At 32.8% G+C, this 72,089-nt stretch overlaps 4 protein-coding genes, 1 long non-coding RNA gene and 3 pseudogenes across 5 annotated transcripts; 2 read left to right on the top strand and 6 right to left on the bottom strand.

Annotated features, from left to right (window-relative positions):
- Window positions 1–11,876: 11,876 nt before the first annotated feature.
- On the bottom strand, window positions 11,877–14,644 carry LOC146896372 (uncharacterized). The gene is made up of 3 exons (XR_015021959.1): window positions 14,140–14,644; window positions 12,403–12,538; window positions 11,877–12,288 (listed from the first exon to the last, which is right to left on the bottom strand). It is a non-coding gene; the product is annotated as an uncharacterized LOC146896372 (long non-coding RNA).
- A 4,147-nt stretch (window positions 14,645–18,791) lies between these two features.
- Window positions 18,792–21,296, top strand: LOC146896371 (uncharacterized). Its single transcript, XM_085733213.1, has 2 exons — window positions 18,792–20,114; window positions 20,820–21,296. The coding sequence occupies exons 1-2, from the start codon at window positions 18,792–18,794 to the stop codon at window positions 21,294–21,296; spliced, it is 1,800 nt and encodes a 599-aa protein (XP_085589339.1).
- Window positions 21,297–32,136: 10,840 nt separating this feature from the next.
- NDPK1 (nucleoside diphosphate kinase) lies at window positions 32,137–34,343 on the top strand. Its single transcript, XM_085732260.1, has 4 exons — window positions 32,137–32,258; window positions 32,641–32,689; window positions 33,249–33,480; window positions 34,056–34,343. Exons 1-4 carry the CDS (start codon window positions 32,205–32,207, stop codon window positions 34,168–34,170), a joined length of 450 nt encoding a protein of 149 aa, XP_085588386.1. The 5' UTR covers window positions 32,137–32,204; the 3' UTR covers window positions 34,171–34,343.
- A 3,244-nt stretch (window positions 34,344–37,587) lies between these two features.
- On the bottom strand, window positions 37,588–39,028 carry LOC146896369 (SKP1-like protein 21). Its single transcript, XM_085732259.1, has one exon. The coding sequence runs from the start codon at window positions 39,026–39,028 to the stop codon at window positions 37,841–37,843; it is 1,188 nt and encodes a 395-aa protein (XP_085588385.1). The 3' UTR covers window positions 37,588–37,840.
- A 3,651-nt stretch (window positions 39,029–42,679) lies between these two features.
- LOC146896368 (uncharacterized) lies at window positions 42,680–43,460 on the bottom strand (annotated as a pseudogene).
- A 1,155-nt stretch (window positions 43,461–44,615) lies between these two features.
- On the bottom strand, window positions 44,616–45,863 carry LOC146896367 (SKP1-like protein 21 pseudogene; annotated as a pseudogene).
- Window positions 45,864–48,915: 3,052 nt separating this feature from the next.
- On the bottom strand, window positions 48,916–49,581 carry LOC146896366 (uncharacterized). The gene is made up of 2 exons (XM_085733202.1): window positions 49,544–49,581; window positions 48,916–49,480 (listed from the first exon to the last, which is right to left on the bottom strand). The coding sequence occupies exons 1-2, from the start codon at window positions 49,579–49,581 to the stop codon at window positions 48,916–48,918; spliced, it is 603 nt and encodes a 200-aa protein (XP_085589328.1).
- A 6,515-nt stretch (window positions 49,582–56,096) lies between these two features.
- On the bottom strand, window positions 56,097–57,245 carry LOC146896365 (SKP1-like protein 21 pseudogene; annotated as a pseudogene).
- Between the last annotated feature and the right edge of the window lie 14,844 nt (window positions 57,246–72,089).

Here is a 72,089-nt window from a genome sequence, read left to right as displayed (position 1 = left end):
ACGGTGACATGATAAGGTGGAATTATTATTATCATCATGCTTTACCAAGGGTAAGTGCTGCTGTTTTTGAACATGAAATTTCAACATTAAAAATTGAAATTTTATGACTCTTATTGTTCAATATATCCTACTTATATCAAGTTTACACCTGCAGCTTATATTGTGTTTTGGATTTGGTTGACTTTTCATAGACCAAAAATTGTTGTAAACAATGAATCAATAATAATCCTAACATAACATATAGAAGCATTTATTTCAAAGGCTTTTATATGTTGATATGGTTACAACGTAAACTAGGCCACACAACATGCAGCTTGTATTTGATTTGAAGGAGGAGAAAATAAGAAAAGACACATATATACCCTACATCTTCATGATTTATAAATACAAAGTTCTAAAGTGTAATAAAAATAATCCGCAAAAGAGGGATACGATTTGTGGGTGTGAAAGAAAGTATATCAATGCACTGAATTCTATGAAACAATGATTGTCTCTCCTATCAAATTCCAAAGTCTTCCAAAATTACATGATGGTGGAGTGAAGCATCAAACATTTGATGGGTCCCTTTGTCTCTCTCAAACCCTTTTTCTTTTCTCATTAGTAACTTATATTCCTATTCCTATGTTTCACAAATGACGGTGGGTTTTGAAAACTTTCAAGGGAATATGTTCTTTGTTGTAGGTGTAACTTTGCCATCTTCACCAAACTATTTGTCTATAGGATAAACTAATATTGTTACTAGGGGTGATCAAATCCAAACCGATCTAAAAAAAAATCGCACTACAAGAAACATTGCATTTTGCCAGGGGCAGAATCCCTGAGAAAAGGACAGAATCCCTGGGAAATGGGACGTTTGTGAGGGATTTTGCCAGGGGCGGAAACCCTGGCAAAACCGCTCATCGCAAACAATTTGTGAGGGGTTATACCCCTGGCAAAAAAGTGAGGGGCTACACCCCTGGCAAATCTCATGGCTTTACCCCTGTCATTACCCCTGGCAAATTCCGTCACTTTTTTCTGTCACTATGCAGACTGCTCTGACTGACTGCTGATCTGATGGAATGTCAAATCATATCAGATTTATGTCAGGGACTTTGTGAGGGGTTTAACCCCTGTGAAATGGTAAATTATTTTTTTTAAAAAAAAGATTTTATTTTTTTAAAACCGATTTTTTAATAAATAATTAATTGTTTTTAAAATCATTTTAATTAATAAAATGTTTTTAAAAGGTAAAATATTAACAATTTAAAAAAAACAGATTTCTCTACATTAAAAAAAGCAGTTTTAAATTTTCCAAAATAAACAGTTGTCTCTTAAATTAAAAAAAAACAGTTGTATATATTTTTCTTTTTAAAAAGGCAGTTAAAAAAAAGACCGTATACGTTTTAAATCTTATTGTTGGACCACATTCATATATACAATTTATTTCTCTAATTTTAATTTTTTTGTCTAATAAATTGTTTTCTTTAAGAGGTTAATACAATTTTATCATATATTATTTTCTCAAAATAGTTTTCATTAACTTTCAAAAATCATTATGTTTGAAAAATCTGATGTTAACAGTATGTATTAACTCGAAAAACATCATATATACAAGTAATAATAGCATGTATAACAACATTATAAACTTGAAAAACATCATATTTAAAAAATCTAGTGTTAACATCATGTATAAATTTAATGTTACCTCAATAATCAACTCAAAAAACATAATTTATAACAACAAATTTCTTCAAAATAACATCATAAAAAACCAAACAAATATCTTAAAATTTATCATATCCACAACATGTATAACATGAATAGAAAATTACTAACTTGGTGAAGCTTCATGACCTGCAATGCAATTTTAGACCAAATCCACAATTAATGCAAGTTCAGCCGCATGAGGCAGTTTATTTTGACACTGATGGTGATAATTAGTAAATATATATAAGTAAATAAGTGGTAAAAAAAGGGGAACATAAAAACATAATAAGTTGTTTTTTGAGGGAACATAAATAAAATAAAAAATAAGTAAAGAGAGTTTAATTTTGCCAAATTAGTGAAGCTTGGATGAAGGAGGAAAGGAACTGATAGTATGATAAAATTGAAACACTAAAAAAAATTCTAAGTTATGCAACACTGGTGTTAATTTATAGGACTAAATAAGCCAGGAATAAAACCAGGGGGTTACCCCTCGCAAGTCAAAACCTAGCCTTCATAGATGTGTGAGTAGCTATGGGCTATGGCAGCTTTACTGAATATGTCATGGCCTTGTCTTTTCTCAATGTAATAAGCCGTGGCTTTTTGCTGCAAAAGCTGAATCATGTCAGCCAGTTTGAATTATATTTTCGCGAGCAAAATAAGCCAGGGGCATGTGTACATTTGTGAGGGGCACACCCCTGTTAAGTGGTAAGTGGTCTCGAAATTCCCAAAATCAATTTGCCAGGGATTTTCCTTGGCTTAGGCCCTGGGAAATTTGCCAGGGGTTTCATGCCCCTGTCAAAATCCTTGGCAAATGAGCATTTTTCTTGTAGTGTCGGAAATCGATCCTAAAAAATCGAAAACCGCAAAAAACCGAATATATTTGGATGCGTTTAGATGTTGTTTTGTAAAAACCGCTCAGATCGGATCGGATTTCAGATCACTTTTTCAAAACCGAACCAAACCGAACCGAACCGCAAAAATAAATATTAATACTTTTCTATTCTTTTATTAGTATTATATATTGCATTATTATGTTTCTTGTTAAATTTTAATCTTATATATTGCACTAATTTAATCTATTTTATTATTACTTCATATGTTTAAAAAATAATCCATAATTTTCATACTATAATTTTAATTTTTTAATATATTTTACATCAAACCTATTATTTTATCGTGTTTGTGTAATATTAATATTAATAAAAAAAATATTCTTCAAAGAAGAGTAAGTAAAAAAATATATTTTGCATTTTGAATATCCAAAAATCGATCCAAATTAAAATGCATATATTTGGATCGGTTCGGTTCGAATTTTTTTAGATTACTTATCCAAACCGAACCGAATCGCATGTGATTTTTATTTTGGATCGGTTGACATTTTACCTCAAAACCGATCCAAACCACACCGCGAACAACCCTTATTGTTACTATTGTTTAATGAGAAATGTTAATAAGTGTTCCAAGGGCACTTCTTAAAGATTTTAGATAGAAAATTTTTATGAAAACTTCTACATTCAATGCATCAAACCGGATGTGTCGTCCTCTCTCCGGTGGCTTTGGTTTAAACCGGATATGTTTTCATTTTCGGGGGGTTCTGTTTCGATTTGATGACACACAAACACAACGGCGGCGTATGGTGGTCGGTTCTGTGTTTGTTGTCGGCGGTGGGTTCTTTTCGACGGATTTTCTGATATCTGGTTGGTTCTCACGTTTTGGGCAATACCTCAGATCTGCACACTTTGCTTCTGAGTTTGTGGGTTATGTCGGATGGTGGCTCTATTTGACGGAGGATTCAAATTGATATGTCAGTGAGTGGTTGTGGATGGATTCGCTACCGTGTTGGCGGTCGGATTCACCGCCATTGGTAAAGGTTGGAGCTCCGACTTGTGCCTAGGTTGTGCTTGTATGATTGCGTGTTGTGATCCAGAAATGACTGATTAAATCATTGCAGTACCGTGTTGGCGGTGGATTCGCTCATTACCGTGTTGGCGGTCGAACTCACCCTCATTTTCAAGCATCTGATTGTGGTTATGTATCCCAGTCATCCTGTTGATTGGCATGGGACTGTATGGACTCGAAAGAGTCGTTAATGCTTGATGTCGTTGTTGCAGGGAGTAGATGGCACGTGAACCGAGTTCGTGTTGACGATCGATTCATTCGCCAAACTTTAAACCCGCTTGGTCTTAATAGTTTGGTTTAATTATTTAGCACTTTGTGGATACTTTTATTTTATGGTTTGCCCGTTAGGGTTGTTGACTGGTCAGGTTTTATGTCCCCCGGTTTTTATGTAATTTTTCCCTTTTTTTAATAATATATATGAGCAATTGACAACAAATTAGAGTAGTGTGCCAACTTAGTTGGATACTATTCTTTTTTATGTCAGTTTTCTCTTGGCTTATAAAAAAAATGCATCAAAAATTGAAATATTAAACTTTTCCAGTTGACAATTTCGTAGCAAGACCCTTGATTAATACTCCCTTCTATACTATAAATAACTAAAGATTTGAGATTAATTTATACGCATTGTAAAATATTTTATATTGTCAATCGATTAAAAACCACCATCTGTATAATTTTAAGGTAAATAAGACGAAACTTAATTATTATTTTCAATTTTTTGACGGTTTTGATTGGTAAAGACATTGTCAATTTATATGAATTATTCTTTTTCATTTCCTTTTTTTTTTTGTCTGTGGACAAAGTGGTAAGGACCACTAAAATGTACACTCACATCTGTGACGTTTCATATTCAAATTATAACGAAGTGTCCAACCTTACAATATTGATATTGCCAGTTGAATTAGATATTAGGGACGACAATGCATGTCAATTAAATTAGATTTATAACATAAACTAAAAAATGCATTTCATATCATAAGTTTTATGAAAAATATTGTATTTTTTTAGGTATGTATTCGAACAATCATTATTGGGACAAGAAAAAAAATATAAAGAAATGTTGGTATTGACACGAAAACAAACTCAATAGTGAGGTAGTAAAAACACAACGAGAATATGAGAGAGGGAGAGAGAGAGAGAGAGAGAGAGAGAGAGAGAGAGAGTGTGTTGTTTTTGGATTTCCAAACTGTTGTATTTGGATTTCCAAATTCTATTATCTACCGAAGTTGTTACTAGGTTGAGTCACGACCAGGTCGCTCTCTTTAAGACGTTTCGTGGCACTACCCAAAATTGTGCAAGGTAGACTATCAACCACGCCGCCTCCAGGATAAAACAAGTTCAGCTACAACTGTTCGATTAACTACTGCACTGTAGAAAATCGTTCGAGAATTACACCGTCAAATATGGTACTAAGACCACTCTTTAATACTGAAACCACTTTAATATGGTATTGTTACCACTCTATTATGGTGCAAAGACCACTCAAATATGGTGTTACCACCATTCTAACTTTAACTTCTCCAAAACATCAATATGGCACTACGACCACTCAAATATGGTGATACTACCATTTCTCATTAAATAGAAAATTATTGAAATAATTTATATACTGTTAAGATCATTCTTAATTCCGACGGGACATTAGTATTACGAGAAGGGACTATGATCTTAATAGTACTCTATATTCTGAAGGGACTATGAACTTAAGACCACTCTTAATTCCGAAGGGACACTAATCCGAAGAAGGGACTATGGTCTTAAGAACACTCTTAAAATATGGTTCAATCGATTGATCGAAGCCACTCGATACGGTACGTAACCGCTCTATTTGAAACCAAAAGGGACAGAAAGGAGTAGAAGCAGAAGAAACTTGTTAACACAAGTCGGAGGGAGAAGAGAAGAAAAGAATTCCCGACAACTCAATGAAATTCTTTTCGGTGTGTGGAATGTACTGTGTGAGCTCTCTATTTATAGAAAAAATTCACAACTAATAAGTGAGAAACTTTGGGAACAAGTAATACATTACTTTGTCATTAAGTAATTCACATATTAGATCTAGTACAAAAATATCTCAATTGAGTACCAAAATATATTATATTTAGTACAAAAATATTTTAGCAAAACTTGGGGACTAAGAAAGCACTTTCTAATAATGACTAAATTAATTATTTAATTTATCATTTCCAAATAATAAAATATATATCAATATATATTTTTTTTTCTCTAGTGCTTATGTACCCCCATTAATTAGAGGTACACCCCCACTATATAAACACTACTAATGTGTGTGTTCCATCCGATGTGGGACTTCCACTTTTTTCAATTCACACAACACCATTTCTACCCAACATGGGAATTTGTGTTTATAGTCTTTTTACTCAATTTCCACACATGTTCCAACAATCCCCCACTTGAATTTAAAAAATGGTTTCATAAATAACGTCAAAAACGTCTCCATAAGATTTGCTAGTAAACAAAGGTGTCGCCTACAACTTGAACCTTTGCATAGCGAGTAAAATTCTGATTAACAAGAGTTGCTTACAGCATTGAACTCTATCTCAGACATAGAACCCACACACAAACCTTTTCATAAGGTGTATTCTAAAAGCCCGTGCGTTTATGACCTTGCACGTGTATCCCGGTTTTAACGAACGCTCTAGGTATTCTGCCCCGAATCCCATAGGAACCGGCCCTTAGTTCCACATTCGTATAGGTGAGTCTATCAAGAGTACTCCTGTAGCTATGTACTCCACTCCAAATAGAGTATAGATCTCATTAAGAGTTTCTATTATCTCATCCTTCTATCGCTGCAGGAATCATGCTTTCTTACTTTTATCATAGCATGTTCTATCACTTGTGACTTGTTATTACCCACTGAACCTATTTATTGGGATCTCCAGTCATGTAGGTCGGGTTACCATCACTTGTGACCTTTGAGCATTAGTCCCATCCTATTGGATGTGTTTAGGACTTTCTTTCTAGTAATTCCTTTCGTCAAAGGATTGACTAATTCTTTATCAGTACGTACATGATCTAGTTTAACCGTTCCTTTTGAGAGTAGCTAGCTCTCTATTTCTCTATGTGTTCGTGCCTTAATAATCGCCTCTTACCATTGTGGTAACGATTCTCAATTTTGTAATAGCTGCAGACTATCACAATAAATTAACACTTCTGGAAACGGTTTTATCCACTAAGGGATTTCAACTAGCAAGTATCTTATCAACTTGCTTCTTCACTAGTTTTCTCTAGTGTTCTCATCTCAGATTCATTCCATAGTGGACTGAGTCAATATCATTTGTTTCAACAAATAACTCCTCTAGTGATGCTCAATATGCAAACACTAGTCGCTAAATATTCATCTGAAATATGTTCTATTTTATATCTTGTACCATTTAAGTACAATAGGTTACTCCTCATGAAGTAATTCTAGAGTCATAGTCTTCTTAAGGCACCTCATGACTCTTTCTATAGCATGGCAATGCTTCTCATCCGTCTACTAGTAAACTTGCACAAGAGTTTTACGACATCGACAATGTCGGGTCTAATACATTCAGTGGCATACCTAAGTATTGCCAATGATGCTCACATATTATATTTGTTTAACTTCATCTCAAGTGTTCTTACACTTGGATCATAATATATGCTTGCAAGTTTACACTCAAATAATAACATTTTCTTAAGATCTTCTCAACTTAGTGAGATTTATCAAAAAAGTTATCTTTTCTAATCTAGTAATCTTGAAACCAAGAATTACTTCAACTTTGTCTAGGTCTTTCATATCAATGTTGTTGATAAACAATGATTTCACATAATTCATAACATGAATCTTTAAATCAAATATGAGCAAGTCGTCTTCATAGAGACATATGATCGTGCAAATATTATTTGTCACTTTCATTCACTTTATACTCATTCGATAACATTAGAATGTCAAATTTTTCATGCCATTCCTCAGGAGTTTATTTTAGACCATACAAATAATTATCTAACTTACAGACCATGTTTTCTTGTCCATGAATCGCAAAACTTTCAGGCTGTTTCATATAGATTTCTTCTTCTAGTTCACCATAAAAAGAGGCAACTTTCACATCCATTTGGAGTACTATCGAGTTATGAACGGCGGCTAAAGGGACTAGTACTCTTATGGATATGATTTTCGTGACTGGTGAATGAATGTCGAAGAAGTCTATATTTTTCTCTTTGTCTAAAACCTTTGACTACAAGGAGAGCCTTGTATTCATCAACCGTCCCGTGAGGTTTTAGTTTCCTTTTCCAAATCCAAATACAACCGATTGGTTTTGCAACTATGAGACAAGTCAACCAAGTGTCATGTTTTGTTAGACTCTAGAAAATCCATTTAATCGTTTATTGCTTCTTGCCATAATTCAGCATCCATTAAGGATATAACTTTTTAAGGCTTAATGGATCTTCTTCCAATGTATAAACCAAGTTCATACTCTTTAGCATTTTTAGCTTTCTTACCTCCTTGAGGTTCTATAACATCTCGCATGATGTTTTCATAACTATTTCTAATTACATGAATGTGATTAGATACAGTGCCCCCACTAGTTCTTAATTTTTAGAAGGGAATTTATTTTGCCCCCACTAATGTCGTGCTCCCATTAGAGCCCCCACTAGTGCCCCCACTATTCTTTAGTTAAAGGGGTAAACATTTACATAAAAATATTTTCGTTATTTGTAACATACCCAGTGAATACATATTCATAGGCTCTACTAGTGAGTTCAACTCTCTTGGGGTTCAGAGTCAAAATATAGTCCAGACAATCCCAAGTTCAAAAATAAGACAAGTTGGGTTGTCTTTTCTTCAAAAAATTCTTAATTAGAATTTTTGTTCTTAGACTTGGATACTCTATCCAACATAAATTTCAATTTTCGTTATAAAAATTGAACATATCAAACATATCAATTTTATTTTCCAAAATTCGCAGTCATCAATAAATATGATAAAAATATCATTTTATCATTTCTAATTTATGTGTCATCAAATTCACACATATCATAATTTATTATGTTTAGAGATTCATATCCTCTAAATTCTGATTTATATGAACTTTTGGTTCATATATCTTGACTGCAATAAATAAAATTGTTCAATCATATAACTTTAGAATTAATTCCAAGTTACTCAAGTTTTTAAACACTTGTTCGTGATCAATTTTGATATGTCAAATATTAAAATCACACAACTAATAAAATAGAAGGAGAGTTTTAATTTTGAATATACCATCAAAGGTGCAATCTTTTTGCACAAGAATGTATGGTATACAAGTCTCTCTTTAAGTCTGAGTCAACTCAGTCTTATTCAATAAAATCTGAAATTCAGATTCTTTCTAATATTTGTTTCAAACATTTTGAACAAATTTCTCAGATAATTTCTATCATCAAAAATCCTTTTCAATTTGTTCAATCATTGATTTTACAATGTTCATATATCAGAGATCATTTAGATGGTAAAATTTTCCTTTGTCCATTGGTTGTACCGTTTTTTCAAATGATGTGGCATCAATTCATCCACTTTTTCAATTTTCACTAAGTGTGATCATAAAACAGTACAAACAATATGACCATATGTACAAACCATAATCATATGCTTTTTTCCATATGGTTTTGCTCAATTAACGTTCGCTTAACCCAGTAAGCAGCAACGCCACTACGCATCATGAAAAACTCGGGAATATACTACATGATGTTTCGAGGGGCGGTTTAATTATCCACAAACTCCACATTACGATTTAATAAAGGGATATGCGAATTTCATAGTGTGGTTGTTATAACAACAAACACTTCAAAGTTTCAGTCGAAAGATGTATTTCTATAGCTTGATTTATCCTTGATTTATTTAGAGACAACTTAACCTTAATAAGTAACTTCTTCGGTAAACATAGTAGATCGAAACGTCTTAAAATTGTTGTTTTTGGATTTCCAAACTGTTGTATTTATATTTCCAAATTCTATTATCTACCGAAGTTGTTACTAGGTTGAGTCACGACCAGGTCGCTCTCTTTAAAACGTTTCGTGGCACTGTCCAAAATTGTGCAAGGTAGACTATCAACCACGCCGCCTCCAGGATAAAACAAGCTCAGCTACAACTGTTCGATTAACTACTGCACTGTAGAAAATCGTTCGAGAATTACACCGTCAAATATGGTACTAAGACCACTCTTTAATACTGAAACCACTTTAATATGGTATTGTTACCACTCTATTATGGTGCAAAGACCACTCAAATATGGTGTTACCACCATTCTAACTTTAACTTCTCCAAAACATCAATATGGCACTACGACCACTCAAATATGGTGATACTACCATTTCTCATTAAATAGAAAATTATTGAAATAATTTATATACTGTTAAGATCATTCTTAATTCCGACGGGACATTAGTATTACGAAAAGGGACTATGATCTTAATAGTACTCTATATTCCGAAAGGACTATGAACTTAAGACCACTCTTAATTCCGAAGGGACATTAATCCGAAGAAGGGACTATGGTCTTAAGAACACTCTTAAAATATGGTTCAATCGATTGATCGAAGCCACTCGATACGGTACGTAACCGCTCTATTTGAAACCAAAAGGGACAGAAAGGAGTAGAAGCAGAAGAAACTTGTTAACACAAGTCGGAGGGAGAAGAGAAGAAAAGAATTCCCGACAACTCAATGAAATTCTTTTCGGTGTGTGGAATGTACTGTGTGAGCTCTCTATTTATAGAAAAAATTCACAACTAATAAGTGAGAAACTTTGGGAACAAGTAATACATTACTTTGTCATTAAGTAATTCACATATTAGATCTAGTACAAAAATATCTCAATTGAGTACCAAAATATATTATATTTAGTACAAAAATATTTTAGCAAAACTTGGGGACTAAGAAAGCACTTTCTAATAATGACTAAATTAATTATTTAATTTATCATTTCCAAATAATAAAATATATATCAATATATATTTTTTTTCTCTCTAGTGCTTATGTACCCCATTAATTAGAGGTACACCCCCACTATATAAACACTACTAATGTGTGTGTTCCATCCGATGTGGGACTTCCACTTTTTTCAATTCACACAACACCATTTCTACCCAACATGGGAATTTGTGTTTATAGTCTTTTTACTCAATTTCCACACATGTTCCAACAGAGAGAGAGAGAGAGAGAGAGAGAGAGAGAGAGAGAGAGAGAGAGAGAGACTTGTCACACAATAGTTGTACAAATAACTATTTTTTTTTAATTTATCATTTACTCTTTTAGAATTGGAAAGAAGATTTTAATCATAAAGTAGTATATAACATGAAAAGATAATTAACTATTGATGATACTGAAAAATGATATATAAATTGAGACATAATTTTTAGTTAAAATATCTTATAAAATAAGAATGAGAAATTACTTCTTCCCTCTCTAAATTGGTTCACTTTCTTTTTTATAAGGACAAATTTAAGGTGACGGGATGGTGTAACCTCACTCTAAAAGCATTAGTTTTGCTCAAACTCGAGGGTCTATTTTTTTACTACTAGACTAAACTTGGAGTTATGTCATATGGTCCACTAAACGATAGTTCAAAAAATTATATATCCTTTCAAAAAAATTATATTAATGCTAACTTTATTAAAAATACACTACAAGAAATATTGCATTTTTCCAGGGGCAGAATCCCTGTCAAAATGCAAAAAGCCTTGGCAAATGGACGTTTGCCAGGAGCAGAATCACCAGCAAATCTGCTCATCGCAAATTGTCCTGCCAGGGGTTTAGCTCCTGGCAAAATGCGCTCCTGGCATAGGCCCTGACACAACCCTTGGCAAATTGTGTCAGATAGAACACAGACTTTTCTGACGCATTCTGGCTTTGCAGACCGTGTCAGCGTCACGTCAGTCCTTTTCAGAAACATGTCAGGCACTTTGCCAGGGGTTAGCCCCTGGCAAATTGTGTACGACTTTTATAAAAAAAAAAGGTTTTTTATTTGTTATAAAAATCAAAATATTAAAATTTAATAATTAAATTAATTTTTAAAAAGAATTTAAATCTTTTTCGAAAATTAATTCAATTTAATTATTAAAATATTTAAAATAAACGTTTTTAAATTGCATTTTTTTAAAATTGTTTTAATAATAAAAATTATTGGCAATTAAAGTAATAGCACACATAATGAGCCCATAATGATAAAGAAGTTCATTTGAAAGATACTAAATAACACTCTAACAATAAAACATGATTATGTCATATATCTTATCAGCATATCCATTAAAATCAAAGAAAAAATTCAGCACTGGTAGCACATAAACAGACACTAATCTTAGCATAAATTAGTATTCAACTAATTGGTCACTATTCCCCTGCTCTCATATAATCATCTAAAGTTGATAAGAAACATATACATTCTCAACAACTAGTTTGTTTACCCGTGCGTAAAAACATAACTCAGAGATATAAAATACCCACAAATTACTTGCCAAACAATACAATTGGTTTAATGTGATTTTGTGATAAATGGAGTTCACTGTCAATAAGTCTCAAGCACTTGGTAATATTGAACATACACAGTCAATATTCAAGCATATCATAATGCACTTACAATGTCATGAAATAGACTTCCAATACATATATTGACGGCCATATATTGACTGATGTGTCTTGTAATGATAATGATATCAAAATCTGCTCACTTAGTTCCCAATTCACCTGCAAACATTCAAAAATATCAACAGTTTGAGACACATGTGTGTTTATATTAACAGATATAACTAAACATTATAATGTTTCAATTTGAAATCTGCCATGTCAACTTGAACGTACCAATAAATATTATGCCATTCAAACCAACAAACGGATTGAGCAGAGTGTATCGCTCATCAGTGGTTCTACTCAGGCACCTGGTTTCTTTTGTATGAAGCATATAAGGCTAATAACATCACATACAAATTGAATTCGCCTGTACAAATACGGGAACAACCAAAAGAATCATTCACAGTCTTACAATTGATATTGATATACTAATTAAAGTAAAAAATAATAATGGACATAGTCTTACAACAATGGACACATTCATACATCAGAGTCTTATCTTAGTTCAGAGTAATCAATATGTGTATTGCCATACCAATATGCTCACAAAGTAGAAACTAAAATAAAACAGGACATGTATCTATAGCATTATTATACATGCAGAGCAATACTTTATATTTAAAAACATGGATACATTCATATATGAGTCTTGGTTCAAATTCGTATCTAACATTCTTAAAACTAAAATATATATCAAGTTGAAAATCACTTTCAAAAGTGAGAGAAATGAGAATCTTAATTCAAGTCCTTAAGGTTGACAGATACGGCCATTCTTTTTCCACCAGAGTTTGGTTGCACACTCACAATTTCAATATGGATAGCACCAATTACATCTACAACGTAATGACACATAGCAGAATTGAACAAACCACAGTTTTTCGCGACTCATGATCCGCAATTGACAACACAGATGAACAGAGAATAAACTTTACATTTCAAACAACTATGTGGAAGCAAAGCATGACAACAACAAACTGTGACTGATAGAGTATATACTAACAAGATATAGAAACATCAAACACATATAGAAACATAAAAACATAACGATGTCGCTCAGCATATGAATCACTTCAATGGTTACCAACTCAGAATAAAAACGACGCTAGGATTCCACAACTTTTCAAATAAACCCAAGCTTACACAAATCAAAGCCTTAAATTCTAACTAAACTCCAACAAACACCAAAAACAACTTATATCCTTCATAGCATAATTTAATTAGAACCAACATAGACAAACCATAATAGATTTAATTGATCACATCATTACTACATTTCAATCTACTTCAATTTAGGATACTAGTACTCCTAATTAATCTTTAGCTTATGTTAATTTTTTATAAACTAAAACTAAAAATCAAATTTATTATATACATATAGTCGTCCATTAACAAGCTTACTTGCATTCAACAGCTAGGTATTCTTATCAAAGTAACTTCATGCTAACACTACTCGGTTATTAAATAATTGACCCTCTCTAATTCATAGATATGCTCCACTAAACAACTATAAAATAACTCAACTGTCATCATCAAAGTTTCATTACAAGTTACTAAGTTAGAATCCTAGTTCTCTTTCAAATTCCATATCTAACATAGTTTTCAACTAATCCAAAACTCCTCCTAATCATATAAAAATTCATCCTTATCAATAAAGCCATCAGCAGCACCATCAAAGGTATCAAAATTACCACGTAGTCACCACCTCAACACTAAAATTCTTGATTAAATAAATCATACACCATCTTATATTACAAATAACCTTTCATCACTTTAGAACCTTAAAATCACTACCAAAAGGAAAGCAAGCAATTTGTAATAGAATTCCAAAACAAGATATTAAACATGAAATAATCGCATCATGTCACAAAATAAATGCCATTTTCAGATTAAATAAGGATAAGTTTAGGTTTTAAATTCAAATGGAAAAAAAATCAATTTTTAAATGATAAGTAGAAGAAAGAAGCTCACCAAGGGAAGAACGTGAAAGTTACAAGCTCCGGCTAGATGGAGAAGATTTCCGATGCGGCTAAGGTGAACTCCGGTGCGGTGGTCGCCGGTGAAAGTTCTCCAATCATACAAAAACTTTAGGGGTTTTGCTGTGGATCTCATGGGAAAGAATCTGGTCGGTTTAGTTTTTCAAATGGTGTCTTGTGGTGGCCGGAATGCAAGAGAGAGGTGGTGGTTGTGACTTTTTCAAATCTCACCAATCTATGAATAAATGGGTGGTTTCTGACGACGAAGAAGAGAGGGTTGCAATGGTGGTGGTGGCACAGCCATATGAGGTCGGACGGTGGAGTTATGGCGGCTGGAAGTTTTAACGGTGGTGGTTGAGGAGGGAAAGAAGAAGACGCGTACAGACAGTGAAAGAAAGAGAGAGAGAAAAACAGGCAATGGCTTTGGTTGTGTTTCTTCACTCACTTATAATAATAATAACAAATGCCCACTTCCTGCCAATTCCATGTGCTCTTGTCTCCATTTAAATTTCAATTTTCCCACTTTACACTTTGCCAGGGGTTATTGTAATTTGTGAGGGTCAAACCCCTGGTTTATGAGAATCGGGTCCCACCTTTTCTAAAGTCATTTTCCCAGGAGGCATCCCTGGCATTGCTCCTGGTAAATTTGCCAGGAGTTCTTGCTCCTGGCATAGTTCCCTGGCTAATTGCATCTTTTCTTGTAGTGATAATAGTACTTTCTTAATTTTACCTTTTGGGAAAAAAATAATTTCTATTTTTATCGTAGTATTCATTTACAACTTATTTACATGAATATTTAAAATATTATAAGAATATCTTTCTAAAAAAGTAGATTCGTCTAACCTCATGAATTAAAATATGAATGTTTAAGTGTCAAAAACATATGAATTCATATTTAACTCATTCATTGTTAAAACAAATATTAAACTTTTGCAAGACAGAATTATATAATATACTAAACATGACTACGGAAAAAAAAAATCAAAAATTATGAATGGTACACATGAGTTGACTTAAAAATAATGATCAGAAGTGACGATGTAAAATTATTAAGGTACCAAAAGGTAGATAAAAATATTAAGAAGACTAAAACAAAAAATTGAAATATTTATAATAATCAAAAATATATTTAACCATACGTAATAAATCAAGGGTGAGTACAATTACAGGTGACCCTTATTTTATCCTTTTATTATTCAATTTACCCTCCTATCAAATGTACAATCTACTAGACTTTTGACCCGTGCGTCGCACGGGTTTTCTCGACTATAATAGAGATCAATAAATAATCTTTAACCCGTAAGATCATTGATATGGTAGAAAATATTTCTTCAAAAAAAAGGCAAGAGGATAGGAATGAAATTGGTGTGCAATGCATTTTTTTAGATGAAATTTGTTAGGTTAAATAATTGCAAACCTAATAAAGCAAATGAGCGGGAAAAAATTAGGTAAGTTGCTGCAGATGTAACAAAATTAATAAATAAGGATATCTACAAAAACTTTTTTATGGCATTTGCTACGACGGTGAAGCAATACCCTTGTAGACAAACACATTGAGTTTTGAAAAATCCTTTTCAAATTTTTTCAAGGTAGTCTCACACATAGTTTTAAAAACCGGACCAGTCATAGAATCGGTAAGGGTATCGAGTCATTGGGTCATTGGTCGAACCACTGAGTCACTGGTTGAACCGCCTGAAAGAATCGGATGACTCGGTCGTACCACCCGATCTCCATAAAGTTTTATAAAAATAGATAAATTAAGACGATTTCTGAATTTTGTTCTTTAAATTTAAGTTCATCTACTATCACATAATTATTTGATAAACACACACATATATATACTTATACTATGAGTATAGTAAATTAAAAACACTTTAATCAAAAAATAATAAAAACACTTTACTTTTAGAATATATTATAAAGATAAAAAAAATAAAAAATAAAAAGAGATAGCAAATACAAGCTTCTTTGTTTTTGAGGAAAGACAAAATACAAAATGTAAATTGAAGTTGCATTTGATCGTTTTCAATATTACTATATAATCAATAACATCAAGTAAGATATCACACAAAAATTGATGGTGCCGTGGTTGTGTTTAAAGCCTCAGATAATTGGCAGCCTGCATGCCAGTTCAATAAACACTGGGTGCAGTTTTCCATTTTTTTAATATATAAATTCATTCGTGCAGTTTTCCATTTTTTTAATATATAAATTCATTCAAAAAAGCAATAACCCGGTTGGCCCAGAAAACCGCCGGTTCGCCGGTTTTAAGCGAGTTTTTCCGGTTCACGCCGGTTCATACCGGTTTGATAGCAGGATCGACCCAAACTGTCTACCGAACCGGTCCAACCGGTCCGGTCCAGTTTTCAAAACCATGGTCTCACATAGAGGTTTAGCTTCTACAATTAAATTTTAATATATAAATTCATTCAAAAAAGCAATAACCCGGTTGGCCCAGAAAACCGCCGGTTCGCCGGTTTTAAGCGAGTTTTTCCGGTTCACGCCGGTTCATACCGGTTTGATAGCAGGATCGACCCAAACTGTCTACTGAACCGGTCCAACCGGTCCGGTCCAGTTTTCAAAACTATGGTCTCACATATAGGTTTAGCTTCTACAATTAAAGAGATTTAACCTATAAATTTGGTAATTCTTTTTTTAATTATCATTAATGTGCATCCATGGTTTTATCATTAATCTACTTTAGTTTAGTTGGTTTCTACTTATTCTGTATTAATGACTACTTTATAATTATCTATTAGCTGAAATCAGGTGGTATTCATATATCCAAGATGTACACAAGCATGAACTTCATTAATATTTGATGATATTTTGATCATTCATCATTCAATTCTAACCACAACTTGATCAAATTCATATTGATGATATAATGAAATTACAACTTGTGTGTGTGCTACCATGACATCACACGCATGCACTATGTGTCACGCAAAATGTCTCTTTTGGATGTTAAAAGAGTCGTGTTTCAACAGACAAATAAGTTGGAAATGAATATATACCGCATGATAGACCAAAAATATATTTACAATGCTAATTTTTTAACTACCGCGTTTTATTTTATTTCTTTTTTAACTACCGCGTTTTATTTTATTTCTTACTAATACGTAGTATTTGTTTTTTTACCGCATATTTGAAAGTATTGATTTTGGTTCATTTATGCGGATGCGGGTATTCATTTCAACTTATTTGTCTCTTGAAACACAACTATTTATGCTCCCAATAAAACAAAATGAATGTTCTAAATAACAAATTTGGTTGGAATTGTTAATATAAATCAAATTTGGAGAAGTAAAACATGCTGGCCAGTTTTTTATTCTATGGTAAAAAGCATTCGTGAATTTCCCGCGAAGAATGTATTCGCGAGATAAAGCATTTCCCTTTTAAATATTCATGTAAATAAGTTTGGCTTTTCGCTTCTGTTTCTACATTTTGCTTGGTTCTAATCTCAAAGATTAGAAGTCTTTTTGTGACCTTTTGGTTTAGCTTTTTTTAAAAATAGATTTTTATAGTGTAATATCTTTTTGCTACAATTATTTTAACAGAAAAATATTTAAGAAAAGTTATGAATAAAAAATTCGTTTGAATAGCTTATTCTAAAATGTAATTCGAAGTATTTCATCATTTTATTATAATTTTTTTTGGATCCAAATTTTGAAAAAAATTCTTAAAAAAGTTATTTCAAATAGCATTTCATAAAAAAAAATATATGTGATTTTTACTATGTAAAATCTCTAACAGTGAATATTTAAGTTAGTGAATGTCAAAATCCCATTTTTAACTGAGTTTTAGAAATACAAAGAAAAAATAATTTTTTTACTCTCTCCGTCTCACAATATTAGTCGTTTAAGGTTTGTTCACGATTATTAAGAAAATGATTAACTGTGTTGATTTCAATTATAAAATTAGTAGCATTTACTAAAATACATTATTAATTGTAGTTAGTAGAGTAGTTAAGTCAACTGAATTAACGGATTTACACTACGATTTGCGATCGCGTTTTACACTACGATTTGCGGTTAGTTTATATCTATTACGTGCGGTTTGGATTTGCCTTCCAGTCATTGAATTGCATACCGCATATATGATAATCGCCCAACAAGAATGAATTTCATGTTATAAAAATTGGTTTGATCTGCCATGAACCTTTGCTTCTATTGGTTCCCATAAGAAATCAAATTCCAATCAATTGAATTCTTTGTTCATCGTTTATCTTTTCTTTGTATGCTTGGTTGTTATTGTCACCAATCTGCCATGATTGCTTGCAACCGTGAGCAATTTTCTTTTGTTGCAACATGATTGAAATTGTGCTCGATACCTTTTCTATTTGGTAATCCATTCGAGTGTGCTTCATGCGGCTCCATCCTCAATTTGCTTCAATATAAACCTAGTTTCTGTATTCGTTTTTTTTATCTCTATGAAAAACAACTTTGATAACACTATTGCTTTATTAAATACGGTCTTTCTCTCCTTGTGAGAGCTTTGGTTTTTCTCTCCTTGTTGAGAGTTTTGGTTTTTCTCTCCTTGTTGTGAGAGCTTTGGTTTTTCTCTCCTTGTTGTGAGAGTTTTGGTTATTTATCTCCTTGTTGTGAGAGGATACTGGTGTGATCACAAGACATTATATGTTTTACCATGAGTTTTGAAGATCTTACTATTTTGAGTTGGAATATCAGAGGTGCTCTTAGTTTTGAGGGTCGCCGACATGCGAAGGAATTGGTAAAGAAACATCATCCTCTCTTCATTTTTATCATGGAAACCCATTGTCCTTTCTCAAAAGCATCACTATTTTGGAATCGTCTTGGTTATGAGATATGTGCTCTCTCTGAAGCGTCCGGTCATTCGGGAGGTATTTGGGTGCTGAAAAGTAAAGGTTGTGATTATGATATTACTGTGATAGATGTCTACTTTCAAGCGGTCACCATTTGCATTAAAAAGGCGAATTGTATGTGGTTTTGCTCTGCTATCTATGGTACCCCTCAACTAGTCAATCGTGAGAAATTATGGAGCTATCTTATTTCTATTCGTGACGATATTTTGAGTCCTTGGGTTATGATAGGAGATTTCAACGAAGTCCTTCATCCGTCCGAGATAAAGGGGGGCATCTTTACAGCTAGACAAGCTGAGAAATTTTCCAATATGATGGAGCAATGTAATCTTATTGACCTTGGAGCTACGGGTAGTACTTATACTTGGACTCGTAAGGAACGAGGGATTCTGAAGGTAGCTAAAAGGTTGGACAGGGCCCTTGGTGATTCTGCGTGGCGTACTACTTTTCCTGAAGCTTATGTAGAGAACTTGACACAGAATTATTCCGACCATCGCCCTATCCTCTTAAGGGGTGTCGGTTTTGTTCCAGCTAAACGTGTGCGACCCTTTCGCTTTCAAGCTGCTTGGCTAACACATAAAGATTTTCCAGAGGTAGTCTACAAAGCTTGGGATAAAGGTGAGCATATTGTACCCGCGAGTCTTGAGCATGTTCGGTTAGATGCGACTACATTCAACAAAGAGGTGTTTGGCGACATTCATAAAAGGAAAGGTATTCTTGCGGAGAAATTAAAGCAGGTGCAACACATGTTAGAAACGGTTGATTCAACCCACCTCATCATGACCGATGCATCACTCCAAAAAGAATATAATGATGTTTTGAAACAGGAAGAGATCCTTTGGTACCAAAAGTCAATGGAGAATTGGGTGAAATTGGGAGACCGTAACACAAGCTTTTTCCATACTCAGACACTAGTGAGGAGAAAGCGAAATAAGATCCAAGGTCTCTTTCTTGAAAATGGTCAATGGAGTACTGATGATGTTATCCTCCAAGCAGAAGCCATAAATTACTTTAAACAGTTATTTGAGGTAGACCACTCCACTACTCCTAATACTTTATTGGTTAATGACATGCCTCGTTTAAGTGAGCAATGCAGAGACTCTCTAACAACACCAGTTCGTAAGGAAGAGGTGAGGAGAGCCGTGTTTAGTATGAAGTCATATAAAATGCCTGGTCCTGATGGCTTCCAACCCATATTTTTTAAACATTTTTGGGAAAGAATTGGTGATGACATATGACATCTCGTGCATACGGCTTTCAATAAGGGTACTATTAACGCTACAATTGCAGAGACATTAATTGTCCTAATACCCAAGGAGAGTAATCCCCAAAGGTTAAGGAATTTTAGACCCATCAGTCTTTGTAATGTCATCTTTAAGGTCATCACAAAAGTTTTGGTTAGTCGCTTGCGACCATTTCTTGCTGACCTGATATGCCCTCTCCAAAGTAGCTTCATCCCCGATCGAGGTACTACGGATAGTGGCATCCTCGCCCAAGAGGTTGTTCATTTCATACATCATTCTCGTGCAAAAAAGGGCTCTATTGCATTCAAAATTGATCTTGAAAAGGCATATGATAGGCTTAATTGGGACTTCTTGGAACTCACTCTCCATGATTTTGGTTTCCCCCCGGCAACTATCTCTCTCATCATGAGTTGTATCTGATCTAGCAATTTGAGTGTTCTTTGGAATGGTGCAAAAACTGATCATTTTACTCCATCTAGAGGTCTACGCCAAGGCGATCCTTTATCCCCTTACTTGTTTGTTCTTTGTATGGAGAAACTATCTCTTAGTATTCAACAGAAAGTCTTAAGTGGAATATGGAAACTTATACAGGTATCTAAGGGTGGCCCACAATTATCTCATGTTCTTTTTGCTGATGATGTTATGTTGTTTTGTGAAGCTAGTACTGAACAGGTCAAAGTGGTTATGGATACCTTAGAGGAGTTTTGTTCAGCTTCGGGATTAAGGATTAATACCTTAAAATCCAAAGTTATGTGTTCTAGAATGGTTCAAGGGGAAAGAAAGCGTGAGATACAAGATATTTCAGCTATTAAATTTGTGGCGGATTTGGGACATTATCTTGGTTTTCCTCTTGTCAAGGGTCGAGTTTCTCGAGATGTATATAATGACGTTGTTGATAAAGTTTCAAAAAGGCTAGCTACTTGGAAAGGAAATATATTGAATAAAGCAGGACGAGCCTGCCTAGTTAAGTCTGTCACAACAGCAATTCTCGTGTATACCATGCAACTTTATTATCTTCCTACTTATGTTTGCAACAGGTTAGATAAGATGGCAAGGGGTTTCCTTTAGGGGGGTGATGGGAGCTCTCGAACTTGGAATCATGTTAATTGGAATATGGTTACAACCCCTAAACGATTTGGTGGCCTAGGTATTCGTGAAGCTAGACTTGCTAATTTAGCTCTGCTTGGTAAGTTAGTGTGGAACATGCTTCATAATAAAGATAAATTGTGGGTGAAAGTTCTTTCCCATAAATACAAAGGCAACACGTCTTTATGGATGAATAAGAAACATAATAAACCATCAATCACTTGGCGTTGTATTCAACATGCCATTACAAAGTTTGCTGCAGGGTATAGTTTTCGGGTAGGCTCCGGAGACTCATCGATTTGGAATATTGACTGGACACAACTCGGTCCCCTTTGTCAATTTTTCCCATTTGTTAACATCAGTGATTCAGTTATGTGTTTGAAGGATGTGTGGGAGAATGGTAGGTGGAACCTGCAAGGTCTTGCCACTATGATACCAACCGATATTATTCACTATATTCATCAACTTCCAGCTCCTAATAACTTGGATGTACGACTTCAAGATGCGTGGACTTGGAGGCATGAAAAGAAAGGTGAATATACTTGCTCGACTGGATACTATTGGCTTCTTCAACAAAATAGAGATTGGAATGTGAATTGTAACATGAATTGGCCTTGGCGCCTTAAAGTACCAGCAAATCTCCAACACTTTCTATGGCTTTGTTTTCATAATGCTCTCCCTATTAATGCCCGTCGGCATCATTGCAACATGGTAGCTTCTCCAAGCTGCACTCGTTGCTCTTCACCCATAGAGGATATTCTTCACTGTTTACGTGATTGCCCACACTCTAGAGAGCTTTGGCTCCGCTTGAATATGGGGCGTTATAATAAGTTTTTCTCTGAATTTGATGTCAAGGTTTGGCTTCATGAGATGACAAAGGGTACTTCCTCTATTTTGTTTGTTACAGGAGTATGGTATGCGTGGTGTTGGAGAAACAATACTATTTTTGAGGATCAACATTGGCGTATTCAAGATGTGGTGTGAAAGACCTTTTTGTTACATGATGAATGTATTTCTTACTATCCCAATCTTGGTTTAGACCGACACTCAGCGCGCTTCTTAGCTCATTGGATCCCCCCTACGGAAGGTACACTCAAACTCAATATTGATGGTAGCTTTCTAGAAGATTTTGGTTGTTTAGGTGTTGGTGGTGTTGTTCGTAACCACGATGGAGATTGGATAACTGGTTTTTCTCACTATGAAGTTGGAGGTGATGCGTTATTAGTTGAGTTACGTGCTATCCAGTTAGGTCTTGATTTTTGTAGTAAAAAAGGCTATGTCAACATTATTTGTGAGAGTGATTGTTTGGAAGCAATTAACTTAATTATTGATGGTCGTGATCATACATTGCACACTTATGCTACTGATATCCTTCGTATTAGAGATGTTTTACAAGGAAATGGAAATACAACATTGGTGCATGTTCTTAGGGAACAAAATATGTGCGCAGATTTTATGGCTAAGGAAGGATCACATGCAAGATGCTCTGCTCTTTGGAACTGCCCTCCGCCTAGCATGGAATCTCTCTTCTTGAGAGATAAGCTTGGAACTTAATTTCGACTCTCCCCCCTTTTTTCTTTTTCTTTTTGTCTCGTTACATTGTAACACTACCAAAAAAAAAAGTGGAGTAGTTAAGTTGGATGAAATTCAATAAATAAGGGTATAATAGTGGAAAAAATAATAAATGATGTATTGGTATTGTAAAGTGACAATTATTTTGACAAAAAAATGCTAAAGAAACAATAATTATGAGACGTATTGAGTAATTTATAACAATCGGGCCCGAGATGTCAAATGGAGGTGCCAAGAATGGCATCCTTCTAGGATTAGAAGAATTTTGGCTTAATTAATGATTTGGTCCCTTAAGTTATTTGTTGGTTACATTTTGGTTCCATAAGTTATTAACGTTACAATTTGGTCCCTTAAGTTATTTGTTGGTTACATTTTGGTCCCATAAGTTATTAACGTTACAATTTGGTCCTTTAACTTACTTTTTGGTTTCGTTTTGGTCCCTTAACTTATTTTTTGGTTTCGTTTTGATCCCTTAACTCTAATAACATAAAGGACCAGAGTGGTTGACGGAGGAAGAGTTAAGGTACCAAAACGAAACCAAAAAATAAGTTAAGGGACCAAATTGTAACGTTAATAACTTATGGGACCAAAATATAACCAACAAATAACTTAAAGGACCAAATTGTAACGTTAATAACTTATGAGACCAAAATGTAACCAACAAATAACTTAAGGGACCAAATCATTAATTAAGCCAAGAATTTTTAGCCTTGTGTGCTTTTGTTTCCCTAGCCATGTTGGCTCATTTAAGTTTGATAGTTTTTCCTTGCTACCTAGTTTTCTTTTTCTTTATTTTTTCCTCTTATTTCTATTTGTTGTTGGGCTAGGCCCTCTGTTTTCATAAAACAATAATGTGGGCATTAAAAGTTAAAAGTGTAAGGTAAAATATAAAAATGTAGGATATATAATTATATTAATTAGTCTTGGTGTATTTTCATCAAAATTCTACAAACATTATTTTTCTTTAGAATACATTATGAATATTACTTTTTTCACATGTGTTTTTTCTTAAAAACACATGGAAATGACGCTTTTTTAAAGCACGAGAGTCCAGGTAAATTTTACACAATGTATTCTCAACATTAGTATAAGAAGGCTTTTTGATATGTTTCAAGTCTATTTGGTGCAACATTCACCATGTCTTTATGAATTATTTATCGGGTGGTTGTATGTTGTTGACAAGTCCTATTCCTAACCATAAACACTTTTCAAAGTGCTATAATGGCACCTCGCGCGCACATTTACTACTTTTGTGTAACAAACCAAAGTGAAGGAGATATCTATCCATGGCAGAATTGGTTTTTGCACTCATAATAAAAAGAAATCATTATTGTTGCAAGGGATCCAATTGAAGAGCTCTACAAAGAGTACTCATACTCGATTGAAGTAATTGATTACGGATTAAATGATCTATTGTATAATAAATAGTTACGTAAAAGTTGCAATGTATAATAAGATTAATAACTTACAAACATGCGTAAACACTTTCAAACACTCTCAACATTTAAAATGTCATAAAATGAATTTAATCATCATGCAAAACTGAATGAACATCTAAAATGTCATAAAGTTGTAGTGAAAATATTCAATACATATTAAAAATCATAAAAGGGACATAACTGTTGAGGTATTAAAATTAAAATACTAACATGCATCATTCATGTGAAAAAAATAATAATAATCAAAGTGCATATAAATGCTGCAACGTACCCAAAATATCATTGTCATGTTATTCCTTTACCATAACATCTACATTTGTTGGCCTAGGATCTCCCTCGACTGGAGCCACTAGTTTGGGGGTGCGATACTCTTTAGAATCAAGAAATGTAACTCGGTATGTGATGCCAATGTGATTTCAGAAATAGACCCTCATATCCTCTGGTATAACACACACAAAAAAAATATTGGAATGCCTAGTCTATACGAAAGACATTATAAGTGAACAATAATTACCCAAATAACTAAACAACATTCAAATTCATAATCATATTTACCAAATTCAAAAACTCTTAACATATAAAATGTGAAGTAATGCTTAGGCTTAGAAATTTTGACACTTCGTCGTTGTTCGAGTTTGAGAAGCATGTGCTTTTGTTGATTTTACTTTTAGTTAATTAATAGCACTCGTACAGTTTATTAAAGAGGCACCCAATCCAGTTAAACAATCTATGTATCCAAATTTTTATCTTTCTATTACATTTCCCGTATTTTTTTTTATGCAAACTTGGATAGAAGTGTTCTCAATCCTTAATGCTTTTTAGAGTTATCAAAGAATCATTGACTAAGCAGTATTATATTTGTTAAAGTGAAACTTAACTCCCATCTTTTAAGTAAAATTCCCATAAAGGTGGTCAATCAAATTTTTCGATAAAGATTAATCATCGATGAAGTTGACGAATAATTCACACCAATACTATAGTTATAAAAAATAAATTGGAAATGAATATAAACCTCAAGATAGATGGACCAAAATCAATACTTTCAAATATTGGAGGATTGAAAAATAATCAAAATATTTTCCAACGGCTAAAACCAACATTCCATCATTTTACACGGACCAAAAATCCTTTATTTATTAATTTTGTTACGTCTGCAGCAACTTAACCTAATTTTTTCCCGCTCATTTGCTTTATTAGGTTTGCAATTATTTAACCTAACAAATTCCATATAAAAAAATGCATTGCACACCAATTTCATTCCTATCCGTTTGCCTTTTTTTTCTGAAGAAAATATTTTCTGCCATATCAATGATCTTACAGGTTAAAGATTATTTATTGGTCTCTATTATAGTCGAGAAAACCCGTGCGACGCACGGGTCAAAAGTCTAGTATATTTACAATCCTAATTTTTTTAACTACCGCATTTTATTTTATTTTTTGCTAATATTTGTTTTTTTTACCACATATTCGAAAGTATTGATTTTGCTCCATCTATGCGGTATTCATTTCCAACTTATTCTATATGTTGAAACACAATTATTTTCAGAATTGAAATAATATTTTAAATATTCATGCAAATAAGTCTAATGGAGTTGCGCCAAGAATGGCGTCCTGCTGGGATTAGAAACTATAATTTTTGAGACTGTTATGCTTCTGTTTCCCTTGGCCATGTTGGCTCATATAAGTTTGAGAGTTTTTTCTTGCTACCTAGTTTTCTTTTTCTTTATTTTTTTCTCTTATTTTTGTTTGATGTTGGGCTAGGCCCTCTGTTTTCATAAAATAATAATATGGGCATTAAAAGTTAAAGTTAAAATTGTAAGGTAAAATAAAAAAAATGTAGGGTATATAATTTTAGTCTTGGAGTATATCCATCAAAATCCTACAAACATTATTTTTCTTTGGAATTTATATACAATTACTTTTTCCTTCCTATTATTTTCTCAAACCCCCTTTTTTTTTACAAAAATATCCATGGGATTTCGGATTATATAATCCAAACACAGCTTGAATGTGTTCCGATTATATAATCTGAAATATGCTTATACATAAGCAGTTGCGAAATTTGCATTTAAAAACAACAAAAAACAGAGTAAAAAATGATAAAAAAAACATGTCAAATAAAATCAAAAAATATAAAAATACCAACAAAAAATTATGAAAATCAAATAAAACTAATGCAATTTTTTCGGATTTTTTCTGAAAATATGAAAATTTGAAAAAAATAATGAAAAGTGGGTCGAAACGATAGAATTTTGGATTTTGAGGGGTGGAGTTCCGTAAGAAGTCCCTTTCAGGAGAGTCTTGATCCTTAATTTTATATTTTTTTGATTTTTTGGGAAAGTTTCGGAGCAATCAAGTGGCCCGAAATCCGAATTTTTGAATGAGAACAACTAACAATGACCTAAAACATAAGGATGAAAGTCAGGAAGATTAATATGGTCCTTAAACTGGTTATCCATGTTACAAACATGCTCATTATTGTGATGATACAGTTCAGATTATATATCTGAATTGTTTTTCCCATAAATAAGGGTGTTTAGGGGGTGTGCATATTCTATAATTCGAAAAACAAGGAACACATTCTATTTTTCGGGGTGTTCGGATTATAAAATCCAAATTGGTGAAAAATTCATTTTTCCAAACTAAAACAAATGGAAAACTTAATTCGGACTATAAAATCCAAAAATCACATGGGCATTTTCGTAGAAAAAATAGGGTGCGCGAGAAATAGGTAGGGTAAGAAAAGTAATAGTCTAAATTATAATGGCCATGCGGGTCAATGTTAGATGCACTAGCTAATCTGTTGGGCTTATTTGCTAGTTGGTCTCATTTAATTTTGAAAATTGATATTTAGGCACCTTCAACTGCTTACCAACACCTTAAACTTTTGAAAATACCTCCATCAGGAGTTATGTCTCGTTCACTTCGGTTCATGAGTTACAAAAATATACCACAGTTGGGAATTAGGATGCAGTAGTAGAAAGCAAAATTGTGTGTAATTCATTCAAATTTTTCGATAAAAATTAATCATCGATGAAGTTGATGAATAATTCACACCAATATCATGGTTATAAAAAATACGGACTAAGAAGAGTAACTTCATAGCATAAGTGACAAATCAGGAAGAATTCTTATTTACATTTTAACCATTTATTGTGCTGAAACTATAAAACTATGTAACGAGTAAAAATTACAACTATTTTAGTCATCCTAGGACATATTATGCTTAGTGTTTTGAAGGATTTCTTCATCTATTAATTTTGTCCTCATGCTCGGAAGTATTTGTTTAGTCTTTGATTTTGTATGGCATTCTCAAATAGGATTTCAATTTTATGAATATTTAAAAAACAATATTGATTTGTGTCTTTTTCTATCATAAGAGTTTAAAATTTTTATTAAAATTTGATATTGGTCACCATATGCGATTAAAATTTGATAATCATAAAAAGAAACACTATGGAGACAAAATATGCAATTAGGCCACCCAATCAAATCAAAACAATGACTCAACAATAACATATATTTATTGGAAAATGATTCCCTAACTTTGTACTAGTAACAGATTGCCTAAAAAAACTTTATAAAGCCATAGTTTTATAGGAAAATGATTCCTTAATCTTTTCATGGCAAAATGATTCCTTAATCTTTTCATGGCAAAATGATTCCTTAATCTTTTTATGGCAAAATGATTCGTTAACTTTAGAATAAGTCAAAACAATATTTCTTGAGAGGTACCTGTAAAAAAAGTTGTTTACTTGGTCAAATAGTCTAAAAGGTACTCCCTCCGTTTTAAAATGAGTGTCGCTTTAGCAAAAAAAAATTTGTTTCAAAATGAATGTCGTTTTACATTTCCAATACAACTTTAATTTTTTTCTTCCAACTTTATCCTCTTCAACTTTTCTCTCACACAATTTTCAGTGCAACTTTAAGTTTGTCTTTTTCTTATAAAGTAAGGACAATTTAGTAAAAATGTTATGTCTAATGATTATTTCATTCAATTTCTTAATTTGTGTGCAATAGGCTAAAATGTGATGTAAAGGTTCCTCAGATGTAAAAGTTTATTAGTAAATATTACTCCGTAAAGATCCCTTGCACATATATTCCCTTCGGTCACTATTATAAATAAATTTTGACTTTTTAGATTCATTCAATAAATGATATATGTGGTCTACAATATAGACTACATCATTTAATCTAAAAAGTAAAAATTTGTTTATAATAGTGATCAGAGGGAGTATATCACTAGTAGATATTCCATCCGGTCACTATTATAAGCAAAAGTTCATTTTTTAAATTCATTCAATAAATAATGTATGTAGTCTATATATAGACCACATACATTATTTATTGAATGAACCTAAAAAGTCAACTTTTGACTATAATAGTGACCGGATGGAGTATAACTAAACTATTTTCTTTTTGGTGGTTGAAAACAATCAATGTTATTTATGCTTTCGATGTGTTAACTTAATCATGTTTGAGATTAGGTTTTTAGGCTTCTTATTCATGTAACTGTTTGTATTCTTCCAAGACACCCGATGTGTCACTTAGATGCATTGTTAGTCTTAAAATATTTTATTTTTGCTTGTAAAAAAATAAAATATATATAATGTGATGTTCTATCAAAGGTATCGAACTATCTTTCAAGAACCTTTTTGCCAACACTCAGCCTCACCATAACCGAACTTTCTTTACCAATCATCAGCCAACAATTGACGACCTCGGGAAGCTTTCCCTCACCAAACCTATTACCAAGAGCGAGGTTTTCGCTGCCCTTAACACCATGAAGCCTTATAAAGCCCCCGGCCCTGATGGTTTCCAATGCATCTTCTTCAAACAGTACTGGCACATAGTTGGAGATGATATTTTCCATTTGGTTCAATCAGCCTTCCATACAGGTCACTTTGATCCGGAGATTTCGAACACGCTCATTGCACTCATCCCTAAGGTGGATCCACCTAACACCTACAAAGACTTCAGGCCAATCAGTTTGTGCAACATTGTCTATAAAATTATTACAAAAGTTTTGGTTCAGCGTCTTAGACCTATCCTTAATAATATTATTGGCCCTTACCAAAGCAGCTTTCTGCCTGGTAGGGGAACTTCTGATAACTCGATTATTTTGCAGGAAATTATTCATTTTATGAAAAGATCAAAGAAGAAGAAAGGTTATGTGGCTTTCAAGCTCGATCTTGAGAAAGCCTTTGATAATGTCAATTGGGATTTTCTCAATTTTTGCTTGCAGGATTTTGGTTTCCCAGACATCACCATCAAGCTCATCATGCATTGTGTTTCCTCCTCTACCTTCTCTATTCTTTGGAATGGAAACAAAATGCCTTCTTTCAAGCCTTCACATGGTCTCAGACAGGGTGATCCTCTATCCCCATACCTCTTTATTCTTTGTATGGAGAAACTCTCTCTTGCTATCAATAATGTTGTTTTTCAAGGAGAATGGGAACCAATTCAAATCACAGGCACAGGGCCCCAAGTTTCTCACCTCCTCTTTGCAGATGATGTCCTTCTCTTCATCAAAGCAAGAAACTCCCAACTGAGATTTGTTACAGATTTATTTGACAGGTTCAGCAAGGCGTCTGGTTTGAAGATTAATCTTTCAAAGTCGAGAGCCTTTTATTCGGCAGGTATCCCTCAAAGGAAAATCACTAGCCTCACCGCTATTTCTGGCATCCGGAGCACTACTTCCTTTGATAAGTATCTTGGCTTCCCCATCTTGAAAGGGCGGCCTAAGAGGAGCGATTTCCATTTCATTATCGAAAAAATGCAAACCAGGCTGGCATCTTGGAAGAATAGGCTTCTCAACAAGACAGTGAGATTGACTTTAGCTAATTCTGTGTTAACTTCTATTCCTTCCTATTTCATGCAAACTAACTGGCTGCCCCAAAACATCTGTGATAGCATAGACCAAACCACAAGAAACTTCATCTGGCGTGGCACTAATAATAAGGGAATCCACTTGGTAAATTGGAAGAAAATCTCTCTTCCCAAAAATCTTGGTGGATTGGGTATTCGTGCAGCTAGAGAAGCTAATACTAGTCTTCTTGGGAAGCTTGTTTGGGACATGGTTCAGTCTACTAATAAATTATGGGTGTCTCTCCTTTCTAACAAATACACAGGTGGCCACAACACCCTTTATGCTAGTGCCAACAACAATAGCTCCCCAACTTGGTCTTCAATCATTCGTGCCAAAAACATTCTTAAGGACGGATACACTTGGCGCATTGGTTCGGGTTCCTCATCCTTTTGGTTCAGCAATTGGAACTCTCTTGGCCCTATAGGTAATTATGTTCCTGTTATTGATGTCCATGACCTTCAATTATCTATTAGAGATGTTCTTTCTGCTCCTGGCAATCATGCTCAGGTTCTTTACACTAATCTTCCACCAGCTGTCGAGAATTACATTAACAACATCCAAACCTAGTTTAACGACAACATTGAGGATGCCTTAATCTGGTCTCAAAACAAAAATGGCACTTACACTACTAAAAGCGGATTTAATTGGCTTATCACCTCCAGAGTTCCTGCAGCTGAACCCACTCTTCACTCTTCTTGGTCTTGGATTTGGAGATTAAAGGTTCCGGAAAAGTACAAGTTTCTTATCTAGCTAGCGTGTCAAAATGCGGTTCCCACTCTTTCCCTGCTTCACCACAGAAGCATGGCTCCCTCTCCCATCTGCACTCGTTGTGGAGAAGAAGATGAAACCTTTCTGCACTGTGGCAGGGACTGCCGCTTTTCTAAGGACATCTGGCAGAAAATTGGTTTTATAAGTAACGATTTCGTCACAGCTGCTACAACTTATGATTGGATAAAACTTGGTATTTCTGGCTCCCGTACTAGTATCTTTTTAGCCGGCCTTTTGTGGGTTTGGAGACACCGTAACTTAATGTGCCTTAATAATGAAACCTTGTCTTTATTTCGGCTGTGTAACAACATCATTTCAGCAGCTGATGCAGCCAACTCTACCTTCAACGGTGAAGAAAATCCTCCTCATTCAGACCGATTGGTGAAATGGAACAACAGAAACCACCAAGATTTCATTCTTAATGTTGATGGCAGCTGCATTGGGACCCCTCCCCGCATCGGTTACGGTGGTGTCCTTCGCAATAGTTCAGGTTTTTTCATTTCAGGCTTTTCCGGTTTCATTCCTAATTCAACGGATATTTTGCTAGCGGAGCTAACAGCTATTCACCAAGGACTGAAATTGGTTATGGATTTGAATGTGACTGAGATAATGTGCTACTCGGATTCCCTTCTAGCTGTTAATCTTATTGCGAATGACACTCCTAGATACCACATCTACGCCGTTCTTATCCAGAATATCAAAGACCTGCTAAATGATCGGAACATTTCCCTCCACCACACTTTAAGAGAGGGGAATCAATGTGCGGACTTCTTTGCTAAATTTGGTGCTAATTCAGATGCTGATCTTGTCGTCCTTCGATCGCCTCCAGCTGATCTCCTCCCCTTGCTTAGAGCTGATGCGCTAGGCATTTATTTTGTTAGAAGCTAGCTGTTTGTTTCTCTGCTTTCTGTTTCTGTTTTCTTTCCTTTTCCTTTTTTTGTTGCTGTTAGCTCTTTTGTAACCAAAAAAAAAAAAAAAGGTATCGAACTATGATTACTTTATAATAACATAATTTTGTTTAATGGGAAAATGATTCCTTAACTTTTAGGCCTCCTTAAAAAATAAAAAATAAAAACTTTATTATTATGTGCCGAATATTCGTTTTGTGAAAGTGAAATTAGGGTTAAGGTTCATCTGCAGCCATATATAAACCCCCCTTTCCTCTCACACCACCACACATCACACTCTCTCCCAACACAGCAACAACAGCAACCGAACTCAATACCAAACAGAGAAATCAAGATGGCTGAACAAACTTTCATCATGATCAAGCCTGATGGAGTTCAAAGAGGACTCGTATGTTCCCTTCTCTCACACCTCTTTTTTTGATTCACAATTCTTCGTTAAATTCTATGTTTTTTTGTTGTTAATTGATGATTTTTCTTGAATTTCGTAATAAATCATCCTTATTTGGTTATTATTATCTGATTTGTTGATTTTTCCTATCAAAATTTCGTTTTTTTTTTTAAAATATTTGAAGTGGGCTTTTGAAATTTTGTGTTTTGAATTGATGATCTTGCTATGCTTGACTGTTTAGAAAATGGGTTGATTTGTTGGTATGAATTTTTCTGATTCGATAAATTTTTTAGCTAAATTTATTTGTGTGGTTGTTTTGAATTTGTAGATTTGTTTGATGCTGAAAGTTTGGTAATTTCTGACTGAAAAATTTGTGTTTCAGGTTGGTGAGATTATCAGCAGGTTTGAGAAGAAGGGTTTCTACTTGAAAGGTAACCCTTAGCATACTAACTTTTAGTTGCAAGACTATGTTTTAATCCTGTTGTTTTGTTCTCTGATCATAATGAAAGAACTTTTTCTTATAGAGAGATCTATTTTGAAAGCTGTTTGTACTACTTGTAAATCTTTGATATGCTAGTATGTTACTAATCTAATTCATAACATGATTATTTGACAAACAATTGAAGATTTTATAGTATGAATTTTGTGAGATCCATTTCCAAAGTTTGGGATCCACGAGTTTCACCCAATAAGTGAGTGATTGTTAGAGTGTTAGAAAGAGTGTCACCAGCACTTCTCAATTGATATGTTAGTATGTCACTATTTCATAACCTGATTGTTTTGAAATTCAAAGTTGAGGTTTTCCTTTCCAAATGTTGATTTTCAAGTGTAGTTTAATTTTGTTTTTGATACTTCTAAAATTTCAGGTCAATTCTGGATTTTAAAATATTTGGATTTTCTGATTTTTAAATTGCATTAATACAAATTGCATCAGTCTTTTCACTTTGAAATTATTTGTGATGGTGAATGATTCTTGAGACTGGACTTCAGGTTTGAAATTTTTGAATGTGGAACGTGCTTTTGCTGAGAAGCACTATGCTGATTTGTCTGCAAAGCCTTTCTTCAGCGGATTGGTAGAGTACATTGTCTCTGGCCCTGTTGTTGCCATGATTTGGGAAGGGAAGAATGTTGTGACAACTGGCAGAAAGATTATTGGTGCCACAAACCCTGCTCAATCTGAGCCTGGAACTATTCGTGGTGACTTTGCTGTTGAGATTGGGAGGTATACAAATTTTCTTACATAGTCTTACTATTGAAGCAAGCTGTTCTTTTTAAACCATTTGTTTTAAATTTTAACTGCATGTATATGAATATGAACATGTTTCTGTTCTTATCTTCGTCTAGTATAGTGAATTGTAGGTTTATTTTCCTGTTCTTAAGACTTGATTTTACTATTCCTCATGTAAGTCACCTTGATATTTTTTTTCAAAACAAAAAAAATCCTTCCATGTTTTAAGTCAATCAAAACCTCATGTCTAACAATGATACTTTAACTGTTTTTGTTAAAGATAAAACTTAGATAAGAGCTTGGTATCCTTACCAATAGCTAATAGGTGCTTATTGAAACGATGATACTTTGATTGTTTTTGTCCCAGCATCAAACATCATCTATTTGGAATAAGATACATGATTCATTACAAAAGAATGCCATTGTTTGATTTGAAAACTTGTATTAAGATTACAATGAACTTGATCCAAGCTCTGTCCCTTAACTAATCAAAAGTGCTCTAGAGTTTATTTGCTGAACTTGATTTTAAGTTACAGAATGGTGTATAATTTTAATCACTATTGATGCAGGAACGTTATTCATGGAAGTGATTCTGTTGAAAGTGCCAACAAGGAAATTGGTTTGTGGTTCCCTGAGGGACCTGCTGCATGGCAAAGCAGCCTCCACTCGTGGATTTACGAGTAAAGATAAACCTGAAGTTGATCGGGAATTTGCCCTATTTTGATCCTTTGCTGGAACTTTATGAGTGTTTGATGCCTTGGTTTTGATGTTAAGTCTAGTTATGTTGTCGTATCTGTTGAAACATGTTCTCACATTCTGAAAAATTTAATCTGAACTTGAAGTTTTGGTTTGGTTTTCCTATCGTTCATTTTTTATTTTGCGTTTTAGCCATTGATGTGGTTGCACTTATATTACACCATTATTATTTTAATTTATCGGTTGTGAGGCAAGATACTTAAAACTTGTGTTGTGGTGTTTTGTTGTATAATTTTGGTACGTGGATTTTGAAATTCAATGCTTTCACAATCGACCTTTTTTAGAATACACATTTGCATAGACAGATCCCTTAGGTTGGTTGGAACTATCATTTTAATAATTATATTTTGTTACTAGTATGTGTACTCCCTCCATTTCATTTTTAAATGTCACTTTAACATTTTTCTTTATCTCAAAATAAGTTTCTTATTACGAGGTAAAATAATCATGGTTGGGAAGGTTATTGTAGCCAAAGCCATCGGAATTTTTATTTCTTAGGACGAATCCATTCTGTTCTAATAAACTAGGAAAGATAAAAGAATAATTGAAAGAAAAATAGTTATTCATCGAAGTCTCGTTTATTCTATGACCAGAGTTCAACAAGGATCTATCGCTCGAAATTTTAGCTATACAACTTTCCTAGGATTGTAGTTCAATTGGTTAGAGCACCACCCAGTTAATACAGAAGCGGGTTCGAGTCCTATCATACAATTTTCTTATTGAAATCGACTCAATTAATTATTATTTTAAAAACTGCATAATTAGACAATTATTAATGATAACTAAGAAGCAACATTTGACACAAATACAATACCATGGACACGGACACCGTAGACATTTCAACCATAAAGTAGGGGCAATTTAGTCAAATCCCCACACACCCATCTTCTTCTCGTCTTCTCTATGTTCTCTCTATTCCTTCCCACACCATTGTCTCTCCCAACCACTATCCTCCCCCACCGTGGTCATCACCACCGCATCCTCCACTATCACAATCACCACCCTCGTCACAAACGAAATTTGTTAAGATACGGACGCGCTGTCGACGAAGTCCTCTTCTCCCTCTCGCTGGAGACCCGTTTTCACCACACCACGTCATTACTGAGAGAGAACTCCAGTGAGATAAAGATGAAGAGTCCAGATTCGTCAGGGCCGTCTTAACAAATTCATAGGCCCGGTTTTAATTTTATAAGGGTTGCAAAAAAAATTAAATAAAGGGCCCCAAAAAAAAATAAATAAGCCATTTTAAAAAAAAAAATATAAAACACACTTTGGTGGGTCTTGAACATATGACCTCACACTCAACAAAAAGTGGCCATGCCACTAAAGCAAGCTGTACAAACTGAAATAATTTGCTTTTAATAGGTATATAACCATTATTTTTGTGTCTTACATATTAAAAAAAAAAATATTTTGGGCCCCAAAAAATTGGAGGCCCGGTGTCGTCGCCCAGCCTCGACGGGCTATGGGCCGGCCCTGAGATTCGTCCTCGCCACCACCCTCACATCGGACACCCAATATGTTTTGTCAAAGATGATAACAGCGGTGGTCGTTGGTGATTGAGAGAGAGCATGACTGAGAGAGAAGTGGAGGTTACGACGCCGGTGATGATGGCAGTGATCAATATGAGAGGTTATGACGCCGGTAGCTAAAGAGAGAACCGACGAGAGATGGTGTTGAACAAAGAGAAATGGCAGAGAGAGAGAAGGAAAAGAATAAAAAAAAAAAAAAGATGTATAAAACTACAGTGACGTATGGTGTATGTATTGTGTTTGGATTTTTGTGTTTACTTATCATTTTATAAGATGAAGGGAGTATATATGTTTTATCATAAATCATGTGTCGGAGATAGATTATTCAAATATACGTTATATGTTTCAACTTTTAATCTAAACAAACCCTACTTTGTTTCGGAGAAAGATTCTGTATAAATATGCGTTCTTTGTTTATTTGTAGGTGTTCAATAGATTGTATACAAATTAAATTAACAGTGGTATAAACGAATATAGTATAAAGGTGTTGTGTTTTATCCAAAAAAAATTAAGAGGTTATTGTAATTTTCTGTAAGATGGAGATAAGCCGGCCGAAAAAAATCAAATTCAAAACTAACTTTTAGTTTTTTATAGAACTATTTTTAGATTTGAGACTGACATTTTCAAATGTCATCTTGTTATTATGATGAAAAACTTATTTCATAGGATTGTATATAAATAAATCACATCACTAATATTCAAATATCCCAACAAATTAATAGATCAACGAAATTAAACTTCATTCTGATACTTAACATCATGAAATTTTAGAAAATTTCACTATATATCATATTATATTTTAATTTCAGTTTATCGTAATATGTGAAAAATAATTATAGATTATTAATATTAAATTACTATAAAGGTTGACAAACTTATAAATATCGTAAGCTCCAATTATTTCCTTAAATAAATTTGTCCATATGAATGTTATATAGTTGATGTTATTTAAAAATATAGAAATTTGTATTTACTATATTGTTGATGCTATTTTAATAGATAAGTATAATTTGTTACAATATGAAAGTGAAAACTATCATACTCTTAATTTTAATTAAAATAAGAATAATTTTAACTATAATTTTTTTTGAGAGATTAACTATAATTTCTTAAAAACCATTATTCATAATTTATACATGTTAGCACAATGAGAAAGAGTGAAAAACATGGATGAATGGTTCGTCCGAGCGCCCTAGTTCAAAAGCATTCACATAATAAAAATCATAACACAATAGGAATCAACAAAGTCAACTTATTTCCAACAATAGAAATTTAACTACTCATGGAAAATAACTTATGATTCATTTAGATAAAATTCTGATTTCCTGGGTTGAATCTACACCATTTGTCTTCCAAGGTGTTCTTAACGTTTTTCACTAGGTAGGTATATCAGAACCCTCAAGAACTTATATATATATGGATACCACATTTTGTCCATTATTTTTGTGATGTTCTCGGTTTAGATTTTTCTTAAAAAAAGTATTGACTGGTTAATCCGCAACCAGCCACAAAAGGGGAGGGGTTAAAATTTTCAACCCTATAATTCTAGTTGGTCGCCCTGCTTCGCCCTTTATTAATCCACAACCATCCACAAAAGGGGAGGGGTTAAAATTTTCAACCCTATAGCTCTAGTTGGTCGCCCTGCTTCGTCCTTTATTAATCCGAAACCAGCCACAAAAGGGGAGGGGTTAAAATTTTCAACCCTATAACTCTAGTTGGTTGCCCTGCTTCGCCCTTTTATTAGACATATTAATAACAGGTGGATTTACCCGTTTTGCCATCCCTAAGATGAAACTTCTATTCATTGTGCATATATGCAAAAGAAGGAATAATGAGTTACATATACACATAAAAACGAAATGCAGAAAGATAAAACAAAACAAAAAATGCCATCAACAATTGTAATTAAACAAAACAAAAAAAAAATCCATGAACAATTGTTAAGGAATACATAAATCAAATAGTTCATAATATAGAAAAAAAAGAAAGAAAGAAAACTCGATGATGTTTATGTTTCATATAGTAATTTATTTTGAACCCTTAACAAGTGTCTTGCCTAAGACCGCTCATATAGCAACAATTTCCTTGTGATTGTCAGCATCTGTAATAATTTCTCTTATTCTCTCTTCCCAAGAACAATTTAATCTACGATCAAATTCTTCCACATCTTTGTTAATTTTTGCCATTTTTGCTTGATGAATCTCATCATCATCGAACTCAACCACATGATCATCTTCTTCCTCAACTTCCCTGTCAATATTTGTCGTTAAGGCCAGATTAATCTCATCATCAAATTCAACTACACGATCATCTTCTTTCTCCATTTTATTGTCAATTTTTGCCATTATTAAGACATGATCAATCACATCATCAAACACAACCATGCGATCATCTTCATTCTCCACTTCCTTGTCAAATTTTTCCATTAAGCCCTGGTCAATCTCATCGTCAAACTCAACCATATGATCATTTTCTTCCTTCACTTCCTTGTCATTTTTTCCCATTAAGCCCATATGAATCTCATCATCAAACACAACCACATGATCATCTACTTCCTTCAAAGAAGAATTCTTATGTTGCTTTTTGTTCCTTCTTCGATTCTTTTTTTTTTTTTTTTTATTCTTGCTAGTTTTATTCCCCTTAGCTTCTCCATCATTTGATCCATTAATAAAAGACACAAGCTCTTCAATTGGACGTTCATCTACTACATGTTTTTCTTCTCTTTCAACTTCAACATTCTTCTGAATCCTTTTAATTTCTTTACACTTATTTTTCTGTAAGCGTTTCAAAAGTCTACTAGGGTTGCATTTTGTGTTTATAATCAACTTCAACATCTCTTCTTTTGCACGATCATCAAGCCAATGAAATATGTCGCACATATCCTTTGGTGATTTTATTTCCACTGTTCGAGCTATTTCATGACATGTGAGATCAACCAATGGCTTTAACTGAAGGTTGTATGCAGCATATGCCAGCTCACAGAGGTTGTCAGCCACTATCCTAACAAACTCCTCATCATACAATTTTCTTTCCTTGTTTGAGTGGCCTTGTATGTGATGAAATCGACAATAATCAAGAATTAAGCTAAACATTGCAAGACTTACTTTTTCAGGAAGACATACTGGAGAACTCTTGGAAGATCCTATGCCTTTTTTTGATATTTCTTGACATATAAAAGGGCAAACCATTGCAATCTCTCTATCCACTAGTTGGATTGAATCGTCACAAGTTTTAAGCCATACATAAGGCTTCATCATCTCAGTTTCTGACATCTAAAAAAACAAGAGAAAGATAAATACACTACAATAAAGAAAAATATGTAAGTAAAAAAAAATTAAATTGACTACAATTTTTAAAATATTTATTTTCATTTTGAAAATTAAATAATTAAACTATATTTTAATGGGCCATTGTATGAAAAAATAAATAAACTATATTTAATGATGCTCTCGGTGAGGATAAAATCAAAACGTGAATGAAGCTTTTATTGACGCGTGTGGCAGAATATGCTACATCTAAAGTCTATAGAAAAAACAGAGTGTCGAAATGAAGTTGTACACGTTAGATAAGACCGCAAATGTTTCATAAATTAACATCTTCTCGTTCATGCGAATGTATTCGAGCAATTAATAAAAAATGAATCACAAGTAAAACAAAACAATGAATCGATAAACAAAAAACACAAATTAATCGATGAAGCGATTCCAAAATTAAGTCTCGCTCATTAGTGGATTGAATCATTGACAAGCATGACGTTGCAATTTTTTTGACAAAGTATGATATCACACTACGTTGAAAGAAAATTGACAAACTTGACATTCGAAAGAAAAATTATGACATTGAAATAATTAATTGTGCAAGAGTTGCATATGATAATGTATAATAACCAATCAATACGAATAATATCTAATAGAAAAGAAAGAACCTGAACAGGCTTAGACGATGCTTGTTGTTGACAGACGCTGCTACTGTTGTTGTTGCGGCTGCCTTTCAGACAGAAAGGCGACCACATATGCTTTAAGCTTTTATATGCAAAAAAAAACCTTATGTTTTATCTCTAAAAAAACATTTCCCTTAGTTTTTGCTTCATGTTTCATGGGCTTGACCCAATTGAAAATTAACACACTTACCTTTTTCTACAAGATAATATTATTAAGGAGTAAATAGGCAATCACCCCCCTGAAATTGCACAACGTTAATCAATGTACCCCCTCCGTCAAATTTTTCTGTTAGTCAACATGACGTTTTGCAAATACTCCCCTTAAGTTTTATACTTATGTGCAAAATACCCCCCAAACTTAAAAACAAGCACCATACATCCTTTTTAACGTAATTGTTCACATAATTGATCAATGATCATAACTCTTGCAGATGTTCTTTCTTAGTAAGTCAAATTAGCTAAAACCTATGCTAAATGTTACCATTGTATGCATTAATAGTATATATATCTCAGTTTGGTGTGACTAATGCTTTAGCTAGCTATGCTGACAAAGAAGCAATGCTTGGTACATACTCATGAATCCATAAATGTTTAGCATAATCTAAGGGTACTGTTTTGAGTTGACACACAATCAGTTGGAAAGAAAAAATTAAAACAGAGGATACTTATTCTACTTTGGTGTATTAAAATTGTCTTTGTTCTTAAATTTATGTGATTTGAAAAACTGAAACAATTGTTTTTTTCCATTTCAATTTCCCATGTTACAATATTTTGTCTAATTTGTGAATAATTACATTAAAAAGGATGTATGATGCTTGTTTTCAAGTTTGGGGGGTATTTTGCACATAAGTGTAAAACTTCAGGGGGGGTATTTACAAAACGTCATGTTGAATAACATAAAAATTTGACGGAGGGGGTAAATTGATTAACGTTATGCAATTTCAGGGGGGTAATTGAAGTTTTGTTAATTTCAGGGGGGTAATTGACGAAACTTACAATTTCAGGGGGGTAATTGCCTATTTACTCTATTATTAAGTTTTTGAGAATTTATTTTCCCACCCTATCATCTTCTCACAGTCCCACCACTTTGAATATTTTACCATTGTTCGAATTTTATAATTCGAAGCGTCTTTGACGTTTTCAAATTATAAATTCCGAATTAGGTTAAACCAAAATACATTAAAATGACATAAATTAAAATAACATAATTTAAAGAGACATAATATAAATTGATAACAAAATTCAATAATTCAAGACATTTTAATCATTGATCAAGAATTCATAATACGTTTACATTAACATAACACTTATTACAACAAAATATTATACACCTAATGATAAATCTATGGTGCAAGAAGATGGAGGGAGAAGGAGGAAAAAGATTGTTATCCCATTCGCCCATCCTCAAAAGATTTAAATACAAGATGACAAAGTGGGAGAAGGTTTATGTGATTAGCAATCCATATCCAGGATGCGGAGTGCAAATTTGCAGAGTGGAAAAAAACCCTTTTACCATTCATCGTATCCCCATAAGATGACACAAACCTTTGTATGAAAGGCCAATGATAGAACATTGACATCATAAATGATCCAAAAGAAAAGTAAGAAAGAAAAGAAGAGAACATGAGTTAGAATGAAAATTAGTAAAGAGTGAAGGGATACTTATAGACAATAAAAATAAATTAACTATAGCGACAATCAATATAAGCTGAAAAATGTAGTCAACCTTACTGATCAGTCAAACAACACATGTTAAATGACCCTAGAACCAACTAACCAAACTGATCAAGCCACCTTCCATATTATTGACTGATTTTGATTATATAATCCGAAATCATTCCCAGGTTATATTTGATTATATAACTGAAACCGTGAAACGTGCCCAGATAATATTAAAACTTGTACTTTGGTGGGTTTAGTATAATTCAGATTATGTAATCTTAAGCAGTTAATTACATGATTTTTCTGTGGTCCACATTGTCCCGACAATTCTTGTGGTTCACAACACACATAAACTTCTATAAATTGGGTCTAGTATAAATTGGCGTGTTTGGTTAAATTGATAGAAAGATAAAAGTTAAAAGAAATCACAAAATTGATAAATTTATTTCGTGTTATCTTGACATTTCTAGTCTCTTCAATAACTATAAAGATAGTTTTATTAGCAATAAGTTTCTTACAAATGACACTCCTAGATAAACTTGAAACTTTGAAACATCGTTGAACCCTTACATTTTTAAATAGTTACTGTAATTTTTTGTTTTTTTTTTTTTGAGGGAGTAATTTTTTGTTTTGTTAGTGTTGTTTTAATTTACATTTATATAAACAAAATTATAAATATTAATTTTTCTTGAAAGTCAATTTAATATATTAATTTTTAATATACGTAGGATTGAACCAAGCTATAGAATAAAAATAGGGTAGCCTTGCTTGATGCTATTAAAATGGCTATTTCTAATGAGATGCAGGTTGTATTATTTGAAACTGATTCTAAGATTTTGGCTGATGCACTCACCAATAACTCTTCCCCTTCCAATGAGTTTGGTGATCTTGTAACCCAGTGTAGAAGTCTCTTACTTGATAAACCCGACTTCGCAGTGTCGTATGTTAGAAGGCAAGCTAATAGTGTTGCTCATAGTATTGCTAGAGCTTCGCTATCTCATCCTAGCCCCCATATTTTTCATCATGTATTGCCTACTTTGTACCATTTAATTTTGAATGAAATGAATTAATTCTGCCTTTGCTCAAAAAAAAAGAATAAAAATAGGGTTTCCATATAGTGGCATGACTATATCAAAATAAGAGTTACAGTGAAAATATACGGTAAAACCTAAAAAATCCAATGAAGTAAACTCGATAGCATATTATCTAAAAGCAAATAATGATACATAGCATTGTTATCCTCATTGACTGCCCCTAAAATATCCTTCTTAAATCCTCATTGACTGCCCCTAAAATATCCTTCTTAAAAGGTGATATATTTGGAAGTTGAACCAATTCCACACATGCTTCCAGTTTTGATGATGCCTGATGAATTACTACTCCTCTTCTGGATACAATTATTCTTTATTGCTGTGATATTTTTTAACTCGAAACTATTAAGAAAATCTTTCTTTGACTTCTTCATTACGTTGCTCTTCACATTTAACAAGTTATATCCAGGTCCATTATTTCCGCAAAATCTTCTTTTACTAGGTGGAACTTTGGTGCATGTTTTTATTTGTCTACTTTGTTTTCTTGCATCTTCTTCTTGCATCGTTTCGCGAGACGATCAACTGCTTCATTATCAGCCTGAGCCAATTTTTTTTACCTTAGCCTCATACAGCTGCAACCAAGTGCATGAAACTCTTTTTTCTTTCATCTTCCTAACTACTTCATTAGTGCAATTTTCACCAAACTGCTTTTCAAAGAACTTTTTCCACAATTTATCTGTTATAGAGCTCAAATCCATCCCTTAACTGACCTTCTCAATATGCATCAACTGGTCAAGTGTGCAGTACTGCAGTGCGGCAAGATTCTCTCAAGCATATGATGATCAACATGACTAACATCTCCAAGATATTTTACGGAACAAAGAGTACAAGCGATATACACAAAATCTGGGTGTATATGGGAGCCCCAACTCTCTCACACCCGATGATTGTATTTATTTTGTAGGGGCCAATGAGAGAGTCAATAATTTTTTTTTTTTTTTACAAAAGACACATTTACAAGATCAAACAACCTTTGAATGACTTTGGAATCATTATTACTAGATGTAAAGGTCATTATATATTTTTTTTTATCAACTTCGGAAAAGGTTATATTAAGAGAGAGTCAATTCCCTTGAAAAAAAAAGAGTCAATTGCGTTGCTCATTCTCTTGCGAGGGCATCACACATTTTTAATGGTCCTAATTTTTTTTTATTACAATCCTCCTTGTGATGAATGAAATTCATTAAGTTTTCTTTGGTAAAAAAACAGATCTATTTGAAGCAGTTGCAATTTTGTGAGTGTCACTGATATTTAACGGAGTACCCACTATTTCATCACAAGAGCAACTATAAGAGTGTGGTGAGGTGACAAAAGATTTTTTTTTCCTTTCAAAACTTAGTATTCAACCTAAGATCAACCAGTCCAAAAGATTCAATCCCACTATCTATTTACGGGGAGACAAATTTAAAGTCAGAGCAAAACATTCATGGACTAGTCCACCGAAATTGATTGAGGTGGCAAAATATTGAATTCTCAAAAATGTCGGTGCAAATCTGGTTTACATCGACAATGTGTTTACTCTAAACTCAAATTAAATACCCTTGGTTAAATTTGGTTTAAGCCATATATCTTCCGCTATTTCTACAAGCTGGGACTAAGGGATCAGGATACTTGCTATAAAATATATGTCTGAGGCACGCATATATAGAGTTCAGGCCACCTTCAAGAGATTTTAGGATAGTTTCTTCACTTGGCTATAAATGTAAAGGACCTTATTATTAAAAAAATGTTGCATCTAAATATTTGTTTTAATTTTTCTGAAGAAAAAAATAAAATATATAACTCAATTTTGAACGGAAATCACCCAAAGTTTAAAAGAAATATCAACCTGCGATTTCAAAAGGCACAAAAAGGCATGCAGATGGAAAAGACTTTTCTCTTAGATTTCTTTAAAAAAATTTAAATGATATTTTAAGGTTTAAGCGGACTAAACCTAAACTTTTTCAATATTGTTCTATGAAGGACGCCCTAAATCTAAAGCAGTATCACATTTCCTACACAAAAAGCAAAAGTAAAAATATTCATATTTCTGCATAATAGTAAGATTTTGAATATGGCATGCCAATAAAATATTTCCATGTAATTATTCACATTTTCATGAAGATGTCACTATGTCAGTATGTTAAATCAATGCTAACTTTGCTCTTGAGTGATTATTACTAATTATAAATTTTCAAATATTATCTATAAAACTTCACAAACATTGGCATTTTTTAACATCGAGAAACCAAACAGTAATACACCGACTTCACAAGACCAAACAGAAATTGTAGAGTGCTTAACATAAAATGAGATTATCAATTGAGTAGATAGCGCAAGCAGTGTCGCAGAACTAGAACTTGTCTAAAAGATTTGCTGATATTTGTTTTGAAGAGTTTTATCCATAAGGTTACTCATCCCTGTGATTGTCACAATCTCTAAGAATTTCTTTTATTCTCTCTTCCAAAGTACAATTTAATCTGCGCGCAAATTCTTCCACTTCTCTGTCAGTCATTAAGTCATGATCAATATCATCATCAAACTCAACCGCATAATCATCTTCTTTCTCCACTTCTCTGTCAATTTTTGTCATTAAGGTCTTATCAATCTCATCATCAAACTCAACCCTAGGATCACCTTCTTTCAACACTTGCTTGTCAATTTTTGCCGTTAAGGCCTGATCAACCACATGATCCTCTTCTTCCTTCATAGAAGAATTCTTCTGTTTGTCTTTTTTCATTTTTCTGTTCTTTTTCTTATTCTTGCAAGTTTTATTCCCCTTGGTTTCTCCATCATTTGATCCATTAATAAAAGACACAAGCTCTTCAATCGGGCGTTCGTCTACTACATGTTTTTCTTCTCTTTCAACTTCAACATTCTTCTGTATCCTTTCAAACTCTTTACGCTTATTTTTCATTAAGCGTTTCAAAAGCCTACTTGGGTTGCAAGTTGTGTTTATAATCAACTTCAACATCTCTTCTTTTGTACGATCATCAAGCCAATGAAATATGTCGCACATCTCCTTTGGTGATTTTATTTCCACTGTTCGAGCTATTTCATGACATGTGAGATCAATCAATGGCTTCAACTGAAGGTTGTATGCAGCATATGCCAGCTCACAAAGGTTGTCAGCCATTATCCTAACAAATTCTTCATCATACAATTTTCTTTCCTTGTTTGAGTGGCCTTGTATGTGATGAAATCGACAATAATCAAGAATTAAGGTCAACATTGCAAGACTTACTTTTTCAGGAAGACATATTGCAGAACTCTTGGAAGATCCTGTGCCTTTTTCCGATATTTCTTGACATATGAAAGGGCAAACCATTGCAATCTCTCTATCCACTTGTTGGATTGAATCGTCACAAGTTTTAAGCCATACATAAGGCTTCATCATCTCAGTTTCTGACATCTAAAAAAACAAGAGAAAGATAAATACACTACAATAAAGAAAAATATGTAAGTAAAAAAAAAATTAAATTGACTACAATTTGTTAAATATTTATTTTTGTTTTGAAAATTAAATAATTAAACTATATTTTAATGGGCCATTGTACGAAAAAATAAATAAACTATTTTAATGATACTCTCGATGAGGATAAAATCAAAACGTGAATGAAGCTTTTATTGACACGTGCGACAGAATATGCTACCTCTAAAGTCTATAGAAAAAACAGAGTGTCGAAATGAAGTTGTACACGTTAGATAAGACTGCAAATGTTTCATAAATTAACATCTTCTAGTTCATGCGAATGTATTCGAGCAATTAAAAAAAAATGAATCACGAGTAAACAAAACAATGAATCGATAAAAAAAACACAAATTAATCGATGAAGCGATTCAAAAATTAAGTATCACTCATTAGTGTAGTGAATCATTGACAAGCATGACGTTGTAATTTTTTTGACAAACTTGACATTCGAAAGAAAAATTACGACGTTGAAATAATTAATTGTGCAAGAATGACATATGATAATGTATAATAACCAATCAATACAAATAATAGCTAATAGAAAAGAAAGAACCTGAATAGACATAGATGATGCTTGTTGTTGACAGACGCTGCTATTGTTGTTGCCGCGGCTGCCTTTCACACAAAAAGGCGACCATAGTTGCTTCAAGCTTTTATATGAAGAAAAAAAAACATCTCCTTTGGGTTTTATCTCTAAAAAAAAAACATTTCCCTTAGCTTTTGTTTCATGTTTCATGGGCTTGGCCCAATTGAAAAGTACACACACACTTGCCTTTTTCCACACAATAATTATTTTATTTTTTGAGAATTTATTTTCCCACCCTATCATCTTCTCACACTCCCTCCACTTTGAATATTTGACCACTGTTCGGATTTTATAGTTCGAAGCGTCTTTGACGTTTTCAAATTATAAATTCCAAATTGTGTTGAACCAAATATATTCATTAGAATGACATTAATTAAAATAACATAATTTAATGACACATAATATACATTGACAACAAAATTCAATAATTCAACACAACTTATTATTTGATCAAGAATTCATAATACATTTACTTTAACATAACACTTATTACAAAAAAAATATTATAAACCTAATGATAAATCTATGGTGCAAGAAGATGTGGGGAGAAGGAGGAAAAAGATTGTTATCCCATTCGCGCATCCTCAAAAGATTGAAATACAAGATGACAAAGTGGGAGAAGGTTTATGTGATTAGCAATCCCATATATATCCAGGATGTGAAGTGCAAATTTGCAGAGTGGAACAAAACCCTTTTACCATTCATCATATCTCCACAAGATGACACAAACCTTTGTATGAAAGGCCAATGATAAAACATTGACATCATAAATGTTCCAAAAGAAAAGTAAGAAAGAAAAGAAAAGAACATGAGTTGGAATGAAAATTTGTAAAGACTGAAGGGATACTTATAGACATAATAAAAAATTAACTATAACAACAGTTGATATAAGCTGAAAAACGTGGTCAACCTTACTGATCAGTCAAATAACACATGTTAAATGACCCTAGAACAAACAAACCAAACTGATCAAGCCACCGTCCATATTATTGAATGATTTAGATTATATAATCCGAAATCATTCCCAGGTTATATCTGATTATATAAACTGAAACATGCCCAAATAATATAAATTAAAACTTGTACTTTTGTGGGTTTGGTATAATTCAGATTATGTAATCTTAAGCAGTCAATTACATGATTTTTCACTGGCCCAAATTGTATCGACAATTATTGTGATCAACGACACACATAAATTTCTATAAATTGGCATGTTTGGTTACATTGCAAACCACACCATAACCATGAACACTTATCCACTATATATAAACACTAAGCTACCTGCAATGTGCTCCAACAACGAGAAACCTAATATGTTGAGGATCCATGTTGATGTCACACAGTCTATCATGAAGGACGTACACTAGAAGGATAGATAGTGTTGAGTACGTCGTCCGTCGATAGAATTAGATGGACGTGGTGGATTCACTCAGATTAAACTCTATATTTGGTCAACTTAGTTCGAAGGGACTGATAGATTTAGACACTCCATTGGTTAGATCTTTATGAGATATTTGAAAAAGTTTAATTCAACCTAGGACTTATTTCTGTTTTATTGTGTTCTTTTACATTTTTGAAGTATGTTGTTGTAAACGTATCATTGAAATTGTTATAATTAATGTATGTTGTTTTTGTTTGTAGATTTCGATTTAACGATTATTTTTTAAATCGTATGTGTTATTGACACAATTCATATTATAATATCCAAAATAAAGAGACAAGTTAAATGTCTCGTAGGTTTTTTGATAGAGATTAGACATTATTAAATGGAAGAAACTTCATACCTTCTTTTTCTTGTTTTTGTTTACAGAAGCACATGTTCTTTTAATGCACGGCAAGACATACATTAGCACAGGTCTCTAAGCACACACATCGTAACATTTGCAAATTGATAAGTCTAACATTTGTAAAAAGATGTATGTCATCTAAGGTGGTTCATGTATAAGAGCTCTTTTATATGTGACCCTAGGAGTGGCTTTATATATGTTTCTAGAGACGCCAACTGAACTAAAAAGTGTGCAGAGAAAGAAAAACCACATAGTCAGTAATTACTAATTGATAAAATGGTTATTTGATCAATAATGAAAGATTATAAAGTTCTAGTTTTGAAAGCGGTTTGAAATTCTTGAATGTGGGGCGTGCTTTTGCTGAGAAGCACTATGCAGATCGTCTGCAAATCCTTTCTTTAACAGATTGGGAACTCAACAGCGGAATAGCGGCAAAAACATATAAGGAGGATTGGACCAAAGCTATGATACCATGTTAACAATATATAGAATAAAGAAAGGGTTTCAATGGAATACCATGACTTATCAAAATAAGAGTTACAGTGAAATATACGGCAAAACCTAAAAAATCCAATGAAATAAACTCAATAGCATATTATCTAAAATCAAATAATGATTCAAACTTCAAAGCATTGCTATCCTCTTCTGGATACAATTGTTCTTCCTTGCTGTGATATTTTTTACCTCAAAACTATTAAGAAAATCTTTCTTCGACTTCTTCATTATGTTGCTGCTCTTCACATTTGATCCAGGTCCATTATCTCCACAAAATCTTCTTTTACTAGGTGGAATTTCGGTGCATGTTTTTATTTGCCTGCTTTGCTTTCTTGCATCTTCTTCCTTGTAGCGTTGCGCGAGTCGATCAACTGCTTCATTCTCAGTCTGAGCCACTTTTTTGACCTTAGCCTCATACAACTGCAACCAAGTGAATGAAACTCTCTTTTCTTTCATCTTCTTAACTACTTCATTAGTGCAATTTATACCAAACTGTTTTTCAAAAAACTTTTTCCACAATTTATCTGTTAAAGGACTCAAATCCATCCCTTGAGTGGACTTCTCAATATGCATCAACTGGTCAAGTGTACAGTGAGGCAAGATTCTCTCAAGCATATGATGATCAACATGACTAACATCTCCAAGGTATTTTACATTATCAATAGCTTTCTCAACACAAAGATCAACCAAAGATGTTTCATCCTTTCTCTTCATCATAACAGGATTCCTTTGAAACAAAAGCAGTGATGATGATGATGGCTTCTTTCTCGCAGATATTATATCCATTCTCATCATAATAACTGAATTCACAAAACTGAACTGAAAACGAGGAACAGTTAATATTAGTAGAAACTGATTTTGCAAATATTCTTCTCTTTTACGATGCAACCTAATGGAGGCTTTCATTCTATATATAGTATCAAATATGTTTGATTATCAAAGAAATAAGATTCGATTAATTTTTAAAACAAATCTTCCTTCAATATATTTTTGAAACAAATCTTTCTTATATATTTTTTAAACAAATATTTCTATTATCCAAATAAAAAACATATCTTTTAGGTGTAACAAAAAAGATCTCGATTTTTATTTTTTTAAAACTTTCCATTCTAAAAGTCACCAATATTATTACTAATTAGCCCTTCAAAAAAAATTAATTATTTTCTAAAACTTGACTAAGATCTTCTTTCTTATATTAAAAAAATTTGTTATATTTATTCTCATAAAAAATATGTTTTAGTTTTTTTTTTTTTTTATAACCAAAGCAAATTTATTGCATATCCTTAATAATCAAGGGGTACAAAGTATGAGGCACCTCATGAAAAATATGGGGCTAGGTAGGATAAGGCAGCTTTAGCAATACCATGAGCTACCCTATTGTTTGCCTCCTAACAAACGACACTACATAGTCGGGATTACCACATAATAAGTTCTTAATTTCGGTTACTAAATCACCGAATTCATTAAGAGGGACATTGTGAACTTTAAGATTATCCACCTAGGTCTTGCAATCCGTTTCAAATGTTTGGTTGTGCAAGTGGTTGGGAAAAGTTATATTAAGAGAGAGTCAATTGTGTTGCTCATTCTCTTGTGAGAGCATCACACATTTTTGATAGTCCTAGTTTTTTTTATTACAATCCTTCTTGTATTGGTAACATTGTGCTGAATGAAATGCATTAAGTTTGCTTTGGTAAAAAAAATAAAAAATCTATTTGAAGCAGTTACAATTTTGTGTGTGTCAGCAACATTTAAGGAGTACCCACTACTTAGACCATCTACAATGGTGGTTGCTTCACCTATTTAGCACCACATTAAATAGGCACAACCATTGTGGATTATAACATATGGGTGCTGATGACAGTCCGTCATATCACATTTTTAGAGTCTTTTTAATTAAGTTTTAGTTCTATTTTTATTAGTTTAATACTTAATTTAAAGTCATTTTAAATAATTTGTCTTTTTTTTATTTAATTTATAGAGTAAGTAGTTTATTATATATATATATATATATATATATATATATATATATATATATATATATATATGGGTCTTGTTAACGAGTGCCCTCGGTGCACTCTTTAAGCATGCTAAGTAAAATAATTATTCTTTCAAAATTAAAAAGTTTTCAATTTCCAATACACTGATTACACAAACTTTTATAAAAAGTTACTATTTTAGGTCCTTAACCAGTGTCCCGGGGCACTAGTTAACATTTTTCTATTAGTAGCACAAGACTAAAAGAAAAGAAAGCAAAAAAAAAAACGTGTAGCACATGGTAAAAAGAATAATTGGGCCTTTGACCCAATTGGGTCTTGGTTGACCCGAGAGTAAAAACAAGATGGAAGTGAGGGAATAACAAAGGAAGCTGCGCAGCACATGAAAAAAGAATGACGTTTTGGAGCAACAAGCAGTAACATCATTTTTTTTTTGTGTGGAGATTTTTGGTTTATGAGTGAAAGATACTATTTCTAGCGAGAAACACAAAGCAAGCTGTTAGGAGTAGATTCTACCCAAAATTTGTTGAGACATCATGAGTCTACCCAAAATATGTAGCTACATCTACCCTTGTCCTTGTGGGTTTTGAGGCATTCAAACAAGCTAATATGTAATCTTTTGATCTTTTAATATATGGTTCTAACTTATTTATTCAATATTGTTGTTATTCTTGTGTTTAATGTTTTACTGAGATTCAATGATATTGACAAATACTTTTGGATTTAAGAAATAGAATAACAATCTATCTTAAGTTATCACTCTAGACATAGATGTTAATATTTGATAATCACTTTTAATCTAGAACTTAATGCTTTTGGGTCATTTAATCGGTTCGAAAATCGTCGATTAAACGATCCAATCAACTTTGTGATTGTTTTAATGTTTGGGAAATCGACATTTAAATGATCCCTTAGAAATAACGATATCATTTGAACACGAATGATATTGTCGAGTGATTGTGAAAATATCGTTTAAAAAGCTAGAATCTGTTAATTGATCGAGAGATTGCAGCTGTTACGCTTGGTTGATATCTCTAACCCCAAGCGAAATAGCCCTATATCTTCTCGTTTTACTTTTATGTCGAATAGAAAAATAGTTTATATAGGTTTACACAAACAAACATTTTAAATCCATACACTTAGAACAATATTGATTGTTGAATGACTTGAATATCGCGCTAGTCCCTGTAGAGACGATGTACAATACTTACTTTTGATTGATAGAAAAATATTACATCAGGTGCTTATGGAGGAGGGTGGTTATGGAAGCTCTCTCTCTCTCTCTCTCTCTCTCTCTCTCTCTCTCTCTCTCTCTCTCTTCATTTTTCATGGGTCCCATTTAATAAATCTTAGTAAAATAATTTTTATTTAAAAATGTAATGATATTATTGGTGGGGCCTATTTAATAATTTCTTTTGAGGTGCTAGGTTGGAGAAAATTGGTGTTTATTAAGTATTACCGTAAAATTGATAATGTGAACATAGGGGACTCACTCTTAAGCACCCAATGTGAGGTGCTCTATTGTGGATGATCTTAGTCACAAGAGCAATTATAAGAGTGTGGTGAGGCGACAAAATATTTTTTTTTCAAAAGTTTATTATATTCAACCTAAGATCAACTAATCCAAGAGATTTAATCCCACTTATGGGGGACAAATTTAAAATTAGAGCAAAAGATTCATGGACTAGCCAACCGAAATTGATTGAGGTGGCAAAATATTGAATTCTCACTTGATGCAGTGTAAATCTGCTTTACATCAACAATGTGTTTTGTAACAGCCCGATTTTCGCTAGATTTATTTTATTATTTATTTATGTGTGTTGTATGTGCTATTATGTGATTATTTGCATCTGTGTGTATTTTGGTTGGGAATTGTAGAATTCGGTGTAGAATGGTATTTTAGTCATTTTGGACTTAGGGGCATTTTGGTCATTTTGAGAGTAGGGGTAATTTTGTAATTTTGATTGAGGATTATTATTTTGAGTGTTAGTAAGAATGTGGTTCTACCAAGTTATTAGAGAGAGTGTAGTAATTATTTTATTTACCGGTAAGTGACCGTTAGTGTTGTAATTTACCATTAAGTGAGTGGTGACATTTTGGGTGTTAGAATAGAAATGGGTTAGGCCCATTAAGGTTGAGAGATAAGCCCAATTGAATAGATGACATATATAAACTCTAGTTGTTGGTGAAAATTAGGTTTTCACAACATTTCACATTTCATTTCATTTGGAGAAGAGTAGAGATAGAAGCTAGAGAGTAGAACAAGATCAAGGGCTAGAGCTTGAGGAGGGGATTCATCACCTAGGAGCTAAATTGAAGCTTGAATTAAAGATTCTTGGTGTTAGAGGTAAGGGGGGTTAGTTTTTGATCATAATTTCATCATTTTTCATTTAAACCCATTTTTATGAAATTGATAAATTGAATCTAATTGCTATGAATTCGTGCATAATTGTTGTTGTTATGATTGAGAGCATGATTTGTATGATAATTGCATGTTAGTATGTGAATTAACATGTTGAAATGTAAAAATATGGGTATATTGTGTTCTTGAGTAAATTTGTTGAAAAATGAAGTTGTGGTGTCAAATTGTGCATGAATTCATGTTCATTAGTTGTTGTTATTGATTTGGAACATGTGGTTGTTGGATTTATGCTTTGGGTGTTGATGAAAGTATTGTTGTGATTGAATTGTGGTGATTTTGCAATTTTTGGTGAAAATGGGTTGATAATGAAGGAGTTTGATTTTGATGATGTTGAATGAATTAAGAAGATTGTTAGAATGGTTAGAAAGGTATGATTTTCTGTTTTAATCACTTGGTTTTGGAGAGAAATCATTTTGGGAAGAAAATGTGTTTTTGAGTAAAAGTCATTTTAAGAGCTTTTACAAAATAAGTCATTTTGGGATGAGTTGATTAAGTTGTTTAATGTTGAAATGTCAAGTTTTCAAGTGTGGTTTGTATGGTCTAAGTGTTAGGAATGCATTGGCGAAAACGAAACTGAAATCGGATTCGAAAACAAGATTTTATGCCCGAAAACGTAAAATTGCATTTTTGCTGTACTGGTGGAATGACACGACTGTGTGTCTGGATGACACGACCGTGTCAGAGTCCCCTGTAAGGGATCACACGACCGTGTGTCCTGACCACGCGACCGTGTCAGTTCTGCAGAATCCCAAAACCTTGTTTTTTTGTATTTTTGTGTACTTTTAAGCATACCAATGGATTCCAAACACCTAACCTTATTCAATCAGTTTATAATTAAGCTTCTAAGAGTATCATAGCTTGGGTCTAACTTGGTTTTGTTTTGGGAATTGAATTGGTTTTGCAAAATGATGCCAAGAGACGAACTTCGTGATTTTTGGGAATTCTTCATGTGTGGCCGATGAAATGCTTTTGTAACCTCTACTGCACACATAAGTGACTTGTGAGAATACATGGCATAGGCAATTGAGCTTGTAGAATTGGTTTTGGTTCATAACTTCTAGTATTTTTAAATGGTGACTTTTGGAGACGAACTTAGTAGAAATGAATCTTGATGCACTAAAGTCTTATGAATCTTTTGTGAATAGGTCACATATGACTAAGTAATTGTGTTTGAATGATGGTGGAAGGTTGAGAATGATGTTTATCATAAATTGTTGTGTTATTCCATTTTACTTGATTTATGTGATGTAAATGGAAATGAATTGTAAATCGATGTTGATGAATGTTGATGAATTTTATGTGAGATGTGATTGTTGAATGTATGGGCATGATTCTTGATAATGCAATGTTGTTGAGTTGTTGAAATGTAAAGGGAGGTGTAATTTTACATTGTTTTTGATAGTTGTTATGTTGGAGTTGTGCATTATCGAGTCATTGTTATATGTCCATGCATCATACCATGTTGTTGTTGTTGTTGAAATGTAAAAGGAGGTGTACTTTTACATAGTAAGAGGAGGTGTACTCTTACTTAGATGTTTTGGTGGCATCTATTGTTGTTGATCTGGTACCACATGCATATATGTGTCAAGTCTAGGCGCATTGCATAAATTTAATTGTCAGATGGTTGTGTTTGTGATTGTTAATGATGGGTGGTAAGTGTGGACTTGTATTGCTTATATGATTGAATGTTGATGTTGGACATGTATGCAAATACCTATGAACTCTTTTATATTTGTACACCTGTCTATTATGATTTGATTATGATTAATGTAATACTTACCCCCAGTGGTTTCGACCGCCTACCTGTCTGTATGGATGGGTAGACGTTGTGCAGGACTAGACGCTTGGTGAGTTTGCTTGTTGGATGTTTGGACGACGGGAGCTTTCTCCGTTGTCGTATCAGTGTCGTAGTATCTAGGCTCTGATTAGGCTTAGCGTCTACTTGTTGTTTTTGGATTCTGTTGCTATGTTGTTGCTATTGTCCACTTGTTGGACTTGGAGTATTTTCACATGAGGATATATTTTGACCATGGCATGTATATGTTGAAGATTATGATTTGAATTCCGCTGTGACCGTTGAAATATTATATATATGCATGATATTGTTGGTTTTATTTTTGAGACATAACGTCTATTTCTTGAATATTTGTTATATTCGTGTGTTTTATCGCTTTAATAGAAATAGGGCGTTACATGTTTACTCTAAACTCAAATTATATACCCTTGGTTAAATTTGGTTAAGCCATATATCTTCCCATATTTCCACAAGCTGGGACTAAGGGATACTTGCAATAAAATCTATGTCTGAGGCATATATATAGAATGTCATTGGTGAACCATCAATATGACCAAATTCACTTGGCTTAAAGAAAAATTGAAGTTTAAGGGAACTAAAGTAACACGATTATTCACATTTGCTACACAAAAACCAAACGTAAAAATATTCACATTTCTGCATAATAGTAAGATTTTGAATATGGCAAGCCAATAAAATATTTCCATGTGATTATTCACATTTCCATGAAGATGTCAGTAAGTGATGATACTGAATTTTGAAAGAGGAATAGAAGAAGGTGAGTGAAAATGGAAAAAGTGTGGATTTGAGAAAGTGAAAGTGAAGAGAGTTTTGGAATCGACAATGCCGATTTTGCTCTTGAGTGATTTTTAGGTGGTGGCCGGGGTTCGAACCCCGACCTTGCATATATTATGCATTGTCCATATCAACTGAGCTAAGTTCACGAGAGCTTTCTCTTGAGTGATTATTACTAATTATAAATTTTCAAATATTATCTATAAAACTTCACAAACATTAGCATTTTTAACATTGAGAAACCAAACAGTAATACACCGACTTCACAAGACCAAACAGATATTACAGAGTGATTAACATAAAATGAGATTATCAATTGAGTATAGATAGTTCAAGCAATGTCACATAACTAGAACTTGTACAAAAGATTCACTAATAATTGTTGAGAAGAGTTCTAAAAAAATAACATATAACACAACAACGACTATGCAACGATATCCCGATGAATGTCACAATCTCTAAGAGTTTCTCTTATTCTCTCTTCCAAAGTACAATTTAATCTGCGCGCAAATTCTTCCACTTCTCTGTCAGTCATTGGGTTCTGATCAATCTCAATATCAAACTCAACCCTAGGATCGTCTTCTTTCTCCACTTGCTTGTCAATTTTTGCCGTTAAGGTCTTATCAATCTCATTATCAAACTCAACCCTAGGATCATCTTCTTTCTCCACTTGCTTGTCAATTTTTGCCGTTAAGGCCTGATCAATCTCATCATCAAACTCAACCACATGATCCTCTTCTTCTTTTGTAGAAGAATTCTTCTGTTGGCCTTTTTTCTTTCTTTTGTTCTTTTTCTTATTCTTGCATGTTTTATTGCCCTTGCTTTCTCCATCATTTGATCCATTAATAAAAGACAGAAGCTCTTCAATGGATCGTTCATCTTCTACACGCACTTCTTCTTGTTTAACTCGAATATTCTCCAATACCCTTTCACGCACTTTACGCCTATTTTTGTTTACGTGGTTCAAATGCTTGATTTTGGAGTCACAAGTTTTGTTTATAATTGAATCCAATTTCTCTTCCTCTGTAAGATCATCAGACCAAAGAACCATGTCGCGTATCTCCTCTGGTGATCTTCCTTCGATTCTTCGAGCTAATGCTTGGCATGTGAGATCAAATAATGGCTTTAATTCAAGGCTTTTTGCGGCAGATGCCAACGCACCGAGTATGTTGGTGTATATCCTAACAAATTTTGAATCATACAATTTTCTTTCCTTGTTCGAGTGGCCTTGTATGTGATTAAATCTACAATAATCAAGAATTGAGCTCAACAATGCAGGACTTACTTGTCGAGGAAGACATATTGGAGAACTCTTGGAAGATCCTGTGCCTTTTTCTAATGTTTCTTGAAATATAAAAGGGGACATCATTGCAATCTCTTGATCTACTTGTTGGATTGAACCATCACAAGTTTGAATCCACACATAAGAATTCATCATCTCAGTTTCTAACATCTGAAAACAAGAGAAAGATAAATACACTAAAATAGAGTAACCTTTATTTTATATTGATAAATACACTAAATTTTTATTTTTTAAAACTTTCCTTTCTGAAAGGAAAATACTTTTATACAATGCTTTAGACACTGTTTATACTTTATACTGCACTTAACTAAATTATATGAAAACCTCCTAAACTTTCCTTTCTAAAAGGAAAATACTTTTATACAATGCTTTAGACACTGTTTATACTGTACTTAACTAAATTATATGAAAACCTCCTAAAGTATGTACATGTCTATACATCTTAAAATGGAGATAGTCTTGCATAGACACAACACAAGCAATTAGGCACAAAATTTAGGCGCGCACACATAAATCAAAAAAAAATTAAAGATAAATAAAATAGTCACATCAATTAATATCACTTCACTCCTTTTCTTTTTAATTTTTTCAATTTTATGTGTGTGTACCTAACATGTAATATTTGGTCTTGTGCCTAACCAACTATTTCTCCTTAAAATGATCTAAAGCATGTACAAGTGATAAAATTTAGTGAGGAACCAGTGATAAAATTCCACGACCTCCTAAAGCAAGTACAAGTCCATACATCTTAGTATGTCAAAACAAAAGTCAAACACAGTAAAATCATATTTATTTATTTATTTATTTATTTTCGTTTTAAAAATAAATAATTAAATCAGTCATGATTATTTTCCATTTACTTTTTCTTGAACTCAAAGAATCTTTTTCCTCAACACCCACAAATGCATAAGTTTGTCTCTCTATATTCTCCTATCCTAATATAAAATTGTAGTTCTCCCTCAAATTAAAAAGCATTGAATGGAAAAAAATTTAATAAAAAATTGCAACCTATTACATGAACTTAATATTTAATGGGCTACGGTTGAAGCTCAGACACATGCCCAGAATATGCTACACCTGAAGAAAAAAAATCGTAATGTCATAAATTAACACATTTTTATTAACAAAATAAATTAAGATATTTTTGTATATCCTCTTGTGTTTTAAAAATTGGTAAAAAGAAATCAACGAATATCAAGAAAATCAATAAATTATTGAATCAATCTCAATTTTTATAGAGGAAATCGATCCCAAAATTAAGAATCATTGATAAGCGGATTGATTCATTAATGAAAAGTGCGACATAAGCATGAGGTTACGGAAAAATATCTTCGTTTATCCTCTTGCATTTGAAAAATTGGTAAAAAAAGAACGAATATCAAGTAAATCAACAAATCGATCCCAATTTTTCAGAGGAAATTGATCCCAAAATTAACTAGAACCGATAATTGGATTGATTCATTGACAAGCTCATCGGAAGCATGGGGTTGTTGTGATATATTTGACAAGTATGATATTGTACTAGGTTGAAAAAATCGACAAACGTTACATCCAAAAGAAAAATTATTACGTTGAAAAGACAAGAAAGAACCTGGACATACATAGACGAGTGTTATTGTGTTGTTGTCGTTGTTGCTGCCATCCACACACAATGCACTTAATTAGGGATTTAATTATCTTTTATCTATCAAAAATATCTTCTTAGCTTTTGCTTCATGTTTCATGGGCTTAGCCCAATTGAAAACCCGACAGACACTTTTTTAACCGTTTCTTTTCTTTTTCCGTACAATAATGAAAATAGCTTTTCTCACATGTGTTTTTTTCTTAAGAACACGTGGAAAATACAATTATGCCCCAACGGTAGTTAATTACCATTTGTTTCTATCCAACAGTAGTTAATTACCGTTCTCCCAGCGGGAGTTCACTACCGTTGCAAATGATGTGTCTAATCGGACCATGGCAAATGTATTGTACCATGTAATGGGCCATGTTTTCAATTTCTAAGCTCTAATTGGAAAAATTGTTTTAAAATGATTTGGAATTAAGTCAAGGCAATTGACGTAGCTTTTTGTGTTAATCGGTGGTCTACATCTAACTGGAATAAAAGTATCCAAAATTCTAATTTCATGATTTGTCAACTCCACCACAACCCTATTGTAATAAGTTGCAACGATGTGGAGCATATCCAACAATGCCAACCACTTATCTGAAAGTGCAAATACCACTACTATTTTCAGGAGGATGTAATCCATTCAAGATATAATTATAACGATCCTCACTCCCATATATCCGCATATTGGCGTTCCTATCTCAAACAATGACATCCTATACAAGTTGGTTTTATAGGTGGATTCCATGATCAAAATTGTTGAGATAAAATCCAAATCCCTAATTTACGTTTTAAACATAACAAGTGTGTTAAATTAAGTTTTATTAATTTCGATCTTAATTGTTATTTAACTTATGCTCTTCAATGTTTCTTTTAAGCCAAAGGTATAAAAATTATATGATCACCAAGGAAAGCAGAAAGTCATGACTGAATAGATTGATCAAAACTATTGGTCTCAAGAGTATTGAATTAATTCAAAACAAGAAAAAACGCATATGGCCATGGAAGTATCAAGTATGTCACGCAATAAATATGTGAAGAATGAGATATATCATGACAAAGAATTTTAATCGTAAGAGCTTACCACAAATATGCATATGCAAAAAAAGAACACATGTAATTTCATGTGCAAAAGTTTGGCCAACAAGGCATGAGAAGGACCAATATAATCACGACAACACACCAAAGAAGTATGACAAAAGTAATACCATGAAACTATGATCCCTTGGATATTCTTCTCTTTATGGCCACTTCACTACATGACAAGGAAAGCTACTACCTAGTACAAAAGTCTCTTTCTTTGGGTGCAAGATTGAACTTACAACAAAGAATGTCAAGACAATGAGTTGTACAAAGCTCATGCTTCACGCAACAAAGGAACAAACACCAAGGAAAGCTTCAACACTTGCAGAGATCGATCTCAACTGGCAGAGATCAGTTTCATCTCAATGTTTTACATAATCCTTGTCTTGAAAGTTTAAGGAAATACAAGAAGAGATCCTCTCCTATAATTAGAAGACTACAACAAGAGAAAGAACTGAACTTTTTTGAGGAAATAACAAAAGGCAAACTTCATTGAAAACCTCATTCATATCAAGTGCAAATCAATCAAGAACACAATCTTAGTTTGAGCAAGCTGCTATCTTTCGTGTATTAAATCTTTTCAAGGAGATTAATACTATCTCAAATCAATTTACAAATTGTAAAGAACTTGATATTTTGCAGAACGCACAAAGTTTGTAAAAGCTTGCTTGTGACAACAAGTGTCTGAAACCGTAACGGTTGAAAGAAGTTGTTGTAAAAATCCAAAGAGATCGAAAAAGAAAGGAGCTGAGATTAAGTCATAACTCAACTACCTAGTGAAAAATCTCACAAATATTGTTAGGACTGGAGTAGTCCACGTTGAGTGAACCCGGATAATTTTTGTGTGTGATCTTCCTTCCTTATCTCTTTTATATGAGTAATGATATTTTGACATCCATTTGATGACAATTTTGTTGACAACCTTGTTTTTCTCACTTCTTATTGGTCAAAAACAATGGAGAGAGAAAAAGGAAGAGAGAGGATAACAACATCATGTGAGTATGAGAGAGAAAGTTGTTCAAAAGTTGTCAAAAAGTGGTTGTCAAAATATCATTTCTCCTTTTATATTTCTCATTCACACACACATAACATCTTTATTACTCTTGATTATTTCTCTACTAACCAATTATTATTTTCTAAGGTGTATTTGAGAATTTTAAATAGGTAATTTTTAATTACATCACAATTCAAACTCCCCTTTCTTGTGATATTATTTTAATTGAAAATTTGTCAGGAAATCGTTAAGCAAGTTAACCGATTCGGGATGAGCCCAAAATATGTCCTGAATAATATCACTCTCACATTGTGTTCTTGTGAAATAAACATATTTGTACTTTTCCAACTTTAACACTTTATATTGCATCTCAGTCTTGTTATGTATGATTGCCTTGTTCAATTTATGACATTCATTGTATACATGTTTTATATTTGTCATGCACTCTTGTCTTTTTCCCGTCAAATTTGTCAAAATATTTTTTGGTTGCACTGTAGGCTTGGTCAAGTCACGTATAATCTTCTTGTCATCAGAGGCGGAGCCCCTCATGGGCCAAGGTGGGCCATGGCCCACCCCTAAAAAAATAATTCTTATTATATATATTATGTTTTGTAATATATTTCAATGATTTTGTAGCATGCTGTAGTGGTTAACAGCCTTTTTGCCTAGTCTTATGTGCTAGGTTCAACTCCTGCCAAAGCCATTTTCATTTATTCTTTTATTTTCTTTTGTATAAAAATTTTGTATAATAAAAAAGCATAATTGTTAAAATAATCCTTCTTTTTTAATAAAACATAACTCCTTTATCCAATTTAAAATAAAATAATCTTTCTTTCCTTACTCTTATTTTTGGGTACAATTGTCTCTTTACTTTTTTTTTTTATACAAAGGGGACTTCAACTCCTTTTTTGTCAAAAAAAATTCTCTTTTAAAACACATAACATATTTTTTATACAAAAGAGGACCTCAACTATCTTTTATAACGCATAACATATAACATAAATGTTAAAATATCCTTAAAAAACATGATATCATAAAAATATTTAATTGTATACACACTATTTTTTAGGTAAAAAAAATACTATATTCTTTATTAAATTAAAATATATTTCATTATTGTACTTGATTATAAGTATATTTTCTTATGTAATGATCTTTTTTACATTACTATATATGTCATAAGTTTTATTTTAACTTTTTTTTTACTCAGTCGTTTGATTCAATTCAATTTAATACTTATACATCTGTTTATTGAAGTCTAGTCATTTAATTCAGTCGTTAGGTTCAATGACCTAGTTGTTCGATCAATTATCTTGTACTTTATCTGGGTTGATAAACGGTTCATATTTTTAAATATTGGTTTGAATTATATTCAACAAATAACAAATTTGTAGTCATTCGAACTAACCAATGATAAAATGTACTTGTAAGAAAATTAAGATCCATCACTATTTATGGCCCACCCTAGATTTTTTTTCTAGCTCCGCCACTCCTTGTCATCCTCCGTTAATCTTCTTGCAAGAATGTGTCCTTCTAAATTGGGGAATTAGTCACTTTAGTCCCTGAATCGGAAGGGATTCATCACTTTAGTCCTTGAATGCAGATAAATTGAAAAATAGTCCCTGAATGTAGACTTTGTTAGTCAATTTAGTCCCTGAATGCAAACTTCGTTAGTCAATTTAGTCCCTGAATGTAGACTCCGTTAGTCACTTTAGTCCCTGAAATTGACCATGCAGGGACTGTTTTGCAATTTCTCTTCATTCAGGGACTAAAGTGACGAATCCTCTCCCATTCAGGGACTAAAGTGACTAATTCCCCTTCTAAATTTAGCACCATCTCATGGTTGTGAATTCCATTAAGAATATCCAACTTCCAAGCCTTAATTCCCTACTAACATATCCACGTAACTTGAACAAACACCCACATTTTCTTGATCTCGTTGCTTCATGCTTCAATTTTTTCTTCGGTACTTTATGATCGCCACTCCTTTCACAAACCAACTCCAACATTGGATTCTTTATTGCACTAGATTTTTTTATGACAACTGTAAATTTGGCTCTATTTGCTTGTCGACGTACCCAACCAAGCAATTCATCTTTATCTTTCCATGTATCTTGTCTTGAAAAGAATTGAGTTGTGTCCACTTCGTTGACACCAAGTCTTGACACACTGGAATTAACACGTAAAGCTTCAACATTGACGGAAGCTTCAACATGAACGAAAGCTTCATCCGTATTTGGTTTCACTTCAGCCGAAGCTTCCACCTTAGGTAGTTTGATCTCTACATATTAATCGATAAAACTAGGTTTGAAACTGTAACTTGTTTTTATGATTTCCTGGATATGAATGAGTCACGTAAGAGAATGCAAAAACCAGGGATTGGTTTGCGAGTGTCTTGGCAGCTGTTACAAACTGAGTCACAAAAGCTTTAATCTGAACTTGAGATGAGTTAGATGGAAAAAATAACCCTTGTGTTGGGGACAGTATTAGATATCTGAGTATTTGAATGGCTGCTTGATGATATTGAGAGGTTATTAGAGTTGCATGTATTGACTCAGTTGTTGAAAAGAGTAGCTAATGGCGGGGCGTGTGTTGGTGAGGTAGATGGATATGGTAAAAGTTGGCATGCACCTTTGGAGAGCTTGTTGTTCTTTTGCATAGGAATGGAAAAGATAAACAGAACATAAACAATTAGTTTCTTACTTAAATCTAAGAAAAATACACAATTTTGTTTAGCTCTAGGATCTAGTTTTGTTATACGGTTAAGTATATGTGATGCAAAAGATAAACAACCAAAGTGGCATGTGATAAAGCAATTCAAAAGGAGTTTTGTGTGGTTAACCTGTTTATAATAACGGTGATATGGCATATAGAATATGAGGGAAAAAAATTAGGAATTTTAGAATGAAACAGTACAGTTTTAGTGACATTGTATTTATCTATGCCATCAAACTATTGTGGCAGTTGGTTGTATAAGTGGCAAGGTATGTGTATGCTTTCTCTCTATTTTATTATAGACAAAACTTACGTACGTATCTCCGCTTAGAATATATATTTTCTTTTAGGTCTAAAGTAAGAGCTTAACCCACCCTATGATTTGCTAACACTAGTTTTGCATGCATATATAAATGGTGATCACAGGGAAATTTTTACATAGTTATTTTTTTATCTGTTTACTTTTAGAGAGATTTTAATGAGTAACCTTATGTTAATTTGAAAATTCATAATTAGTAATCACTTTGTTTCTGATCATTGTTATGTTAATTTCTCTAAGGACCAGATTATTGAAATCATGAAACTGCTTTAAATTTAGGGTTTCCTTTCAATCTTATATATGTAAGCAATTTAATCATAAAGATCGAATTATTATATGAAATTAGAACACACTTGTAAACAATGATTACCGGGTTCGCCGAGATTTGAGACAAAGTCTTCCTTCGCCTTTCACATGCTCCAAACTTAGGGTTTTCAATGGGGCAAACCACTAATGAGCAGAATAGTCAGAGTGAGGCAAAGGGGACCTAGCCTTTCTATTTATAACCGTGCAACCCTAGGCACCACCCATCATGGGCCTAACGTTTGGGCCTACACTATGTTTCTACACAAATCAGATTAAGTGCCCAAAAGCCCATTATTAATTGATCACTTTTATTAGGGCCTAAGCATCATCAAATGGATCACAACATCAGTCCGTTTTTTATTAAAACCAAAACCAACAATTGATTGTAGCCCACAAAATATTAGAAGAAATTCTAACATTCTCCCACTTGGGCAAAATCAATTGTGTATTTTAAAAATAAAATAAAAATAAAAATTTAAAAAATAATTTTTGAAAACGACTCTCGGACTGATAACAAACTTCCTAACGTGGCCACTACATGATCCCATGATACAACACTTAATAAAGACTCCGTCCAACTAAGAACTGAATGATATCGAACCATGGCGGTAGTTATATCCTTAATTGACACAACACTTTCCATGGTTACAAATATCACCAATTCCGTCGACTAGTCATCTGTGTAGAGTGTAGCAAGAAATGATATGTCAACGTGATCATCGACCATACTATCATTTTCATTGTCGGTCCTCAATTTCTCTCAATGCCTTAAAGCCAGAGAAATTGTGTGATTTCTCTCAAATGCTTAAAGCCAAAGAAATTATGTGATTTCTCTCAAATACCTTAAAGTCAAAGAAATTATGTGATTTCTCTCAAATGGCTTAAAGTCAGAGAAATTATGTGGTCCACGGAAAACCACATTGCCTCAGCTCCAAAATAGTGTCAATCACCGGCATAGTGATCCCAACGACACTGAGCTCTAATTTTCACACATAATACATCAGCTCCAAAATAATGTTAACAGCCGGCATAAAGATCCTGTCAACATTTAGCTCAAAAATTTTCACATGTAATGCCTCAGCTCCAAAATAGTGTCGATCACCGGCATAGTGATCCCTTCAACACTGAGCTATAATTTTTCACATTTGATATTTGATGAGCTATAATTTTTCACATTTGATATTTGATGTATACAAGAATTCATCTCATCATCAATAATTAAATTGAATGGAAATTCACATCAATAAATCAAAGAAAATAAGTGAAAGAAAAATTCATCATAAAAAATTAATAAGATAAAATTCAAACTCCCACTAACCAAATGCATCAAAAGAATTCACAGTATTCATGTTATTCAAAATGACTCTTGAAAACAATGAACTTAAGTCATTTGGTTAAAAGAACAATTAATGTCAAAGTTAGGGAGTCAATGAATGTAATAAATAATTTATTACCATAAAATATAGGAGTTGGGAGCCACTAATTTCATTTTCGACAATTTCAAAGGGTTCAAAAATGCTAGTTGTAACCTTTGGTTTTAGTAAATTTGTTTCTAATGCAATCCACACAAGTACCTGGATCATCAAACTTTAAGAAAGGTAGAATATTTACTTTGATTAATTTCTCAGCCCTTTCCCCAGTAAATATGATCCAAGTGCTTATGTCATAAAGTAAAGGATGTCTTCCTCAACATTAGACCTTATAGCAACAAAAAGTTTTGACAATGAAAGACGAAGCAAGGTTATGTGAAGTCAAAGACAACTTAAATAAACTATCAACAAAAGATCCAGGGAGTCATGAATCATCTACTAGAGACAATTTATATAGATGAATAAAGGATGAAGCAAGGTTATGTGAGTTTAATCTCAAACTTAGTTTTCTACCTCCAAGAGTAAAACTAAAACAAAGTTGCTCCAACAAGGTAACACAAATAAGTTTCATCCTAAATGAAGGTTACGTGAAAGATATTTTTCAAAACAAGTTCAAAACTAGAATGTTAAATTATGGTGACATCTCCCACTGACTTCACAATTACTCCTTGATCATATTAAACTGAAATTAAGTTGACATCTCCCACTGATTTCACAGTTACTCCTAAATTACAACATTGTCATATTTTCATGTCCAATAACTTTCATTAGACATATGGACACCAATATGGCCAGGTACTTTAACTTGTGAGTCATCTCCCACTTACCAAAAGGTTATTACAGTTCATGCATGTTCTCCTAGAGGCAACTCCAAATCTTACTTCCATTTCTTACAGTTTAACTTGTTTAACATCTCGATGGAAGCAGAACAATTATTCACAGAGAAATTCATTGGTACAAAACATAAATTCATTAAAATATGTCATAAGACATTATATAGCTCAAAATAAATAAGCTATTATAATGAGGCCAATATAATTGGACAATCACCTTTGGGCAGAATGCACAAACTAAGGTCAAAACCCAAGCCAAAACCTCAAACGAGTTAATCAATGAGGATACATTGAACTTGGGAAATTGTCACCTTTGGGCAGACAAATTCTTTGGTTCAACATATACTCCAATAACTTCATCTCATATAAGTTAATCAATGAGCATGCATAATAAAAGCATAACAATTATCGATTGAGGAAATATATGAGACAAAACATGAATGCATCAAAATATATCATTTGACAAGATATAGCTCAAAATAAACAAGCTATCACAATGAGGCCAATATAATTGTACAATCACCTTTGGGCAGAATGTACAAACTAAGGTTATAACCCTAGTCAAAACCTCAGGTAAGTTAATCAATGAGCATGCATTGAATTCAGAAATTTGTCACCTTTGGGTAGGCAAATTCCTTAGTTCAAAACATTCTCCAATAACTTATCCCAAATAAATTTTTAATTGTAAAATGCAATAACCACCTTTGGGCAGGAAACTACATGTTACAATTAAAAACATTCATCAAACTACAAAAGGAAATTTCATCAATCAATCAATAGAGGCGGTCCCACTTTGGTGGCAACGACCTATGTCAACGCAAGAAATTCTTTTTGCATAGGAATCAATTACTCTTGTCAAAATATGACACAGAAAAATTATGCATCATTTAAATGCATCTAAACTGGTCAATATCGTTTCAATTTCGTAATTTTGTTTGATACAATGCGATAGAAAAGTACGTTAAAAGCACATAAAAGAAAATCAACATGTAATCATGTGCTATCTTTTGGAAGAGTAACTCTTACCACTAAACTCATAATCTCATCAACAAGTAAATATTTAAATCAATTACCAACGCAGCGGAAATATGTGAGACTTAAATTTCACCACCATTGAGGATAAAAGACAAAATAGTCATAAAAAAAATATTTAAGAAAAAACTATAATATCTTCAATGTAAGTCTCCATAATAAACAAGAGTATTCATCAACAAAGGATGTTTGTTTCTCAATTATATATAATTGACATGTAAGATTCTCCCACTTGATAGAGAATGATAGTTAGATTTTCAATCCAAGACTTTAAAATATTTAAACAAATATTCAACTATATTCTCTATCACACAATGGTCATGTCAATTAATATTACACCAATAAGATATCCACATCCCTTATATAATAAGGGAACAAGTGTAATCAAAGTGTAATCAAATTCAATAAAAAGAATTTAAATTAACTAAACCATGACTAACCTCAAAAGGTGTAATGAATTCTCCTTGTATGTAGAGTCATTAATTAAGCTTCGATGACTTAGAGAAAATTCCGCACAATTTGGCATATTGTCATCTCAATTGGTTCATAATTCAACAACAAACCAATATAGCAAAAGAAAGACTCTCATAATACATCAATAAAATACAAGGATAACAGTTTTTGATTGCCTTCAGAATTGCTCGAAAATTATCTTTTATGATATTCCACAATTGAGCATTCAAATAAGAACAAGGCAACATATAATTTAATAATTATAAAATCATATACATTGATATTTGGTGCTATGATTGATAAAATTGAGTGTAAATAATTTCACAAATACAACACTTTAATAGAATAATTCACTTCTATAAAAGAGAATTTCACAAGTAATATTTTAGACTCATCCTTGGGAATATATATCTCAAAAAAAAAAAGATTTTACATATTTCACAAAATAAAATTTATTCCCATAAATAAAAATGTGAAAACAATGTTTGGAAATTATTTCCAATCAAATTACTCAATTTTAAAAACAAATCAATCCACCAAAATCAAATCAAATCCTTTTGAAAATGCAAAATTTGATCCATAAAATATTAATCATGGTGTTTCCTTCCGGATTTGAGATAAAATAAAATTATGCATGATGGAATATTCATATAATAACCATGCCAATATTTATTCACATTAGATGCACATGCACAATGAATCACAACATGTGAAATTTGTTTCAAAAAACCGCAAACCTTATGGCAACAAAAACAAATATAACATCAATTTTTAGTGACAAAAACAACATTAAAAGGAGTAGCACAAAAATACATGGTCTTAATTTGAACATGACTACTCAAAATTGTCTCTGGATCCACACATGCAATTGTAATTCAATCATGATAAACATATTTTTAAAGCAACTTCAATCTATGCATAAACCAAATCTCAAATCCACTCAAATTATAGAATAGAAACTATAGTCTTGTATAAAGAAAACTATCCATAAACTTAACAGAAGAAGGAGCCACACAAAAATGGATCAATTTACCAATTTCACATGTATTAATACATCTTTGACACATATAAAAATAATAATAATTGAGCAAACAATTATTAAACTCAAACCATCTTTCATATTGATCAAGAAAATTTTCCAAAATTCCACAAAGAAAACAATCAAAACTCTTGTTCAAGTAATTTCAATGAAAATTGTTTGCCAGATATTCAAAGACCGAGCACATACAACAATAGGAAATATTTTATTTTAGTATGAGTCACATAATTTTGAAAATTGAAACAATTTCAATAATTCATTTTGAACATGAAAAACCAAATCTTTCAATTCAAAGCTTCAAACTGAATGCTCAAAACAAGAACAAATTCTTGAAAGCAAAGCTGAACTTTTTAAACAAATATGCAAATTCATCATGAAGTACAGACCATATATAAAAATATATCAGCCCAAAAAATACCAAGGTGAAAAGAATATCAAATTCCAAGATATGGCAACGATATTAAAGAAAATGAGCCAAAGTAAAAAGATTTAATTCTAAATATTTAGAAATAAATCACTCAAAAATTAATCGATATCCATATCCACGTTAAGAACTTGAATTCAATTGCATGATGAAAAACATATCTTTTCCAGTCCATATTAATATAAAATCAAAACACGAAAGTGAAAATCAATATCACTTAGTGGTTCACATAAATCGCATAAAACTTAATTCGTGTAAAAGCATAAAAGCTCCAAGGTAGTTAAAATTGCAAATAAGTAAACCTCAAATTTATTACACGCGCATAAGCCTATTTACTAGATCCAAAATTATTTGCCATTTAATCATGATATGAAAGAAAATTAGTGTCACACCAATTCAATTAATTTGTCCCAAAAGAACCACTCCATGACGTATGACACATTTGGATGGAAAAGGTGTAAGCAAAATATACCTTTCAAAATTAAGAATTTAACAATTCACATAAGATAGTATAGTACCAATTAGTAAACTACAATCTAGATTCATTCATGTAGAATTGAACATGAATATGAGTGACATTTTATTTACTGCATATATGCAAAAGAATTTTCCCCCAAAAAATAAAATTAAAAAACAATTTGAAACCATCTCGGTTCAGGATTCACGAAGCCATAAGGATGTATATAAAATATATACCAACCGGAAAAAATGGAAAGGCACTTAAGGTCACAAGGGGGAAACGCCATATATATCACCCAGAAAAAGAATTGAAAGAATCAATAGATAATTGAAACCGTTTTCAAAAATACAAACTAGAAACCGAAACAATATGAAGATGTATATGTCGTAATTGATGGATAATACATAAAAGCCAAATAAAAACAATTACAAACCCAGGAAAACAATTACGGCAAAAAAAAAAAAAAAAACCCTTATTTCCTCGATGTCAAATCAAACTGGCTTTGTTAATTCACAATTGAAATTAGGGTTCTAAATCATATAATAGAGGCTCTGATACCACATGTAAGCAATTTAATCATAAAGATCGAATTATTATATGAAATTAGAGCACACTTGTAAACAATGATTACCGGGTTCGCCGAGATTTGAGACAAAGTCTTCCTTCGCCTTTCACATGCTCCAAACTTTCAATGGGGCAAACCACTAATGAGCAGAATAGTCAGAGTGATGGCAAAGGGGACCTAGCCTTTCTATTTATAACCGTGCAACCCTAGGCACCACCCATCATGGGCCTAACGTTTGGGCCTACACTATGTTTCTACACAAATCAGATTAAGTGCCCAAAAGCCCATTATTAATTGATCACTTTTATTAGGCCTAAGCATTGTCAAATGGATCACAACATCAGTCCGTTTTTTATTAAAACCAAAACCAACAATTGATTGTAGCCCACAAAATATTAGAAGAAATTCTAACAATATATGCTTGCATTCATGATAACATATAGTTATAAATTGAATAAGCTTTCGATCTTCTCTACTGCATAGCTTTTAAGCTGATGGATCACCAATGGCTTTCTATGCGCGCCTCATACCTCGATTTTAATGTAATTATCCCTGAATCTCAGCATGTAGAAATAGGGGAAGATATTATGGCCCAACCAAATTTAAACAAGAGTAAATGCACTTTCGGTTTAAATCAGTTCTACATTGCTATTAGGTGCCTTTAAACAAGCCTTTTCAGCTAGTCATTTTGCAGCCATTCAAAGTTGCATTAGAAAAATGAACCAAATTTATCTGTTCCTAATATGTCTGCTAAGTATGCCAACACATTTTATTTACGCAACTTATTTCTTTCTCATTCATATTGTGTCTTGATTTAATGAATATCTGTTTGGACATTAGTTAGTTCATTATTATTTTAGTTTCATATGAAGAAACTTTAGCCATTGAGTGATTGCTCTAGAAGTAACCACTTCTTAGTTAAATTCATATTTTTATTTATCTTGGCTTTTGGTTGATTTTAGTGGAATATTCAATTTAGATAATATAGCGATCTTTTAATTCACTTTTTCCCATCCATCGTTTAAGAGAATCCGAGTACGAATCAACCTCCTGACCGAACTGTTGATTATCATCATGGTCCATCTCCTCTATAGCAATGTAGAATATAGGGATCTTTTAATTCACTGCTGCATATTTGTTTCTTTATCAAATTATTTTGGAAAGTTGGAGTAGCATTCGCTTTCATCTGTCAAAAACTTATGTCTTCTTTCAAAATAAATTGAGTATCGTGATTGAAACATTTCTTTTAAAAAGAGATGCTATAAGACTGTCATATTTACTAGCATTGTTAGTACATGATCATTAACAAAGCTAGAGTCATTAACTTCATTGACTTTTGTGAAAATATGTTTTTATTTTGGCATCATGGGAATACGGCTTTTGTTGATTATCATTCTTGATTAATTTTTTTTGGTCAGGTGATTTTATTATACATGATCAAATAATGTAGGCTTAAATATGATTTTCGTCCCTGTAATATAGGCGCGTTTTGATTTTCGTCCCTGTCAAAAAAAAAAGTTTGAATTACGTCCCTGTAAAAAAAAATTTGTTTGAAAATGGTCCATGGGCCCACTGTTCAGCTGAGTTGGCAAGGGTTTGGCCACGTGGCAGTTGCTGACTGTGCAACTTTTGTCACGTGGCGTGCCACATAATTAAAAAATAAAAATAAAATTCTGAAAATAATTTATTTAAATTTAAAAAAATCTGAAAATAAATTTAAAAATCATAAAAAATCTAAAACTAATAAAAAAAATTCCGAAAAATCCCAAAATAAATTTAAAAATCATAAAAA

This window comes from Medicago sativa, chromosome 8, assembly GCF_051527215.1.
Source record: "Medicago sativa cultivar Bolivia chromosome 8, Bolivia_mono, whole genome shotgun sequence".
Taxonomy (NCBI): Eukaryota; Viridiplantae; Streptophyta; class Magnoliopsida; order Fabales; family Fabaceae; genus Medicago; species Medicago sativa.
This window is presented reverse-complemented; position numbering and strand designations above follow the sequence as displayed.

Excerpts from the sequence above, each read along its gene's own strand:
- LOC146896369 (XM_085732259.1), bottom strand. The coding sequence starts at position 39,028 with ATGAAGCCTTATGTATGGCTTAAAACTTGTGACGATTCAATCCAACTA.
- NDPK1 (XM_085732260.1), top strand. The coding sequence starts at position 32,205 with ATGGCTGAACAAACTTTCATCATGATCAAGCCTGATGGAGTTCAAAGA. Across the intron at positions 32,259-32,640 it reads ATGGAGTTCAAAGAGGACTC|GTTGGTGAGATTATCAGCAG; the intron begins GTATGTTCCCTT and ends TTTGTGTTTCAG. Across the intron at positions 33,481-34,055 it reads TTTGCTGTTGAGATTGGGAG|GAACGTTATTCATGGAAGTG; the intron begins GTATACAAATTT and ends CTATTGATGCAG.
- LOC146896371 (XM_085733213.1), top strand. The coding sequence starts at position 18,792 with ATGAGTTTTGAAGATCTTACTATTTTGAGTTGGAATATCAGAGGTGCT. Across the intron at positions 20,115-20,819 it reads CACCAGTTCGTAAGGAAGAG|GTATCTAAGGGTGGCCCACA; the intron begins GTGAGGAGAGCC and ends AAACTTATACAG.
- LOC146896366 (XM_085733202.1), bottom strand. The coding sequence starts at position 49,581 with ATGATGAGAATGGATATAATATCTGCGAGAAAGAAGCC. Across the intron at positions 49,481-49,543 it reads ATATCTGCGAGAAAGAAGCC|ATCTTTGGTTGATCTTTGTG; the intron begins ATCATCATCATC and ends AAAGGATGAAAC.